Source organism: Tachysurus vachellii, chromosome 22, assembly GCF_030014155.1.
Source record: "Tachysurus vachellii isolate PV-2020 chromosome 22, HZAU_Pvac_v1, whole genome shotgun sequence".
Lineage (NCBI taxonomy): Eukaryota > Metazoa > Chordata > Actinopteri > Siluriformes > Bagridae > Tachysurus > Tachysurus vachellii.
Genome location: NC_083481.1, coordinates 11,862,493 through 11,923,440, shown reverse-complemented (window position 1 = coordinate 11,923,440; position 60,948 = coordinate 11,862,493). Strand labels below are relative to the sequence as shown.

Genomic DNA, 60,948 nt, shown 5'->3' with positions numbered 1-60,948 from the left:
AATCCACAAGATCGTAGAAAACAATATGCCTAGTTAAGAGGCTGTCACTACCTCCCAAGATAACCAATGGTAGATATGTATTAGTGGAAAACAGTGGGGTTTTTTAAAGACACAAAAGGGTGCCTCATAAACCACGTTGTCCTGATAAGATAAGGATTCTAAGGATACAAGAATTTTTTTTATAGCTTATCAGGTCAAATTCATGTGTTATTTACAATTTAGAATGTAAATAATAGTTTTAGCACCAGTAATTTATCTAGAATTGAAGATAAACAATATAGAAATTTGGCTATACATTAAAGTTATGTCTGCATGCAGCTTTTAATTCAGTTGTCAATAACTTACATACAAACATACAAATACCTTATAAAATCCTTACCTGTAACTAATGACTGATGACTAGATAAAAGTAAAGAAATAATTTATTATAAATTTACATGCATTTATTCTGTTTCTAATATGTAATTTATGCCACCCCAACTCAGAGAACTGCAGAATGAAATATATTAGCAATATCTGAGCAAAAATAAGCATAGCTGTTATTCATTTAGAAAAAAAATAATAACTGACTAGAACATACAGGCACAAGCTGTAAAAGAATCAGCATTTTTTGAAGGGAGGCCAGAGTTCTTTGTGCCAACATGTTATCACACTGTGTGATATCAGTCCACACATTACACTTTATCATTGGATGACCTAATAATCTTACCAGATTAGACAAGCCACCATCTAGAATATTTAAGCTCTGTGAGCTACAGGTACATTTGTCTTTCACCAGAAAGTACCCCAGGTAGGATTTCAGTAGTTAGCTGTTATAGAAGATTTTTACATGTGCAATCCTAAATTGTAGAGCAAATTACTAAAAGTAACCTGAAATTACACCTGAAAACACAAAGGTGCTATCAAAATGGCCAGGCTTACACTTCTTGCAGGTATTTGAAAATTCTTTCCTAATTGATATTTCACTGTAAAAATAAGATATATAACACTGACATAAATCCTGACATATTTTTTAGGTTTGTGCTTGGTTCTGTGTCACTTTGGTGAGTCATAGATGTAATATAAATATTTAATAAAATCACTACCTGTAACTTCTAATGCAGTTATTTAATTGTTTTATTTATATTTGTGCCTTTATTTTACAGCAACCTCCAGGCAACTGGTGTGCTATTTTACTAACTGGTCTCAATACCGACCTGGAACTGGGAAGTACATGCCTGCTAATGTAGATCCCTTTTTGTGTACACATCTGATTTATGCCTTTTCTATGATTAACCATGCCAATGAGCTTGTCACTTATGAATGGAATGATGAAACCCTCTACCAGTCCTTCAATGCTTTAAAGAAAACGTATGTATGAAAAAAGTTCTCAGATGTGTAATGGTAATAATATCACTTTTTACAGTACCAACATGAAACCATATGTGTTCATGATGTTTCCTTAATCTATACAGTAACCCTTACCTTAAAACTCTTTTGGCTGTTGGTGGATGGAATTTTGGCTCAACTCAGTAAGTATTTTTATATCAGTTATTTACAAATCATTTACAAATTTACAAATTTTTATATCAGTTATTTATAGTACTGGGATACTATAATCACAGTCTAAAATATTTTGCTTATGTTGCACTGACAATGCAATTCATGAAAAACAAAACTTCCTCAGGTTTTCCATTACTGTCTCCTCACCTGCCAACCGTCAAAAGTTCATCCAGTCGACTATTGCATTCTTAAGGAAATATGGATTTGATGGCCTGGACTTGGATTGGGAATACCCAGGTTCCAGAGGTAGCCCTCCTGAGGACAAACAGAGATTTACTTTATTGTGCAAGGTAGGCTTGACTATGTAAACAACTTTGTATATGCTGTAGCTATTTGATGGAACTACATGATTCAAAATAGTTCATTTTTCGGTCTGATCTAACATTGCATTCTTGTGGAATTTGCTTAGGAATTGTTGGAAGCTTATGAGGCAGAAGGTAAAGCTACAGGTCTGCCTAGACTCATGGTTACTGCTGCTGTATCCGCTGGCAAAGGGACAATTGATGCTGGATATGAAATAGCAAAGATCGCAAAGTATGTTTTAGTATTTTTAAATGAAATTCATTGGGAAAAATCTAATCAGTAGTTAGAGTAACAGTTAAACAAAATCAATTGCATCAGTTAGGAAAGAATTTTGTTCTCTCTCTCTCATGAAAAGTGAATTTCATAATTAATATTTGACTGAATCTCTAGCTATCTTGACTTCATCAACGTGATGACCTATGACTTCCATGGAACTTGGGAGAGCTTCACAGGACACAACAGCCCCCTATATAGGGGATCTCAAGACTATGGAGATCTTGTTTACTTCAACACTGTAAGAATGCTCTATATCAAAACTATATTTAGTTTTAAATATATTGTTTTAATCACTATAATATCTAAGATTTAAAAATGTTAATTTTAGCATTCATTGAGTATTACAAAACTGAAGAAACTGTTTCTTGTTCAGGATTATGCAATGAAATATTGGAGGGACAATGGTACCCCTCTGGAAAAACTAAGGATGGGATTTGCCACATATGGTCGTACATTCCGCCTCAGTTCTTCAGCTACTGGAGTGGGAGCTCCAGCAAGTGGACCAGCCTCTGCTGGACCTTATACCAGGGAGGCTGGCTTCTGGTCCTACTATGAGGTATTGTAAAAGAGTTAACCATAATATGATTCTATGTGGCATTTTTACTAAGCTCTTAGTTAATACAATATACCACTTTCCCCAGATCTGTGGATTCCTTCAGGGAACAAAACTTGAGTGGATTGAGGATCAGAGAGTACCATATGCTTCAAAGGGTGGTGAATGGGTTGGCTTTGACACCAGGGAAAGCTATGAGATCAAGGTACATTAAATTTCACAAAGTACAGTAGCAAATGAACATACTGTACATCATAAATTCTTCCACTTACTACTCTGTTTCTCACAGGTAAAGTATTTGCAAGACAACAAGTTTGGGGGGGCTTTTGTTTGGGCTCTGGATCTGGATGACTTTGCTGGTGAGTTCTGTGGGCAAGGAAAGCATCCTCTTATGGGTCACTTACGCAAGCTCCTGGATATTGGTAGGTAGCCATGGGTACCTGTTACCCCTGTTTACTTAAGAGACAATCACAAAACCAAATCCTAACCACCTGATTTTGCATTCTAGATATGCCTACACCACCTCCTACCACTACCCCCAAACCTGGTCCATCGACCTCCCCAAAACCAACCACAACAACCACAACAACCACAACTACCACACATGAGCCTGGAACTGGATTCTGTGTTGGAAAGCCTGATGGCCTTTATCCTCACCAGGAAGACCCAAATAAATTCTATGACTGTGCTGGAGGTAAAACATTTGAAAGGAGGTGTGGAGATGGAACAGTGTTTGATGACGCATGCAAGTGCTGTTCCTGGGCTAAGCCTTAAATGCAATAGCCAGTTTTATTCTGTACAAGAGAAACACCACTTTTCAATATTAGAAATTAATATAAGGTAGAATTCCTGAAACAGTAGTGATAAAATCTTTGATTAAAAGAACAAATTGTGAATAATCTTATTTTAGCTTCAGAAAACTAAGAAAAAACGGTTGTATATGGATCCTTGTATTTTATATAATTATGTATACAGTATGTGCCCCATGTTTCTTTTGAACATTTTCAATTCTGCTGTAGATGTTCATTAACACCAACAAGAATCATTTCCTTAACATCAATATTATACAAAATGTCATAAATATGTTTGTACCATATTAATTTGTATATTTTTGAACAATTAAACAAATGTATTGAAGCAAAGACCATTTAACTCATTGTATTTGTTTACCTAGATTTTAATGTTCAGGAAATTATAACTTTATAAATATTCTAGATATCACAGAGCTCAGTATGTCATAGATAAACAACTGTTGTACGGTAACATTTTAGAGCAAAATAACATTTGAGTCTTTTATAGAGACTTCTATAAAAGATGAATCCTAAAATGTTTACTTTTCTCTCTTCTTACTGATAAGACACAGTAATTTGATATAGATAGCATAATCATTTTAATGAGCAAACTAATGGTTGTTATGTGCTTTTTCCCCGACTTTTAACTTGTGCTAAGAGGCTGACTGACACGTGGAGGTTCATAAATAGGATTTGTCATAAGATTTGTTCAATTAAATTATTATGCCATTTTGTTTTTACAACAGTTTAAATAGCTGTTCAATAAGAATTAGGAATCAATCTGAATTGTGATGATTGATAGTGTACTGAATCAATAATCAAGATTATTCTTTTCGCTTTTTAAACATACACACTGATAAGGCTGCAAACTCCAAACAACTATTTATACGAATTATTGCCTTTCCACAAAGCACAGACTACAGATGGCAGCAATGGCCAACTCAATGACACATAACTGGAATTTGTTTTGAGAATGTAAATGCTTGTAAAATCTATAGGTTGAAATTTGAGGCCATTATTTAACATTTTTTTCCATTAATTAATAGTCTTGTCCATTTAAAGTCAGTGAAAATTGTTCTTTCACACTAAGGACATAGGAGGAGACAATTTAAAGGCTTATCAGGACTTTAAGTTTGTGTATTGTCAGTGCATATTACAAACTTAAATGCAAAATAAAAATGTAATAATTGTAAGCTTCGGATAAGCGGTAGAAAATGAGTGAGTGAGTGAGTGAGTAATTGTAAGCTTCCGGTAATAATATTGGGCACCATATTGTTAATTTAAAAACATCAATTGATGTGATAATAACTAGAAAACAATTTTTTTAAGACATTACAAGAAGGTATGAACATGTAAAATGTGATTGCTTCCTTACTGCCTTGTAAGGAAACTAAAGAGCTAGTGTACTGCAAGTGTACTTGTATATTTTCATCCTTTTTTCTGAGATACTTGACATCCACCTAAATAAACGTTGGGTTGCCCTATAAGGGTGCTGCCTAATAGGGACTAATAGGTTAATGTCAAGTATTACTGGGGTATTACAGCATTTCCCCAAGTAGTAGGCTGTGTTGTCTATGTCTATGCTGTAATACCTCAGAGTTAGTTACAGTAGGTGAATAGAAGACACAGAATTACTACCAAAATGTAGATCGTCTACCTCCGGGAAGTATTCGGAAGGTACAATATTTTCCGCAGACAGAATCATACTGGACACTGGAACCACAGGTGAAACCTGCTCTGAGCCAGGAGATGAGATGTGAGTATGGTACTTCGTCAACAAATTTATATGGCAAATACTTATTTGGCAAGCCAAAACTTGACCTCCAACACAAAATAAAGAGGGAACTGCCTTACAGTCAAACCTTTCCTTCATGTCATCCTGAGAGCATGTCAACACTTTTTGAGCAGTGTTGTTCACTAATCTTAAATGCTCACGGAGGGCACAAACATGTCAAAATGGACTTCTCTGGGTGGCCATGTGCTGTTGTCAACCATTGTCCCACGCAGGACGTTTAATGGTCCTTGAAATATATGACCAAACACAAGCTCAGAGGGACTAAATCCAAGAGACTCTTGCACAGCATCACAGACAGAAAACAAAGGGGAACACAATCATCCCAGTACTTTCCAGTTTCAAAACAATATGCGTGTAGCATGTTCTTAAATGTCTTAAATGTTCAATGGCACCTTGTGACTCAGTATGAATGAAAAACAAAATTGGCCAAAAAGAAAAACAAAATTGTCACTTACTAGAAGAAAATCAAATAAAGATGAACTATGCTAAACAAACAAAAGAAAAACTATTCTACACTCCCTTGTTAACAAAACAGGAGAAAAGTATGTTCCAAATGAAAAATGGCAAATTCCCCCTAAAAGAAAAAAAAATTAAAGAAAGACTGAACAATCTAAACAATCTAAACACATTCGCAGCAGATTAAGTCATATAGCTTATAAGCCGCAGCACAACAAATAATGAGCAACTGGGAGATGTTTTGCTAAACTTCTATGTTTTTCTATAGTTTGATAGCTCCGACAAGTAGTGCTGTCAGTCTTAATACTGAAGCTCTGAGACGTGTCTAAATAACAAAAACATTGCTATTTTTATACATAGCACATGGTTCATTTTGCCAAAAACTCTACGTCCAGAATTTCAGGACCCAAATAGATTAATGCTTTGTTTTTTTCATATTTTGCATTAAATAAAAACATATAAAGTGATTACTTTCTTTTGTAAAGCAAAATGCATAGCTAAGCGTTCATCATAAAGTGACATTTCTACACAAGAGGCTTTTCTAGCTGTAAATAAATTCACAAGCTTGAGAAAGAGCAAACTGCACTTAAAAAATGAATCATGCGGCTTGTAATTTTCATTAAAAAAAATTTATGTGGTCACTAAAAATAATGTGTATATTTTATTTTATGTTCTGTGTTTATTATAAAATATCACTAATAAAATCAAGAGATAAATTTCACTTCGTTTTTTTAAGCCAACCTGTGTGTTTTAGACACAACCTGAGTGTTTTAAAATAAAGGTATCCAAGTATGTGATATGTTTTTTTGTGAAAGTATAGGAATGTTAGTCTGATCTTGAACTGGTAAAACGTGCTGTGGCTAGAATGCACGTTCATCACTAAAGCAAAATAATCATCATCATCATCATCATCATCATCATCAAGTGTGTTCATAAATGCATCGATGAACTAGTTATAGGGCAATTTTTATGACTGAAATTTTAAGAGAATTTATATGCTTGTATATTCATTTTGAATTGTAAAATGGTTTAGGATTTTGACACGTTTTATGTAATAATGTAATATTAATGTAACCCTTTCATGTAATTTTTCATTCATACTCGACGTTAGAGGGCGCCCTCTCACACAAAGCAATTCCCAAAACCCATACAAGTAGAAATAACACAATGATGTTCCAAGAATTTATTTACATAAGAATTTACAGTATTGCTGTGCTGTACTATGTTCTGCAAATTGATGTTTAATCTTGAGACAACATTTTATTTGAATCTGATTCAGTTTTTGAATTATTTCTTCACAGATCAAAGTGAGAGTCGTTGCAGCACCATTTTCATCTTTTGGGATTTTCAATGGAAGTGATATCTTTTTCCACATTTTCAGTTTAAATATGCTGCATTTAGGAATTTGACAATGAAGCTTGCGCTCATACTATGGCAATGTAAGGGTTGCATGTGGACAGTGGACAGCATCTTCAAAAGGGGCTCTTTTGAGGCACTACAGACTACAGCATGGGCCATTTACAAATAGCCATAATATGACTTGTCCACATTAGAGTTTTCCTTGCTCTTTTAAAAAACATTGATCTAGTAGATATGTAGATAGGTAAGTAGATATGTGTGCCCTTCACACACATATGAGTAAAAATCCTTTAGCTGAGGAAACTTTGGAGGCGGGGCATGGTGGCTTAGTGGTTAGCACGTTCGCCTCACACCTCCAGGGTTGGGGGTTCGATTCCCGCCTCCGCCTTGTGTGTGTGGAGTTTGCATGTTCTCCCCGTGCCTCTGGGGTTTCCTCTGGTCCAAAGACATGCATGGTAAGTTGATTGGCATCTCTGGAAAATTGTCCGTAGTGTGTGTGATTGCGTGAGTGAATGAAGGAGTGTGTGCCCTGCGATGGGTTGGCACTCCATCCAGGGTGTATCCTGCCTTGATGCCCGATGACGCCTGAGATAGGCACAGGCTCCCCGTGACCCGAGGTAGTTCGGATAAGCGGTAGAAAATGAATGAATGAATGAACTTTGGAGGCAGACACAGTGCTTTCCTTTAACTGTAACATTTGTAATACCCCACATTCTTCCAAATAGGACTATTTTTAACTTTTATTTCAACATCTTAGGAATTATGAAACTGAATTCTGATTGAAAATGATTTTTTTTACTGGGGATGAGATGACAATATCTCTGATATTATACGTTGATGAATTTGAAGTGTGGAATCCGTTTGGAACTTCCAAGAAAAAGCACAAAATCACAGCAGTTTATTGGGTTTTGGCAATTTTGCTACCTGAATTGCGGTCTGCTTTAACATCAATACATTTGGCTGTTCTCAGCAAAGCTGATAAAGCAGGAAGATTTGGATATGAATTCATTTTAGAACCACTTTTGAATGATCTTTCTATATTGGAGCAGGAAGGGGTTTTCATTGCTAGTTGCTGGAAAAACCATCAAAGGGACTGTGCTCAGCGTGGATTATATCTGCTGATTTTGCCTTGGACACCATGCTGAATTCCAGGAAAGGAAGTGAGATCAGCTGTTTTTTCTTCCAAGAACAAAGGAGTCTTATGCACTACATTTTTTGATTGTGAAGGAAAATCCTACACTCCTAATGTCACTGATTTCTTCTTCAAAATGATCAACCTGCATACTGGATCCCTTACCCACATGTTTCTTTAAACAGACATTACCAGTAGCTACCCTACCCATTCTAAAAATAATAAATTCTTCTCTCAGCACTGGCTATGTGCCGAAACATTTTAAGCTAGTGGTTATCAAGCCTTTGATTAAAAAACCTGATTTCAACCCAAGCCAGCTGTCTAACTATAGGACAATATGAAACCTCCCCTTTATCTCCAAGATCCTAGAAAAGGTTGTAGCACAGCAGTTATGCTAATACCTACATAGGAATAATAATCATGAAATGTATCAGTCAGATTTTAGGCCTCATCATAACACAGAGACATCACTCTTTAAAGTTATAATTGACCTGTTACTGGCTTCTGATCAGGGTTGTGTCTCTTTGCTGGTGTTGCATGATCTTATGCCCCTTTTCCACCAAAAAGAACCGGGTGCATTTTCAGAGCTAGCACTGGTGCTGGTTCAAAGTTGGTTCCACTGGTAAACCTTCTAAGAACCGGTTTGTCTTTCCACCGGCTAAAGAGCCATCACAGAGCCGAGTCTGACGTCACTGTATACATTTTTGACTGAGATGTTGGTCTAGGAATGATTCTCTTCACTCTCCTTCAAGAAGTAGTATATGGCTATGACTATGATCTGAGAGACCACTGAAATCTGCTGGGGAAAATATTTTAAACAGAAAACTGTATTTTTACATTCATACATTTTTACATTTATTGCACTTGTTCAAGTCCAAGACAGCGAGGGAAGCCAAGAAATAAAGAAATTAAAAATAACAGCATTTTTTTTTAGATTAGTGTATTAAGGTAAGTAGATTCTGTTCTTTAACATACTGCAAAGCCTGCACATTTTCATTATTATATTTGAAGATGTTATGTTAAAAATAAAATGTTAAATGTTGTGTTAAAAATAAAATAATAATAATAATAATATAAAAAGAAATATCTATATATAAAAATAAAATAATTATATTGCTAGATATGATGACTTTGAAGAGAAATTATTAAAGAATTCCACAGTAAAAATAAAACTGCTTTCTGGATAAATTATATTACAGACATAGTGACTTTGAAGAGGAATACATTCGTAATTCTACAATAAAATGAATTTCTTTTTTCTGAATTTATACAATTTTGTGTCTATTAAATCATATTTTCCCCATTCTTAAAATGAGAATGGTTATAAAAAAAAAGGTTTAGCCTTTATGCTGTGTGAATTATTTATAGTGTAAATTGTTTTGTATTCATTTTGGTAAGGTATTTATTCTATACAATCTTTTTATAGTACATTCTTTTGGTCTGGTACTACGATAGTCCCGCTAAGTATCTTAGAGCTGCACCACTAAAATATACATGCAGCTAGTTTAACCGTGCTGCATGTATATTTTAGTGGTGCAGCTTTAAGATACTTAGCAGGACTATCGTTGACCAGAGCAATCGTTGACCAGAGCAATCGTTAGAGAGGTACAGGTTAGTGGAGTGCCAGGCACTAACTATTTATGGCATATGAACTCTTACAACATATGCCATTTAGTTAGCGCCTGGCACTCCATAATGTCACCTCCGCATCCTTCTCCCTCTTTTTTCGACATTTGCATTGGCCACTTTGCACATCCATTTCATGTCCATTACAATTCATGTCTCTATACTTGTTTACCTAAAATTGCTTGTTTTTTGTAAATTTTTATGTTTATACACATTATTATCCTGTACATGTAGATCCCACAGTACCTGGCAATAAACATAATTCTGATTCTGATCTGATTCTTATTCTTCCACACCTCATGGATCCAGACTTAACTGTACCTCTCTGACGATTGCACTACACATTCAGGGTTGCTAAATTTTCTTTCTAAATTATAAATTCAGTAATACACTGCCTCTTAAGACTTCGAATTATACTGCTGTTTGCCCTACTCTACATTTTCATAGCCTTATCATAACATGTATTACAATAATAATAATAATAATAATAATAATAATAATAATAATAATAATAATAATAATAATAAATAAATAAAGCTTTTTTTCTGTATATATATATATATATATATGTTATTAATTACATTCTTAAAATTATTAGTCATTTCAACGTTATAGATTTAACCTATGTTGTATGCTATGTTTGTATATCAGCTGATCTAAAGTCACAATTGATATTAACTCATTTAGAAAAGTAGATAAGTAATTTACACTGGTCGCTCTCTGTGTTTTTCTGTTTGTATCAAGGAATTCCAAGTTGCGACTTTCCCTCGAACGCAGCAGAAGCTGGGCGGTTACTGCTGCCCCTGCTGAGTTTCTTCCGTGTGGTGCCATTTTGTTCGTTTAAACCAGGCCTGGACTGTCGTCGACCAATGATCTTATACGAAAACAGGTTTTAACAAGTCATATCCATAGAAACTGGTAATTTCTACGTTTTATTTGTGTCAATTATGTATTTAAGTAAATGGTATCTTAAATTTGCTAGACAGCGGTCGTTAATTTCGCTGTAATTATTTTCAGTCGAGCAAATGTTAGCTGACTTGGCTCTTATATCTAGCTAATGTTATTTGTACGTTAAATTAAATCATATTTAACTTCGGGACCTTATGTAAATTATCATTGGGTAACATACATTAACTGTTTAGTCTAGTCACAGCTAGCAGGGTGTCTCAGCATGCTAAGTTCTGAAACTCGGCCTGTTGCGGATCAGGGCGCTTTGTTAGCCATTTAGCTACTTAACATTAAATGTATGGCTTGTTGATTTACCTACATTATATTGCCTATAACTCTAGACTTGCTTTTTCAAATAGAACAATAGAAGTTAATGGGTAATCGAGCAGGTCTTTCACGCTTAATTTTATATTCATGTCATGTCATGTTATGTTATGATGATGCTGCATACAGATCACAGTGGGGTTAAAGAAAATGTCTTATACAGGAGCACAAAGGCAAAACCTTTTACAGTACATCAACAAAATAGGAAAACAAATTGGGAAATGGTTTATGGGAAAAAATCTAACTTTAAAACTTGATACCTTGATTTTTTAAGTTGACTTTTTGTGCAACATCATAATAATTTGCAAAATGAAAGCTAGACATGTTTTAATCGATGCTTGCTTCAGTATGTATTGATAAATGACTGTTTCTGGTTCTGAAAAGCTCAATCTCAGCTTGCCAGAATGTGTAATGTTTTTGTGGTCATGGCAGTTGGAAGTATTCTCAAATCATATTTTAATTCCTCACTCATTTGCCCACTTTGTGAAGTATGTGGGGAGTGTTTTGTTTTCTTTTTAAAGGTTATACAGGAATTTCTTCTACAGCCCTGGTGATAACTGGATTTGGATAGAGGCCAACAAATGGAGAAATATCTTCTCTGAAGATTGGCTCTTTTTATTCCCACACTCACTTAATTTTTTCCCCTTCACAGTGGAAGAATTTTTTTTTCCGATTTTGAAAATTAAACTTTTACTTAATTTTAAATGTCCTCACCTGTCATCAAATACCATGATGAGTGTCAAGAAATAGAAGACACCCCTTCCCATTCCCACACACACACACCCCTTCAAGATTTTCATTCCCGTTCTTCCTGGCTGTCACCTGAACGTTTAGCCTGTGGATTTTTGTCACCAAACAATTGTTTTTATTGAGGAATAGAAAAGGACATTTCACCACCATTTTACTTGTAACAAAGCAGTCTAAGACAAGCAAGTTTCTCAATGACGAAAGCCTCTCTCGACCTGTTCACTCTTAACTCATCGGTCAAGTGTTCCTTCAGGACCATTACAGTTTGGAGACAACCAGAAGACGTACACGTTTTGGAGTGGATATCTTTACCACTGCAGGTGAATGGCCCCAACCTGGGTAGTATGGGGAAAAACTCATGTAAATGTTTGTGACTAGTTTTAGACTTAATTTTTATAAAAGTTAGGAAGGCATGATATCAATGGAGATTTGAACATTCTTGTTGCACTTTGACTAGGAAAACTCCTGAGGGCCTTGTAGCAGCACCTGAAGATTTCCTGACCAGCCAGAGTATTTCCTGGCCATGACCAGCATGAGCAATAAGGGAGATGATTGCTATTTCTTTTATTATTCGACGTGCACTAAGGTAGTATTGATTGAGCAAGAACAAACATCATAATGAATTGCTATTTACATATACCTTTACCTTGTGTGGTATATGGAAGGAGTTTTGTATCTTTACCAATGTTTGTTTTCATTGAAGGGTGATGCTTGCCCTTTCCGACATTGTGAGGCTGCCATGGGTAACGAGATTGTCTGCAGTCTTTGGCAGGAGAACCGTTGCTTTCGCAATGTTTGTAAATTCCGTCACATGGAAATAAAGGTAAGGTGGAGGCTACTGGCACTACACTTGGTTTACATGCACACTAATAGGCCTGTAATTTTCTGATTTCATCACCTATGAGGTTATTCCAGGGGTTATTGATGCTATTGTATATCAAGACATGCAATTAGCAATTCCTGGTTTATTAGGTTATTCCTTACATAGCATTAATATGATCATTTGTGTATTTACATCTGCATTTTAAAGTAAGGCTATTATTTCTGTAAATCTGTGAATTTAAGGGATCTGAATATATAATAAATAAACTTTTTTTTCCCCAAAATGTGGAAGTCTTGTATTATTTTACTAACAATATGTTATGCTGTATCTGGCAGAAAAACCGCAAAGAAATCCCTTGTTACTGGGAAAATCAGCCAGGTGGATGCCAGAAGTTTCATTGTGCTTTTCACCATGAGAAGCCACGTTTAATTGATGGCCTCTTTGTTGCCCCAGACAAAGGTATGAAATCAATTGGACATCATTTATTTCACAATGCTTCCAGTCTTTTTGATTCAAGGTACTGCAGACAAACAAATAATTACCTTGTGGTCACAATAAAGGTTTGCTTACCTTTACAGGTACAGTGGTGAAGAAGGATAAAGAAGAAGAAACTCCACAGGACGACCATGTTTCTTCAGTTTCTGCTAACATGTCCAACACCACCAACCCACAACTCAGAGGAGTAATCAAGGTGGAGACTCAAGAGAGTGTCCCTAGTCCTACACACCCACCGGTAGTCATTAACCCTGTTGATGATGAGGACGACGAAGATGGTAACATCATTTTTAGATTCTCATGTGCTCCAATACTAGGCAGGTAAAGTTTTATAAGCCTAACTGTCCTGTACTGTTGTTAGTAGATCAGTTTTCTGAAGAGGGAGAAGAAGTATCTGGTGTCTCCCCGAAGAAACTGCTGAGCTCCAGTAAAGGTAGCATATCTTTCTACAAATTTTTCGTCTGATTTTCTTGTTACATTCTCTGAAAAATTGAATTGTATTGAAATATATCGCTTACACAGATGAGTCGCTAAATTTTGGTATCAAATCACTGGAGGAAATCAGGTTGGGGAAAGCTCTGAAGGCTAGTCTAAACAGACCAGGTAAAGTTTGTCACATGGTAAGATTATTTCAGTTTCACCTACCATAATTGTGCTCATACAAACATTTCTTTTTAAATCTTAAGGTCATCCCTTATTGCAAGGCTGTGATAGTTTCACCTCGACAAAACAGAGTAGCAACGGAACTGGCACAGAGAAGGAAAAGTGTGATCGGTCTATCACACAGGCAGTCACTACCAGTGGTAGGTCATGGGACAGTAAACCCCCCAAAAAAAAAAAAAAAAATTAGTTTTTTTTTTTTTTTTTAATTTTTTTATTTATTGTTGCAGTGTTAAGCCCTTTCCAAAGGTACCTTAAGGGGTATTTACAGTTGGTGTCCTGTAAATAAGTTTACCTTAAAACAAGTTTACCTTAAAGTTTACTCAATTTTATTTCTTCAAATATTGTCCTTTTCAGAGTCTCCTGCCGTGGAGGATTTCGGAAAAAGGAAAATTACTGACAGGCTTGGAAAACATTTTGAGGAAGGTATTTTGATTTTAGTTTCTTTCCTTTCATTTCCTACGTGCAATACAGTTGTAAAATAAAAGAGCATAATACTTTATAGTAGCTTTTCATGTTTTTTATCTTGTTCATATCTTGTTTAGACATGCATGTTGCTGGAGATGAGTGGCTAAAAGGGTCCCTTGCTAAGCGCCTTGGTGGATTTGTTGACTCAACTGAGAATAAAATCAATATGCCTATAAAGAAAGTTAAAAGTAAGTATCTTTACAATAACCATGATTTATATCATTAGTATGTGTTTTCTACACAAAAGAATCTCTTCATATCCACTGTTTTAGCTCAGAGACCAGTGCGTGAAAGACTTGGAATAACCCCTGATATCGCTGCACCCAAGTCCCCAAACAGTGAGCCAAAGCCTTCTGGTGAGATCCACATCAAAACTCTTGAGGAGATTCGTCAGGAAAAGGCTGCTAAATCTCAGACACAGTGCAAAGGTATCAGAGGTGTCGCTGAAGTCCCCACAAAAATGTTGACTTCCAGTAAAAAATTAAATAAGCCTTTCATTGGGCCTAGTGTAAAGACTTTCTCAGAGGTCCTCCATGAGAAGAAGAAATTCCAGGAGACAAAGGTGATATCTCAGCAAAATAGTAATAGTACTGAAAAAAATGAGGACCCTACAAATACTGGAGTGATCAAACTGACCGACCAAACAGCAGAGATCAGAGTAAAGACGCTTGAAGAGATTCGTAAAGAAAAAGCTGCCAGAATGCAAGCAAAGACTCTGGACACTACAAATGATGAAGTACCTTGTTTGCGTGAAGCAGTCCCAAAAAGACGGATGCTTTGCGTTGCCAAGACCGCATGTAAGTTATATCCACTTGTTTTTCATTGGTCATTTTGAAATGGTTTGTGAGTTTTTTTATCAGTCAGGTAAAATCTTTTATATTTTATTTGCAGCAGCTATCATTAGATCTCAAAAAGTGCATGATTCGGAGAAGATGGATTGCATTGAAGAGGCAAGGACCAGTTGTAATTTTTGTCTAGTGGTCATCTTGAGGCATATAATTACTTTGCAATATACAATACAATTCTAAAATTACACCTCTTTCTCTTTTGTCAACATAGTCTACTGTAACCAGTGTAAAGAGTGACTCCTCTATTCAGGATATAACAGTAAAGAGCTTTGAAGAAATAATGCGAGAGAAAAAACTTCGCAAGCAGCAGGAGCATGCTGTATCTACTGTTGAGCCAGAGCAAGCTGCTGTCTCAGTACTTTGTGAAAAGAAGCCTCCTGCTGTAATCAGCCCAGGAATAACCATCCAAGCAAATGCCATTCAACAAGGCAAGAGTCATCAGGCCTCATCTCCTGTCTTTTCTGTAGTACCCCAAAGGAAGTTTCCAGAGAGGCCAAACAAGGAAAATGCTCTTGCAGTAAGCCATAAAAAGTCATTCTCTTCAGTGTCACTTCCTGTACAAGTGTCAGACATGGCAGATTCTTTAGGACAACGTTCACAGGAGCAACAGAGGGAGAACTCTCAAATAGTCACCAAGATGCCACCAAACAAAGCTGATGAATTAAAAGGTACAGTGTATTAATATAGACATAATGCAGTATATTGATCGATTTCAAGCAGCTTTCTATTTGTTAAATTGACTGTGATTTATGTCTGCTTTTCAGTGAGGCCCAAACTGAATGTAAAGCCCTCAGTAATGAAGCCAGCTGCTCAGGTAAAACCTGGCCAGAAAAGGAAAGCTGCAGGCATCCATTGCTCTGCTGTTGCTGAAGTGAAACCTCTTAATGCTGTCCCTACTCCTGATGATGAACCACCTTGCAAGCAGACTCAGGTAAAGCACTGAACATTTCCACAGCAATTTGCAGAATTGGTACATAATTAACTGATGTTTATTATAATTAATTAGCTGAAATCTTTCACTGTGTCTCCTAGTCGGCACCATCCTGCAGTTTGGAAGATGAAGCCAGGGTTCAGCAGGTCTCATCTACCGAGCAGTGCTCATCGAAGCCAAGGTATGCTGCTCTGGTTTTTCTGAATCAGTTTTCGGAAATGTAGGAAGAAAAACAGTAAAAATGTTTGTGTTCACAATTTTCTGCATGTGTGTTTTAGATCTTTATTTCATAGGAGACATAAATAACAAAATATATAGTTGTCCAATGCCCCTTTTTCCACCGAGGCAGTTTGAGTGCTGGTTCGGAGCCAGAGCCTAATTAGAACCAGTTCTTTCTTTTTTTTTTTCGACAGCCAAAGCACCGGCTCTAAACCAGGAAAAGTGGTTCTTAAGTAGCACCAAAACGTTGCTGGTCTAGACTTAAGAACCGCTGTGGGTGGGGCTACTGTTAGCGCTTTGATAATGTACCTTAAGTATACTAATGTTTAATACACTTTTACTTTTTCCGCAATATGATCAATTATCAGCATACATGATAGTAGGTAGCTACATGCTAAGGCTAACTTTTTTCTGTGTTAATGATAATGTCATGTACTTTCTCAATTACAACCTCTGTTTATACAAATTACACGGAGCTGCACGTACACATTGGATTCACCGCGTTTGGATGCTAATGTAGGTTCGCAAAGCCATGAGCATTAACAGTAAAGCAACGTCCGCCATTGTTGTTGTGTTTGTGTTTGCCGCTGCTGCGCTAACGTTACTGAAACGGAAACGTGACACGTATACAGTGACGTATACCAGCACTAGCTCTGAAACAGCACCTGGTTCTTTCTGGTGGAGATGGGGTACAAGTGATCTACAGGGGTTGGACAATGAAACTGAAACACCTAGTTTTATACCACAATTTTTTTTAGCGTGGTGCATGACCACCATTTGCAGCCAATACAACATCAATTCACCTTGAGAATGGCACAAATCTGCAGAGTGGCCAGAGGGATTTTGACCCATTCTTCTTGCAGAACAGTGGCCAGGTCACTACTTGATCTTGGTGCTACTATTACACAAGTGTGTGTGTAGATCCGTTTGTCTTGCACTGGTTGCACATGATGCACTTGATTTGGCTAGGACAATTTAGCTCTGTGGTGTTTTACGTAGCTCTATGTTGTTTTATGTAGCACCATGGTCCTTGAGAAACCTCATCTCATTTCAATATGTACTGCATAAGCTATATACTGTATGGTTGAAATGACAATAAATGCTTCTTAACTTGGAGGAAAATATTTCCTGACATGCTCCTCCAGAATGGTTTGATAGTCCTTGGCAGTGATGTGTCCTTTTAGCAAAAGTAGTGGGCTTAGGGAATCTCTTGATATTGTATACTATATTGCATGTCTGATTCCCTTTTTATGGTGGAGGGCAGTTTCAGGGTTATTAATGTGATGTTTGATCAATTGATCAATAATTACAAGTAAAATGTTATGCTTATGGCATGACTTACTATTTAACTGTTAATACTATGCATTCTGTTGTTCACTGTTTTTATTTTTTTCACCATGCTGTGTACACTCACGATGTGTGTGTGTTCCTTGGATTAAATAATGGGAACACAGATGAAATATCTAATATCTCTATTAATAAGGTGAAATAAGGTGTAATAAATATACTACATCTTGCCTTCTTGGAATAGATTCTTCCACTATTCTTAGCTGATGAAATCCTTCCATACTTTGTATATGCAGTCATAATTGTGATCACTGTTGCTCTTGAAACACCAAAAAGTTGGACTGTAAAGTTTACAGATGCTCCTGCTAAATGGGCTCCCATTAACTGTTCCCTTTGGAAGTCTGACAAGTCACCAATTTCAACAATGTCTAATCACAACAGTGTGTTCAGACAGACTCCTCAAAGTTGATGTGTTACAAGAAGCAGGAAAAATGAGCAAGTGTAAGGAGTGAGTTTGATAAGGGCCAAATTGTGATTTCCAAAAAACTGCAGCTTTTGTGGGGTGTTCCCGGTCTGCAGTGGTCCAAGAACTGTGGTGAACCAGAGACAGGGACATAGGTGGCCAAGGCTGGCCAATCAAATCGAAGGCTGGCCCGTGTGGTCTGATACAACAGATGAGATACTGTAGTTCAGTTAATTTCTGAAGAAATTAATGCTGGTTCTGATGGAAAGCTGTCAGAAATGACCGTGCATCTCAGTTTGTTGCATATTGGGCTGTGTATCCATAGACCAGACAGGGTGCCCATGCTGACCCCTGTCCACTGCCAAAAGCCACAACAATTGGCATGTGAGCATCAGAACTGGACCATAGATCAATGGAGGAAGGTGGCCTGGTCTGATAAATCACGGTTCATCTGGAAGGCCGGGTGCTTGTCCTCTTTCAGCCTCTTTCAAGTGCCAAAAATGGCTCAGGAATGGAGAAGCACAACAAGTTTGAGTTGAATTGGCCTCCAAATTGCCCAGATCCCAATCCACTCGAGCATGTTTGGTATGTGCTGAACAAACAGGACTTGAACTGCTGCTAACATTTTGGTGCCAGATACCACAGAACACCTTCAGGGGTCCATGCCTCAACGGCTCAGTGCTGTGTTGGCAGCAAAAGGGAGGACCAAACGCAGTTGTGGCACATGGTCATAATTTTATACCTGATCGGTGTACACCAACAAAATAACCATAATCTTATATAATCATAACACTTTTTGTCACAGTATCCTAAAGAAATATTTAACCCCTTTAACAATGGGTGTTCACATTTTGTTGTGTGTGTGCATTCCTGGTGTTTAGAATTTAGAGCCTATACAGAATTCATTATCATCATTATACTTTTCACTGCATTATTTTATATATTTATATGCCTCTCCCATCTTCAATAGGACTCCCACCCAAACTCGGCCACGCCGGGCAAGTTTGGCTTCTGCACGTACTAGTGCTCCTACAGGAAACTCCTCCACAGCAGATGACTTGGAGGACCTACTGGATGAATTTACAGATGACAGGTTGGAGGATGAGATTGAACTGGACCCAGGCAAAGGCGAGGATGACCTTTTGTTGGAGCTTTCTGAGATGATTGACAGCTAAGCTTGATCTCAAGGAATACTCATTCATGGAACTATGTCAAGTTATTTGTCCTTTAAAACACTCTTTACTTATTGATCTGATGCTTTTCTTTGTCTTAAACAAAAAAAAACTATATTTTTAAATATTTCAAATGTTTTTTTTTCTTAGTAAATGTTAGTTTACCATTTATTTCTCTTTTCTTTGACTATTTAAATGCTGTGCATATTCAGTAAAATTAATTTCAATCTTGATTGCTATTGTAAAGATCTCAAATTCATTGAACCATTAAAACATTATGCTCATCTCTTATGATCATACTGTACCTTTATGGCTTGTTTATGAAATCTGTTTTGTTGTAGTACAAAGAACTTACAGCTAATCATGTAATAATAAGGCAGAAAGTGTTTATTTGTATACTGTGTATGCTTCAGAGAACTATATGATGATTTAGGGCCAGGAAGGCAATTGATGTCTTAATCGGTGCTCTCATTCATGTAAATTTCCTGTTTGATATTGGATTTTCTGAATGTTTATTGGCTGTGAATTGATTATATTCTTTTAATGAACTAGTTGTGTGATTTTGAAACAGTGTCTAAAATTTAAGAATGAATGATTTATAGATTTTTTTTTAGGATTCTGGCATTTGTCAGACATACTATATTGTGTTGCATGTATTTTACTTTACATTAGGCTTATGTTTGAACCATTATCAATATTTCCTGTCAAAAACCTAATGAAAAATTGTCAGTTAGTTGTCTTACATGTTTTTACTTTTTGTGTAGGTTCTCAGGGACTGCTTTAGCTTTCCAAATATTTTTCCCATGGTGGATTTAAGTACCTATACAGATAGAGGTTCTAGTTTCTGTACTGTTAGCTGTTACTGCTTGACCTCAAGATTACTGTTTTAATTTAGGTTTTTAAATAGACATATTTGGCATCTGCATCATGGTTGGTTTAATTGCAGCTTTGTGAAATAATTTGACATTATTTATGGGCTTTATTAAAATATTTTTTCCATAATTTTATGTTGTATAACCTTTAATTGATTTTTCTTTTGTAGTTTCATAAATCTTGTATTTCAGGACAGCATGTTGCCATCTCTCAACTTCTAAAATCTTTGCTGTTTGGCACAAGGAGAACACAAAATTTCATACAGTGTGTGCTACTGTTGTAGTCAATACCTAATCTGTAGTGTTTTTGGACATGAAAGATAGGCTATGGATTGCTTTCAAGTTCAGGAGCATTTGTTTGGGCCTTGAGCATGTGATTTCTTATGCTTACGACTTTAAGTATTGCTGCTCCTATTATATCCTCTAGATCTGAACAGTATCCAAGCCCATACTTCCTGTATTCTTTCAAAATTTTGTTCAGAGATTTATTTGGCAATATAAATAAAATGCAGAAATTTTAAAATATTTAGTAGTACTTACAAAAAATATACAATAAACGTAACCACGGTGCTTGCCAGTAAAGTACAAGTGGGCTTATGTCTGTCTTATCCATGTTCTTTTGGATGATTGGTTTGGGTTTATTTAGTTAGGCTATAACAGTGATTCACAGCATTTCAGTGCCCTTAAGACCTGCATCATTAAGATGCTTATATGAAATAGGTATAATGAATAGATACCTATTAACATATTGATGTTCTAATGTTTTTGATAACTTTAAAAAAACTAAACTAAAATTCAAACTATAGGTGCCATGTTTAAAGCTGCTTAGCAAAGGTACATGTAAATATCACAAAGTGAATGCTGAAATTTTGATCTGTCATGTGTCTATCTGAAAACCCAGTTTTCAGCTTATAGCAAAAGGAAAAAGAATTGGTTTTGTTATTCCACTATTTACAAAATAAATACATATAATCTCATTAATAGTATTAATCTCACAACAGTGTCTGCAAATTTGAACATCTTCCTAACATATAACACGACATGACCGTATCATAACCATATCATTCTCTCCACAATCTGTGCTAATACCATTCACTTTGTATCAACCATGAAGTCATGTTGATATGGTAAAGGAATTTGCTACATTGGAAGTAGGATTCTGGGACCCCAATATCTAAAATCTCTCCAGATAATCTCATGCAAGACCCTGACAGACACTTTCTCCAGGTCAAGAAATGCTAATAATAATAATAATAATAATAATAATAATAAACAACTGTATTTTTATAGTGCCTTTAAAAGTAGCATCTCAAAGAGCTTCACAGAAGAAAAAATATGGTTCTGGTAAGGAATGCCCATTTGCCTCTTTGTCACTTTACTTGATAGAGACTTTTAACTGCCCTCTAAGATGCTACGGATCTTTTGTACTTGCACCATTGAGAGCATCTTGATGGAAAGCATCACAGCCTGGTTTGGGAACAGCACCCAGCAGGATAGGCAGGCTCTCCAGAGGGTGGTGTGATCAACTGAGTGCACAATCCGTACTGAGCTTTCAGACCTGCCTTCGATCTTCAGCAACTGGTGCTGGGCCAAGGGGAGGAACATGCAATCTATTGCAATCTGGGAAGTAGCTCTTGAATGCAAACATAGAGAATAATGATGAGTTTCACTTTCCAAATGCAAATGCTTTGCCTATGGAGAGTAGAGGATCTGAAGAAAAGTCAGGCAACATTTCATCTAGTCTACATAAACTAAAAAAATACTTTCATTAGTATTTATAGTATGTAGTAATTTAAGTTTTTATTCTACTATACTATATAGTTTTATAGGATTCACTTTAAACCATATTATGTAATTTGAAACTTACAGACGACTAGGATTTACAATGTATGATTTGCAAATATTGATAAAATATTTCACTTTCCAAGTGGATTAAAAGTACTGTATCTCAATAAGAGCTTATATTGCAGCTCCAATTTGCCTTCATGACTTTTTGACATGTGGGAAAGCTCACAATTTTTTTGTTTTGGGTGCCCGCTTTATCATCCATAAAAAAAAAAAAACTTGAAGGTAATAAGCAGCTCCCCAGGCCAAATTAAATAACGCAACCTCAGCTGTGCATGCAAAGTCAATCAGACATAATGGATTTTCCCTATTATGACATAAAGAAACCATACTCATTATGCTTCAACACGTTCAGAACCTGGAGATTATATGACATTACATGATATAGGTCAGTGGTGTGTGGTGACTTACAAATCAGAACCTAATCAGAACGATATCAAAATGTGCACAGTTAAATCCAAAAAGAACATAGTTATAGTGCAGCAGACTTTACTGTCAAGAGACCTGACAGACTCTTGATGTGAGATCAGAATGCCTAATTTAAAGCAATATTTGGACACACATTTAGCAGACACCTTTACCTAAGCAATTGAGGGTTAAGGGCAGGGGCGGTTCTAGGATTTCATCTTTAGGGGGTTTAGCCCTCAGTGAGAATTTAAAACAAGAAGAGTTTTATATTATATATTATATGACTACATAGTAAGCCAAAAGTTATGGTATTATTTAAAATGGCAAAGTGGGCACCAACATTTTATGCATGATGTAATGATGCCAGTCTTGAATCAAATCAGTTCATGTATGTGTGTATTCTCTACAAACAGTGATTAATGAATGAAGTCATTAATAAAAAATATTCACAAGACAAAGAACAAAACAATAAATGTTATTTTTTATTTAGTATTGAATTGATTGTTTTCATTAATATTTTGTTTGTGCTATCAACTCTGGTGATAAGAATAGTGAAACTTCACTGCTTTTGGTTGCCGTCTTTGCGGTTTTCCGCTGATTAACGTTATAGATAAAAAGCCTCCAGCTCTGGCTGCGCGTGCACGCTGCGCGTGCCTGTGCTTCTCCGTTCTAATAAAGCAGACAGCTGATGACGCACTTTTGAAAGTCTACAAACGCACGCGCGTAAAAGCAAAGTAAAAAAAATCGCTCTTGGATCAAACTGATAAATAATTTTCTTTTCCAAACGACGACATGTCCTGCATTTTAACGTAATTTTTATTGTTTATTTATGAAAGTAAAAATTATACTTTTAGTTTTAGGGTGGCTGAGATTACAGACAGGGGGGCTGGAGCCACCCTAAAAAAGGTCTAGAACCGCCCCTGGTTAAGGGCCTTGCTCAGGGGCCCTTGCTCAGTGGCAGCTTGGCATATCTGGGGTTTGAACCCATGACCTTCCAATCAGTAGTCCAACCCCTTAACCACCAAGCTACCACATCCCACTTATTGGGACATAACAGGATCACCTGTTATGTAGCCAATTAGCCTATCTGTATGGTTTTAGGACAGGTAAGCACCTAGATACCTCGCACATCTGCATAGCCTCCCACAACAAATGTCGAGGTACACGATCATAGATAGACCTTCTCCAAATCCAAGAACTTGAAGCCCCACTCACCCGCTGGTCTTGGAGCTCCAGTCCAGTAGGTGTCAGTACAGTAGTCACATTGTTCCGCCTTTCAGATTTACCGGAAGTGAAAATTACGTCTTGGAGGACATTGTATATTGTGTGGCTAATATTATAGACAGAAATTCAAACAAAGTCGCTTCTCTGTTTAAGACAACTACACGCAAAAGAAAAGGCTTATATAAGCCGTGCTCTTCTGCTTAAGGTCTGATACAATAGCTGGGATGCCTAATTTCTTTCATAATTTACCCTTTAATGGGAGGAACTGGAAATTTCACAGTAAGAATTTTACAGAAGATTTATTTATCAGATATATAAGTGCTGTAAGCCCTCGACAAAGACCTCTGCGTGTGTGTTTACGTTTGTAGTGACTTATAAACGACACTGCTCTGTTTTACTGTCGCCTTGAGCCACAATATTAGAAAAAAAAAAACCTGCTCCGTTTTAAATAGCTAAGAATGCTTCACTTCTGCACTTTGGTGTGTTTTATATGTAGTGTGTTTTATACAGATATGTTTGTGTAGCGTAGAGTTTTAGAGTTTTTTCATGTAGTAAAGTTCTGGTAGTTTTTCGGTAGTGAGGTCTTGGGCCCCAGTTTTCAGTAAAAAAAAACAACAACAATGAAGCTTCTGGAAAATTCGAGTTTTGAGGCCATTAATACTCAACTTACCATAGAGACTGGAGACTGTAAGATAATCGGAAGGTAAGTGTTTTGTTTTGTTTTGTTTTTTTGTCTTTTTTTCATTTGACTTTACAGCAAAACATACTGTAGCTAATATCACTAAAAGTAGTATTAAAGTACCATGTTTACGAGTATCATGATATGTACATAGTGGGTATGCATTCTTTATCTATAGCATTACCTTTATTTCCTTCAACTTCTGCTGCTTTTCTTTTTTAGGATTGAAAGTTACTCCTGCAAAATGGCAGGCGAAGACAAGCAGATGTTTAAGCAGTTCTGTCAGGAGGGACTGCCTCATGTGCTGGAAGCTCTGTCACCTCCTCAGTTGTCTGGAATCAGCCCTAACAAGTATACACATGGCAATGCTTTCCATATATTTACAGGGGTTGGATAACATAATGTGAACACTGATGAAATATATTATATCTCTTTATTAATAAGGGGTTGGACCACCATTTGCAATTAATACAGCTTCCAACCTTTTTGGAATCAATTCATACCACTTCTGAATATTTTCTAGTAGAATTTTGTACCATTCATCAAGAAGAATTTCATGTAGTTGATCAGAGAGGTTGGAGCAGGGAACCTGCTTGTCGCACTTCTCTCCAAAATGTTTTACTGCTGCCCCTTAAAGCAAGACTGAACTGTTTTGGCTGTGTGTATGATTTCTATCAATATTTCATATTGATATTTCATTATCAATTTTTGTGTCTTTGATTAATAGTTTAGTAATTCCAACTCTTCCATAGATTTTGGCTTTGTGAAGTTCTCTGCAGACTGTTTTTATGGAAACGGCCTATAAAATGGATAAGTTCTGTGTCACTTTTTCTGAAGAAGTTCAGTGTTGTTTGGACACAATTCTTCCTAGTGTTTGATGGTGCCTGTTATTAAGTTTTGATTTTCTGCCATTATTTTTCTTAGCTGATGAAGTCCTGCAATGCGTTGTATATGGTGTCATGATTGTGGAGACTGTAAAGGACTGGGCTGTAAAGGTTACAGATGCTCCTTCTAAACAGGCTCCCATGATCTGTTCTCTTTGGATGTCTGACAAGTCACCCATTTCAACAATATCTTAAAATAACCTTGTTTGGTCCTGGCAGACAATCTAGATAGTGTATATATACCAACAAAAATAAATAAAAGCTAATCACAACATTTATACATTAAAAAAAAAAAAGTTTGGCAACACCTAGACATTATTGAATTATTAGGAAATAATTGTTTGATCTTGTAAATTTATTAATTATCGGTCCATAATAGAGAAGAAAGGTTATAAATAAATTTTTATTTGATTGAGTGAGAAGCATTTGATCCTCAAGCAAAACATGACTTAGTATTCTTGCTGATGGTCTTGTATCCCATTCCAGCCTTGTGCATGTCTACAATCTTGTCTCTGACATGCTTTGACAGCTCTTTGGTCTTGCCCACTGCGGTTCAGAGGTTTGAATGGAAGAGATTGATTCTTTGACAGGTGTCTTTTATACACATAAAGATTAGGAGTACTTTTATAAGGGACAGGACTAATTTGTACCCCTCATGGGCACATAACCAGTCTGTGGGTTCAGAATTTTTTATTATTATGGATAATTAAAAACTTACAAAATCAGCAGGGGATCAGGGATAGCAATGCTTCAGCTAATCATCCTTTTTCTGTTCCCTTCCGAAGCTCCTATTAGACAGCATGATTATAGCACAGGTGTGCCTTAGGCTGGCCACAATAAAAGGCCACTCTAAAATGTGCAGTTTTTATCACACAGCACAATGGCACAGATGTCGCAAATTTTGAGGGAGCGTGCAATTGGCATGCTGACTGCAGGAATGTCCACCAGAGCTGTTGCCCGGTAATTGAATGTTCATTTCTCTACCATAAGCTGTCTCCAAAGGCGTTTCAGAGAACTTGGAAGTTCATCCAACTGGCCTCACAACCGCAGACCACACCAGCCCAGGACCTCTTCATCCAGCATCAACACACCCTGTCACTTGAAAGTTTGTGAACTCTTTAGAAATTCCTATATTTCTGCATAAAAGCAAAAACTTCATCAGAATTTCACACAAGTTCTAAAAGTAAACGAAGTGAACACAATCAAACAAATGAGCCAAAAATATTATACTTCTTCATATGTTACTTGCAGAAGTATGAGAACCTTTTGTTTCAGTATCTGTTGTGAAGCAATAACTGCAAGTAAAGTGTCCGGTAACATTTGATGAGTCCTGCACAATGTCTTGGAAGATTTTATCTCATTACTCAGTACAGAACAGCTTCAACTCTTGGGTTTTGATGGGCATCCTGCCATTTTTCTTTGAAATTCAGTATTTTAATCCTGAATACACTGTTCAGTAAATGATGGCAAGCTATTCTGGCCCAGATGCAGCAATACAGGCCACAAGCATGATACTACCACCACCAGGTTTCACAGAAGGTATAAGGTTCTTATGGTGGAATTCAGTATTTTCCTTTCTCTAAAAATTAGCCTTTTTTAAACAAAAAAGTTTTATTTTGGTTTATTTATAGTTTTATTTCTCCACAGATTTTCTTTTCCAATATTCATTTGGCTTGTCCACATAACGTTTAGCAAAAAAGGGTTCTTTTTGGAGAGTAGTTGTTGAACACCAAGGTTGTTCAGTGTTCACCTGGTAGCAGACACCCAAACATTACCCAAAGTAAAAGGGCCTTTGGTTGCTTTGATGTTGCCCTGTATTCCAAAACTATTACAAGTCCTGCTTTTGGAGTGATCTTTGTTGGTTGACCATTTCTGAGGAAGGTACCAATGGTCTTAAATTTCTTCTATTTGTCCAGAATATGTCTGATTATAGATTTGTGGAATTCAAACTCTTTCAAGATGATTTTGTAATCTTTTCCAGCCTGATGAGCAGCAATAACTCTCTTTCTAAAGGCCTCAGAAATCTCCCTTTTTTTGCCATGATCCACTTTCACAAAGTAAATACTAATCATAGAGGTTCACATACTTCTGCCACAGACATATAATATTTTAACATTTTCCAGAATAACAAAATTACCAAGTATAATATTTGTCTCTACTTTGTTTGATTGCGTTCACTTTGTCTACTTTCAAATGACTGCATGTATGTATATACAGTGCCTTGCAAAAGTGTTCAAACCCTGAACAATCCTCTCATATTATCAAATTATAAATGGTACACTGTAATTTAATTCTGATAGATATTTTATTTGAAAACATTAACACTCAAAATCAATTATTGGAAGGTGATATTGTGATTTATTTTTTGTATAATTTTTTAGAAGAAAAAAAAACAGATTATGCAGAAGTATAAAAATACTGAACAGTGCCCAGAATATTATGTGATGCTGGTGGAGGAAACATTTACTGATTGCACACTGGACATGCAACAGTTTAGGTGGTAAACTGTGTTGTGGCTGTAATTCTCCCAGATGTGGGAAAGACAGTGAGGGTACTGTAGACTCAACAAAGAACAATACATATTTCACATGTACAGCTCAAGATTTATGGTTCTGGCACTATTGAAACCATCGTTTGGCATTGGTATGAGTGACCAAAGGTTTGGTTATAATAGCGTGACCATGAATAATGACTGTTTGGAGCTCCCGATGAACAGTTTTCATGGACACAGGAGAGTCAATGAGTGCATTTTATTTTGCCCTGAGCTGGACACGGTCCACATTATTATGCACACATCCCTTCCAGACTGCTTCCTCTTGTTGATGGATGTGGTTGGTCTTTAATGGTGGTATTACCCTGGATACTGTGGCTCTCAATAGACCACAAATATTTGCTGTCCTGGTCACAGACACCCCAGCGAGATGCACGCCAACCATTTGTCCTCTTCTGAACTTTAACATGTCTTCTGTTATGTTGTGTGGATTGCAGTATTTTATGTCCTGTATCTGTTTGTTTTTTTGCATTTTGCATATGCCACAATAATGGGTGACTCGATAATTACATGAATGTGGTGGCATACATGTGTTCTTAATAAAGTGGTCTGTGAGTGTGTGCATGCACTGCCTGGTCAAAAATAAGTCACCATCAGGATTTAACTAATCAAATAGGTAAGAGCATTACACTGAAAAACCTGAGAAGTGATTTAGATGTTGTTTTAAACTGGCAAGAAGTTTTTCAACCCTAACTGATTCAGTAAGCAGTGTTGTGAACTCTCTACAATACAGACTACTGCACAAGGAAATCCAAGTCTCCTGATCTTCTCTGGAAAAGAGCAGCAGTAGCTTCTCTGTTTTTAAACAGCTATGTTGGAAGGCATTCTCTGATTGTGTAAAAAAATCAGTAGGGTTAAATTTTTCGCCTGCATCAAGACACAGGAAATAGGAGTTTGGGTTGAGAACTGTCCAAACCATTATTACAACCTGGAAGGATAGAGGTGAAACATAATCTTGGAAGAAATGTTGGTGGAATAAAATTAGGAGTGATCATGATTGGTGATTTAATTAAAGTTTGGTAATATCAAATTGTAAAAAAAAAAAAAAACAGTAAAACTCAGTTATGTTTCATAGTGAAAGTAAGTGCATTTCCACATCACATTTACATTTACAGCATTTGGCAGACCAATGCAAAGAGATTTACAAGGATTGGTATTAAACAGCTGTCTCCAATCTGATCCAATGAAATTTTGTGTGTGATGTATTTTTGGCCAGGCAGTGCATTATCTCTCTCTCTAAAATATTCTACCTTATGCACTTTCAGGCTTAGTCACAGTCAAAGTGGCGATGAAGTGGAGAGTCCACTTTCTGATAAATGTAGCAGGAAGACTCTGTTCTACTTGATTGCTACTCTCAACGAGTCCTTCAGGCCGGACTACGACTTCAGCCGTACCCGAGGGTGTGACTTCAGTAGAGAGCCCAGTGTCAATTGGGTAGGGGCATTTTCACAGATACAAATGTTGTTAAAACTATGCAGCATGCTAAAGAGCTGTTTAAATTATACTTGCTGAGACTAAAGGAGGAATGCAAGCTCGGCAAATCTAAAGCTGATGTATTTCATGCCGATGTCTTTTCAGGTGTTTAATGCTGTGAATAGTAGCTTGTCTACTGCTGCTGGGGAGGCATACAGCAGCTTGCAGCATCAGCTCTGGGAGGCCATTGACAATGAAATCAGTTTGGCTGAGTGTGACATTTATAGGTACAACTCAATTTAATACAAAATGAGACAACATTTTGCAAATATCCTTGTTCTCTGAAGCATAATACTTTATGCTTTTTGGTTAGGATACTTATGTACTACTAATAGACATTTTTGGTTTTAATTTCAGCTATAATCCAGACCTTGATTCTGACCCATATGGAGAAGAAGGCAACATGTGGTCCTTCAACTATTTCTTCTATAATAAGCGGCTGAAAAGAATTGTGTTCTTCACATGCCGGTCTGTTAGGTACGATTTGTTGTTCATGTTACACCTCAATTTGATACATGTTTAAAAAGTTACCATGAATTTGTAAACTAAATATTTCTCATATGAGCAAATTGTGTTTGTAGTTGTGTAATACCTGTTTAAATTGGATTCTAGTCTTTTTATGACTCCACAAGACTCGGGCATTGAAACGGAGCTGCACCTGGACTTGGACGAAGGTGGCTTTCAGGAGGAGGAGGAGAACGTGGATGAAGAGAGGTGAGAACCACCTCACTTTACATACCACTTTACCTTAGATGTGAGATCCACCTACAGTCAGGTCCATAAATATTGGGACATCGACACAATTCTAACATTTTTGGCTCTATACACCACCACAATGGATTTGAAATGAACCGAACAAGTTGTGCTTTAACTGCAGACTGTCAGCTTTAATTTGAGGGCATTTACATCCAAATCAGGTGAACGGTGTAGGAATTACAACAGTTTGCATATGTGCCTCCCACTTGTTAAGGGACCAAAAGTAATGGGCCAATTGGCTTCTCAGCTGTTCCATGGCCAGGTGTGTGTTGTTCCCTCATTATACCAATTACAATGAGCAGATAAAAGGTCCAGAGTTCATTTCAAGTGTGCTATTTGCATTTGGAATCTGTTGCTGTCAACTCTCCAAGATGAGATCCAAAGAGCTGTCACTAACAGTGAAGCAAGCCATCATTAGGCTGAAAAAACAAAACAAACCCATCAGAGAGATAGCAAAAACATTAGGCGTGGCCAAAACAACTGTTTGGAACATTCTTAAAAAGAAGGAACACACCGGTGAGCTCAGCAACACCAAAAGACCATGTAAGACCACGGAAAACAACTGTGGTGGATGACCGAAGAATTCTTTCCCTGGTGAAGAAAACACCCTTCACAACAGTTGGCCAGATCAAGAACACTCTGCAGAAGGTAGGTGTACGTGTGTCAAAGTCAACAATCAAGAGAAGACTTCACCAGTGTGAATACAGAGGGTTCACCACAAGATGTAAACCACTGGTGAGCCTCAAAATCAGGAAGGCCAGATTAGAGTTTGGCAAACAACATCTAAAAAAGCCTCCACAGTTCTGGAACAACATCCTATGGACAGATGCGACCAAGATCAACTTGCACCAGAGTGATGGGAAGAGAAGAGTATGGAGAAGGAAAGGAACTGCTCATGATCCTAAGCATACCACCTCATCAGTGAAGCATGGTGGTGGTAGTGTCATGGCGTGGGCATGTATGGCTGCCAATGGAACTGGTTCTCTTGTATTTATTGATGATGTGACTGCTGACAAAAGCAGCAGAATGAATTCTGAAGTGTTTCGGGCAATATTATCTGCTCATATTCAGCCAAATGCTTCAGAACTCATTGGACAGCACTTCACAGTGCAGATGGACAATGACCCAAAGCATACACCCAAAGCATACTGCATACGGGAAAAAAGTGGAATGTTATGCAACGGCCAAGTCAATCACCTGACCTGATTCCGATTGAGCATGCATTTCACTTGCTGAAGACAAAACTAAAGGGAAAATGCCCCAAGAACAAGCAGGAACTGAAGACAGTTGCAGTAGAGGCCTGGCAGAGCATCACCAGGGATGAAACCCAGCGTCTGGTGATGTCTATTCGTTCCAGACCTCAGGCTATAATTGACTATAAAGGATTTGCAACCAAGTATTAAAAAAAAGTGAAAGTTTGATTTATGATTATTATTCTGTCCCATTACTTTTGGTCCCTTAACAAGTGGGAGGCACATATGCAAACTGTTGTAATTCCTACACCGTTCACCTGATTTGGATGTAAATGGCCTCAAATTAAAGCTGACAGTCTGCAGAAACTTGTTCGTTTCATTTCAAATCCATTGTTGTGGTGTATAGAGCCAAGAATGTTAGAATTGTGTCGATGTCACAATAACTGTCAGCTATATGTGGTTGAAATGACAACAATAGCTTCTTGACTTGACCTCACTAAGATTATAGAGAATGAAATGTAATAAAATCTAAAAAATCTTTTTTACTATAATCAATATAATAAATAATATATGAATAAATATTTTACAAAAATGAATATTACACCTAAACTATTTGCATTTAGCATAACTCCTGACACATTTCTTTTATAGATAAAAAAAAATTGGTTCAGAATTGCAAAATATTTGAATGTTATGTGCTAAATGAAAAGATTATTCATAGCCCTTTCCATCTTAATTGTATACATTGTAAAGAATACAGTAAGATGAAATGACATTTCTCCATAATGCTGGAGACATTTTTGACATAACACTGAATGCATACTTCAAGCACACATGCTGACAGGACATAAAGTGCACTAAGAATAAAAAAGCAGTATGCAGTGGGGCAGTAAGAAAATTTAACTTCACAGTAAAATACACTTATGTTACGCTAAACAGTTATATCAAGTTATCTAACAGACATTTATGGATATATTTAGAGAAACATTATAATCTATATTTTAGAGACAATTTTTAAATTTTTTTCTGACCTTAATATCCATTGCAGGTATCGAATATTATGTGCCCAGTGAAGATGTAATAATACTGCCTTGCTTCTGAATGCCTTGGGTGTCTCTTGGAGTCACATTTCGTTTTCTGTTTTGTAATAAGTGGTTGTTCTTTATGAATATGGTAGGATAAAATCTTTCATTAACAGGAACTTCACACATTGGGGTTTATTTTTTAAGTGTTTTAGTGTGAAATTCCTGAGAAATTCTGACCAAATTTTTTATGTAATAAAAATTGATCATTACATTATTTAAAGTCAATTGTTGTATTTTACACATCATTAATAATCAGCGTGTTGAATGAACCATTTTTCTCTTTGCTGTTTATACCTTCTGGTCCTTTTTAAATGACTACATCTTTCAGACTTACATTTTACAATTACATTTACTGTCTGTGCACAATTTAAGACTAGTGGTTGCCAAAGTGGAATTGTAATTTGATATTTTAAGTTTTTAAACTGGTGTAATTCTGTCATTATGAAAAAAACTACACCAGTCCTTACACTCATTGTACATTGTCATTCATGAAAACACAGATATAAATGATTTGTCTTAAATCGTGCCTACATACACAGGAAATCGACCTGCAAATAGACGTTTGTCTTAATTATTAGCAGACTTTTTGTCCCATTTTTTTTTCTGCCATGTTTGTCCACCCCCTCCACCAGTAAGCTTTAAGAATGATCACTTTTATGTACCTAGTATGTATCAACCTTTGTTTGCTGTGATATTAAGGGATCAAACATGTTTGATTCATATTGTCATAAGTTTTTGTGGGGCATTTTCTTAGAGTATGTTAGGGTGGCCACTGAGCAGTTTTATTGTTGTTTCATTACCGTTGTTTTGGGGTTGATGGCTTTGGGAAATCATTTAGATCTGAAGTAAGGCCAGCCAACATCATAATATGATAGCTTTATTGAAGTATATTAACATAAAGATACACTTTTCGGAGGTTAATGGGTATAACTTCTATTTAAACAAGACAGTGATTTTTTTGGCTTGACTTTAATACCTGTTAAATATGTTGAATCTTTTTTTCCTGGATGCAAATTTATATAACCGAAGCTGTACCATTTGGTTAATTTCCATTAAATGATTATTATTTGCATAATCAGGGTTCCCACGCGTCCTGGAAAACCTGGAAATCCTGGAAAATTAATGACCAATATTCCAGTCCTGGAAAACACATGGAAAATGAGAGAAAACATAAATTGTCCTGGAAAAAATCTTGTTGTTCTGGAAAATTATTTTTAAATGTTCTTGATCATTTAAAGAACAGTTTACAACTGGTCGAAACAATTAACGTTAGTAACAGAAAGCGCTCTGTTCAGGGACGCTGAGTTTTGACGGGTTTTTTGTTATGCTGTTTAATCTCGCTGTGACGGATGACGCTGTCTTGTGCTGGCGGTTTCAGGTGCTAGGAATGGTTTAAGTGCTCGAATGTTTTCAGCAAATGGTGACGGGTAAGCAGGTTATATTAACCTTGTTAATCTGAGTATCATGTGCAAGGGGAATCCACAGCAAACTAAAGCATGCATGACTGCATTGGCCTGAGAAAGGAACGGGTATTAATGTGTGGTCTTTTTATTTTATAAATGTTGATATTTCATTCACATGACAAATTGTCTTTAAAAGTATAGTTAAGTAATAGCCATAAAGTGTACGTTGTTTTTAAGACTTCTGGAGAGAAGAACATATTACTTTAGGCTGTGAATCTGTGAGCCTTGTATTTTTTTGCTAAATTTGAAATGTCCTGGAAAAGTCCTGGAAAATGATCTCTGAAAAAGAGTGGGAACCCTGATAATCCATGTTGAGATTCAGTTCAAATTCACTGGTTTTATGATCAACAATTCCCTCCTAATGTTTTTCAAGTTAAATTTAATAGTAATAAGCTCAGTATTTTCTGTGATTGAAGCTACTCAAAAAAAAAAATGATGGTGTTATGAATAAATACAAAGTCATCATTAGGAATTATTGGTTTGTTTTTTCCCAAATGAATGATGAATATGTGTTTGTTTATATCTGAATATTTGTTTTTTGGCATTTGTGACTGGACTGTGTTGTGCTTTTATATTGAACTGTGATACTTTTGTACTTTTCTAATCAGATAAGCTACAGGAAACAAGTAAGAATACTGTCACACATTATTGGATTTTAAATGTATTTTTCTTCTCAAAATATTTTGTTTTGTACTCAAAATATTTATGTTTAGGTGAACGCAGACTTCAACCTCACAGAAAAGAGCTTTGAAAAGCTTAAAGTTGTAATTGAATGTGTTTATTATATTTGTACTGTATATTAAATGAGTCTTTTGTTATGGAAAACCTTTTTTTTTTTATGTATATGGCCAACTCAGAAGATGAACATGGTCAGACTTGTGTGCTTTTTGCTCTAAAATGCTCTAAAATGCACCAAATTATGGGTTGATTTTTTTTTATAATAATAATGATAATAAACATTAAAATAAATGGGTAATTTCTTTTTGGCAAATAAACTTAAGTTGGTTTCCATGGTTTGAAACTACTCAAAGCCCACCAAAAATAGATAGTACAGCATTGTCTTACATTCATGAAGAAAACAAACTTACTTTTGTGTATCTGTTTATTTCTACAGGCAACAAATAATTACAAAACAGATCAGCAATCCCTTCAACTGAGACAAAATGTAGTGTCCTTTTGTTGCCATGGTTATAAAAAGATTTTTACAAATTCACAAAATAGTTTGACAAACAGATGACAGTTAAAACTGTAATGCCTTTAAAAAAGTCACACATGCCACACACCACATTTCCATTACATGGAAGTGTGATGTGGTATAAGTGAACTAACACTATTCTCCAGAAACCTTGTCCACCCACAGGATATACACACATCAGACAGTACTCAAGCCTTAGGTCATGTTTTATCTTTGAACAAAGGCAATGACACTGCTCCTTTACCGTGATGGGTTACTTAAAATTGTAGCAGGACTGTATGTATGTCTGTACTTGTGGCTCCTAGTCTAGATATGAAAATAGCACTGGATACATCATCCCTGTTCTACCATGTCATTTGGGTGAATCAAGACCATAGTGAGTAACAAGATTACAGACACATCTCTAAGTGTTGCAAAACACCAAACTATTTTTAACCCTTCATATACAAAAAAGCAAAAGTGAGCAATTTATCTGACCTATCAGAGATTCCCAAAATGAGGATTGGTAATGAAACCTTTGGTAAGTTACTAAATCTTTGGTAAGTTACTCCAAAAAAAAAGTTAATTGCTTATTATATAGTGAAAAGGCACTTAAATTATTAAATGTGTTTCCCATTGAAAATTGTGTAAACAGTGCATACTAAAAGGCACATACTATGCATCAAGTATTCCAGGATTCATGTCAGAGGTAACAGGTAATTCAAAAACAACTTAAATGTACACTGTATGAAATATATACAGGAATATCAGAACACTGCTGAACTGAATGTTTGCAGGAGCAGTGGGCTAAAGTTCCAGCTGTGCTTTGAATAGCAAATCTACAAATGAAGTCATTTAAAAACTACTAAAGTACAAGCCTTTTACCTTTTTATAGGCCTTTTTATTTTCTTTTAAATAGCATGTATCATCATAGGTATTTACTTAACACTAGACTTAGATTTTTAGACTTAAAAATAAACCATTCAAACCAATATTCTTTAGCTCTATTTGCACAGGCCACAAAGGCGAGAAATGTGGCATACAAACCAATTCACTTTGTCTTTCAATTTTATATATGCACAGCTTTCCCCAGTATGAAACCACTGCAAACAGTCAGAGATCCCAAAAGTGCAAGCAGACACAGGCAGATGAAACCTCACTCTGGTGCTTCCCCAAGATTCAGTAACAGACTCCTTTGTCACTTTTCTCAAAGTCTGGCACAACTTGGTCATTTGAGTGCCTAGAGTTAGGGTGCTGGCTGATAAAGACATTGGTGCTACAGTGGAGCCATGGGTGCAGCAAAATGTCTGAAGCCTCCAGCCTCTCCAATGGTGACTTTCTGAGCATGCAGCACACTAGAGACCTGGCTCTGGGTGAAAGTGTCTCTGGGATTGTGAAGGTACCCCTACGGATTTTGCTGAACAGGGCGGCAGGTTCCACATCTTGAAATGGGTAGCGACCCACCAGAATGGTATAGAGAACCACCCCAAGGCTCCAAATGTCTGCTGCCTTTCCAGAGTATGACTGCCGTGAGTTCAAGATTTCTGGTCCCACATAGGCTGGGCAGCCGTGTTTGTCTGTGAGAGAGTCATCATCACCATTCAGGAGACAGGAGTCCTCTAGATTCTGCAAAACCAGCTTTGTTCTGTAGGAAGGAAACTTTATTTAGATACATTTCTACCAAAAGTCCCTGACTTATTAAACAGGGGACCAAACATTAAAAAATGTCTTTACATCACTTATACATAAGTATACAACATACTTATAATGTTATTACTATGAGCTTATTTTTCTAATAGGAAATTATTAAATAATAATTGACCTTTTTGCATCAATAAAGACAAACTTGCGCAATTTGAGGTCCCGCAGTACAACGCCATTTTCATGACAGTGCATGACTGCCGATGCCATTTGCCTAAAGAGATACACAGCTTCATCCTCCTGGAGCCTCTTACGTTTGCGCACATATGAGTGCATGTCACCGTAGTTGCGCTCAAAGAAGATGTACACATTCTGCTCCCCCATGATTACTTCTGATATTTTACAAATGTTCTCATGGGGCAGCAGACGGGTGTACGGAGCAATGAGCTCATGGTACTTCCTCATCGAAAACACCTAGCAAAGAAAAGACAAATTTGCCCACACAAGTCACATAACAGAAACAGAGTTACCTCTTCATATTACAGACTTAAAAAAGAGAGTCGATTAAAGAAAACATTTGTTATTTACTAAGATATCGGGTCACTTTTATTAACCAAAGTCAAGTGATCTACTATGGAAACAGAAATCCCAAAAATCATACTGGAGGATAGTGAACTTACCTTACAGGTATACTCTTGCTCAGTGGTGCGATGGACTGCTCGATATGTCTGAGTGCCCTCTGTGGCCTCCAACAGAACATACGGCCCAATAGAAGAGAGACAGGGTTTCTCTGGGCTCGTGTGGTCTGTGCTGTGAGTTTGAGGCCGAAGGCAAGGGGCTAGACCAGGGGAGGGGGGCTGGCTCAGCCTACGGCGTTTGCATTTCAGTGTATGGGTGTTCTGGTGGTCTTCACAGTCTACTCGCTTCAGTTGCATTGGGAGCACAGGTGCTGAGAGGTTTACACTCATCTATAAAAAAGGGGACGCAAGAGTTATGAATGAATAGACATCTAACGGGAGTAAGTCAAGGTTTCATCTGAGGACAAACATGAAAATGTAATCAGTGACCTTCGATATTATTGCACGGTTGGTTTAAGTTCTGCATAGACAACACACAAGGTAATATTACAGCAATAGCACAACCAAGTACCTATGCTGTGTGTTTCCAGCATATTAGTACAGTAGTTCTGCCACATGCATGCCAATTAATCAAGAGGTTACAACTCAAGAATTGCAACAATAGTGAACTAAAAGAAATAACGTGAGCTAAGTGACAAAATCATCCTGGAGAACTCAAAGCTATTCTGCTTTCCATCATACAGACTATAAAATAAGTAAACGTCTGTGTGAGAAACACAGCTGCTTGATGCAATCAGGCTCGTATTCAAGTTACTGTCGAAAGCTTAGGCGCTGCCAGTGAGTCACACACACCGCGCAATTACACATTCAGTCGCGCGTCATGACATGACGTAGCGCAGGCTCGTTTTTCCACTACCCTATATGATAGGCAACATATAACGCGTCTCAAATCTTAAACAATATGTGTTTATTTCAATTACAAAAACCTAAAAAGAAGCCTAAAATCCTGATTTATTTGAGGGGAAAAAAACCAGCCTTTCGTGGTTGAGGGGTGGTTTGCGAAAGACTTGCACCATCACTTTTTCCATCTAAAGTTTAACCCAGACTGTTTCACAATGACGTTTTCTAAAGAAAGTAGCTACATCTGGCCAGAGGGAGGACATATTTGGCAACAATATATTCTTTTTTAGTGAGATAGCAGGCGACATGAAGTAGGTGCCACTCACCTCGCTGCTGAACAAAGGACTCGCGTCTCTTCAATAGCAGAACAATAGTAATTCAGCGCCAAGTCGTTGGAACCAACTCGCTTATTTTACTCCGATCATTGTTTTTTTTAACTTCAGAAACAATTTTTTACACGTATATATTATAGATATACAACTTGTATAGAAGTTAATGTAATAACTGTTCCAGGCGAAATAGTGCCACGAGCCACTGGAAGTCTGGTTGATTCCACAAAGTCGCCAAAACGGTAATACTCAGAAAAAAAAGTGAGCCAGCGGATTGTGCTTGGATTTGGAGGCCGGTGGTTTCTGTTTGTTCCGTTGTAAGATAAATAATGATGAGTCTTGAAGTGGAAATACAATCTACCGCTTATTCCTGTTGACACTAATGTCTTTGTTCCTTACTTCCGCTGAATGAAGGCTGATTCTCGCAGGAACAACGTCGATCTTCTTTAGTATTGCGGTCCTTGAGCAACAAATAAAGCAAAGCCGTTCACAAAACACACTAAGTATGGGGAAAAATGGAATGGGAGCAAACTGAAGGTTTCTACTTTAGATAAAAAAAGTAGTCCATAAAGTTGGTATACATGGGGGTGGGGGTGCGAAATGTGTCCCGGCACCAGAGGACCTCGGTTGTTGTTAATCCTTCAAGCCGGATTTAAGATCCATTGAAAAATGAGCGTTCGTATCAGATGTGTCCCCTCCACCTGATCCTCCGAATTGGTAGCTCAGTTTGCTCTGCGACTCCTATTACGCTTTTTTTTCTGCGTGACACCAGCTTCGTGTCGATGATGCTGTACTTAGCGCGATTGCAACATCTCGAGCTCCACCTCTCGCGTCTGACGACATCTACACCACATCGCCGCAATAGCGGCCCGCACAGCGCTCCTGCACCCGGGAGCAAACAACACAGGGGCACCAGAAGTAAACAGCTGATTCACTACGAAAACAAATATATCAGAATTTTAAACAAAACGCTACGCTTAAAGGTCGGAAGTGGATCTGGTGAGTCGTTTTCAAAATAAAAACGCGTGCGAAACAATGTGTTAGATGATCAAGGACTAGTCAAAAGACTCATTGTCAGAGTGCACATTATTATAACAGGGCTACATTCGCGCTCTATAAAAGTACTAATGTACTGTCTCGCCAATAATTTATATACCACGCCCCTTTTTTCTGAGTCAATACTAAACCAAGTGTTGCACCATGCATACAACAATCAGTGTATACTACAGAGACATTCAAGTAGCCTACATGACATGGAGTCTGCACTCACATCCTTCCGAAACTTAATATACGATAACAAAAATATATTGAGATACATTTAAGAAATCAAGGGTGCACAAGTTTGTCAATGTAGATAGATTCTACAGATAGTGAAGAGCTCTTAGATTCTTATCCATATTGCCAATCAAAAAATATATGTAGTTAAAATTCTATGTATATGTTTTCTATGTAATAGTGTAGAAAGTATAGTAGCTCTTGGTCAGAACTGTTCACACACACACACACACACACACACACACACACACACACACACACACACACACACACACACACACACTTGTTAATTAGATTAATTTACAGACAAAGTGTATGTAAGTATAATTTAATTGTATATTCAGTGCCTAAAATTACCTGATATAAAAGGGTTGAGTGTATTGAATAGCTATAAATTTTGGAAGTAACTTAGATCAGGGTTGTTTACCAGAAACTAAACATTTCAGTAATTTACAACTGTAAACTCCAATACCATTTTCACCGTGATTAGCAATTATTTCAGGCATAACTGAACTAGGTTGATGGTCCACAGGAGTTTATTGAAATTGTCCAGAATGCAACACCCCCTCATATCAATATTTTGCTACATTCAAAGGAGGAAAGAAATTGTCAGTAACTACTCTTGAAACTAAAACCATTATTTGAACAATTGCAAGAGTTACTTTTAGAACTTAAGAGTGAATCAGAAGTATTTTGACTTCTCACAAGACTTGCTACAAGATCTTAAGCTAGGAGGTCTACCAAAAGGTAAATTATATATCACTTTTCATGTGAACCAATGCTAGCTTTAACATGGAAAATTCTTAACAGATTCTGTACCTGCAAATCACGTGTTGACACAAGAACTAATCTGAGGCAAAGTAAGAAGTCAGTATGTTAGAGGTGTTATGCTATGCGTGGGGTGGTCTTTCCTTTAAAACTGGGGAGATTTTGGTGCTTCCCATAGTGTAACCTAATTCAATCAGCTTTCCAATTATAGACATGTGATGACTAACACTGTTGGAAACACAGAAGAGAAGTGAAAAAGTGTTTTGTCCCATTTTTTGTTAAAACTATAACTTTGAGTATTAAAATTATAATGCTTCTATATCTGTTATTTTGCATTTCTATAACACCTCTTGGGCATTTCTGTTTCTACACTGCTATAATTTTGATACCAGCTTTAAATAGGAATTCTATGCTGTTCAGAGAGTGGTCAGAAGTCAGGATGCAATTTTCCCTAGCTTTATCTCTGCCATGCCTATCCTCAAGATCAAGGATATCCTCCAGTACTGGCATTTTCAAGGGACAGCAATGAACAGGAAAGGAAGAGCCATGCAGGCTATCAATTCCTTATTCCAATTCCTTGTTTTCACCCATTGCACAGATCTGATTTTCCTAATTCAGCTCCTCTAAACTGCATGCCTATGACAGCCAAATAAATGTATGCTCTTAGATCCTGGGTTTTTCCATTCATGAGCTTTGGCCTCTTCATAAAAAAGTAAACATGTACATAGCACTGCAAAATGCTTAATCCACTCAGAGAATAATTCTCGCTGCTGGATTGACAATTTATATAATTTAGCCATTTCACAGAAATGTGTATATTTATAGATTTTGACTGGAATACTATTTCTATGATGTCTACTTTGTTCTTCTGAATTTCCTCATTTAAAGCAAAGAGTTTCACAATGAGTCAGTTGCACATGCATGCAGAGGTTGATGTCCTACTTGTTTATACTGGTTTAAATCCATAAGACCAGTAGTGCATTTACAAGACATTTACTGACCTTCCAAAGACTTAAGACTATTTATCCTAATATTATATTATATTATTATATTATGTTATATTATAATGACACAAAACTCTGCAAGATAAAGGTGTAACCCAGATCAGCAACTCTGGCTTCCTTTCCAATTGATCATCAGAGGGAGTGGTGAGTGTGTGGTATTATTTGAATTTGTGATCACCTCTTTGTGTACAGATAGTTGCCATAGTTACTTTGTTTTTCCCTGCCTGTGTGTTGACATAGTTCCTGTTAGCTATGAGTGAGGAGATCTTGAGCAATCCCCAGGCTGTTGTGTAATGCTGACATTCTTTTTATCTTTCACAGGTGTGCTCTTGCTTTCTATCTTTCTCATATTCCCTGCCCCACTGGACTCTCAGCTAGTGGAGGTGAGGTAATGCTGTGTACATACATGGCCTCCAGCCACTGGGGAGGTACAGAGCAGGAGACAGGTGGGGACAAGTGAGTAGAGGGAGTGCAGAAGTTTCTGCTCTGCTCTGCTTCAGCTTCTGCTCTGTTCTGTCTTGGAAATACTGTAAACAGAAACAGAAATGCAAGACGGGGATATGGTTATATCTGTAACAGGTTGCAAATTATACTGCAAATTAAACAAAAAGAGACACTAAAGTCATAGAGAAGAACAGAAGTATTAACAGAAATAAAAGAAAATCTTGATGTTTGTCTCTCAGGAGAAAAGGACAAAAGTTTGTCTCTCAGGAGAATTATTTTAGTATCTAAAATAAATCTGCAAACCACAGCGAAGTATGTTAGTTTGAGAAGACCTTTTTTGCAAGTGCTTTTGAAAAATCTAGAGTGTGCACAGAGCTCAACTGATGACACAACAACCATCTAGTGATGCACTATATGAGATCATATGCAATTCTAGGCAATAGCACTGTCTGTCACTGCAATAGAGCAGAGCTCCATGGTTTACCATGCTGTAATTACCTGCAATCAGACTGCAATGATAACCAATTGTAGAGTGTTTAGCTTCACACAAATGCCAGCATGCTGAGCAAGCACCTTATTGAAATTAATGAAGCTACTGAAGGTCACTCATGATTATGCATGTATAAGCAAGATCAGCTGTGAAGGCTTTGAGTCAAATATTGCATGAGAATTGCAGGATGTGACTGAGGTATTAACATAGTGTGACCACAGACTGCTGGCTATGACTGAGAGTTGCCTCAATAGGAAAATAATCTGGCAGATTAATTGTTGTCCAGAGAATTTGCATATCATACCAATATTTAGATATATAAGACTTATTTTTTTCTTGTATGTAAAACTGACACCAAGCTTGTACATGGTTATTACAGGACTCAAAGAGGATTCAAAGTCAACACAATATCATTATGGGTTTTGAATAAATTAATTGGGGCATGGAAACCTTTTTTTTATTGCCACACATACATTATAGTACAGTGGAATTCTTTTATTTTCATATCCCATCTAAGGAGGTTGGGGTCGGAGCACAGGGGCAGCTATGACACAGCCCCCTTGGAGCAGGGAGGGCTAAGAACCTATCTTACATGCACAACAGTGGGAGCTTGACAGTGCTGGGGCTTGAAATCTGACCAACAACCCAGAGCCTTAAAAACCACTTGTACCTCCACTGCCCCTTTTGCAATGACACTGGAATATCTTATAGATTTTACTGGAAAATGTAAAGACTTTATAAGGCTGTTGGCTAGACTGCATTTATGCAGTCATTCACCTGAAGCAGCTTTGCAATGAGGGCAGGCAGTGGCAAGACAAAACAAGTTCACTTGAAAACTAAAGAGGAAACATTTCTGTCTCATTCATTACTCTTTAGTGCGCTCATGTGGTTTCTGGAAAAAGGAAGTGCCAAGTGGCAAGTCAGGCTTTTTCATATACTAAAGAACTTATTAAAGAAAGATAGAAAGTTAGACTGGTATTCCCCATTTGAAACTGAAAGGACTAATTCAGGCATTAGTAGTGGTTGCAATGACTGGAAAAATTGGAATTGTTTAGGAGAGTGATGTGGATTTCTAGGATAGCATTTTGTGAAAACATTAATAACACCATGAATTGTAATGTGATGTTATCATACCATTTGGTTCCATTTAAGATTTTTGATAAAATTTGACCTTTTGACATTTTTTCAAAGATTAGTTATGTACTGTTTTACATCTGTCAAATAATTGACAATTAAGAGTGAATCTTTAATCAGTAAAGGCTACTCAGAGAAGTGGATTTTTGGACAGAAATGTTAGATGGGAGGTTGTAGATGCAGAAATTTAGAGAAATAGATGGATAAGAATTTTTAGGAAGTTAACCAGAAACCAGTAAGTTGTAGAAACATACAGAGTAGCAGTCCATGTGGAACAAAAAAAAGGTACATAAAAAATACCTTTTCATTTTGCAGAGATGCGAAGATAATCTCAAAATATCACGTCTTGCATTTACAAGGAAACAGGACAAAATATTTCCATGCAAAGATCACTTGTAAAATCCAAATAGATTGACCTTGGATTGTTAAAAGATGTTAACTTAACGAAAATGTTACAAGGAAAGTTTTTTATTAATAGAAACAATTGCAGAGTCAAAATAATTGTTCCAAGTTTAAATTATAAGAAGCACTGTTTAAAGCTGTATTGGTTCACAATTTCCCATAACAAGTAGCTAAACATTTAAGAATATAGACCAGATATGGCTACCAGTTCTACTTATAGAGGATGATTCACAATTTGATATAGTTTTATTACATTTGTTTAAAGACCAATAAATGGAACAGTGAAGTTACTGGGTGGCTTTTTCAGGCTTCATGTGCATTTAGGGGATGTGGATAATTAAAAGCTATTGAATAAGTTAACTTCCTCTACCACATACAATTAATTTTGCTAGAATGAGTGAAACACTACTCTGAAAAAAGTCCTGTATAAGATTTCAACTAGACAACTATAACATCTAGAAGTCACCAGAACATGGTTACAGATTTTTGCCTGTCTTTGAACATGCAGTATTTACATATTCCTTGCCATGCTATTAATAGCACATTGTGTGTATGAGTGGAGTAAAAGAGAGAGAAAGAGAGATGTGTTGTTCATTTGTTCACTGTGTTTAAAATGTAAGTGTGTTTGGTTTGGGGATGGGTGGTGGTGGTTTGGGGGTGGGGGCTCTTAGGATGGAGCAATCTGAACCTTGACCGATAGGATGTGTTGTACTTCCTACGGTAGTTCCCAGAATGTCTTGCCTAATGTACTATTTTCCCTGTTCTCTGTCTCAGTTATACTCTGACAGATACAGTAAAACTGTATGCAAGATATAAGTGCACATTCTGTGATTCCAATGCTTAATCAAAAGTAGCATCAAAGTAATTTTATTTTTTTAGAATTTTTTTATTTGTTAACCATGGTACTTAGATTCTATGTCATGCAGAAGTCATGAGTAAATCATGTTGTGAAAATTTTAGTCTCTCAGGAAATATTGAGACAGGTTTACCAAAAGAAAATTGTGGCCCTAATGTTTGATAAAAGAAACATTTGTGAAACATTGCTCCTGTGTCTCTTCAAAGTTATGTGTAGAATTAGCTGTTTTTTCTCAATAATGTGGCCAAATGCATGCATTCTTGACTGTTTTCACAGACTTATGCACCGTGGATATGTGTTCACATTTCAAATTAAGCAGGATTAAGTTTCTTTTGTAGATAAAATGTTTTGAGTATATTGTCAATCTGACTTTTGCCTGAGCAATTATAAAAAGGATTTTCAGAGGACTGAGTAAAACCTGTTTGATATAGATATATAGATGTTATTCTTTGTATCATTTTCTGTATTCAGTTTATGGCAGACTACTGTAACTACTTCTTTCTTTCTGCTTCAGATTGCACTTTTCAGTGGCTGTATCAGCTAGGTTAGTTAACCATTAATTGTCTTACTAACAATAACTTGATGGCTAATGATACTTTGACTGATCTGCTATCATGAAGTGAACAACCACAGGAGCTATTTCTGTGGCTTTTGCTACATTGAAGTCACACTAGATAGGATCCTGGAGGTTGTTCTGGACAAGAAAGTGATTGTAGAAGAAAATGACTGTATACAGAATTTTTGAATACTAGTAAAGTCCAGTGCAAGGCATAGACATTAGTGGCAGGTTTTTGGTGAAATGGTCAAAACTCACCACATTTTTAGTTGCTCTATATATGTAATTCTTTGCCTTTTCTAGACACCAGTAAAATCATAATGTATGGAATAATTCTATGAAGTTAAGTGTACGTGTTAAGGAGCTTGACTGCTGTAGCCTTGTGATTGACCTAACTAAATCCTCATAGAAACATGTTTACAACAGTTGAAAAAAACTGTCAAATCCATTGTCATAAACACTGAAATAAGAGAGCAGCAGGGAGGTCAAATAAAAACAAAAATGTTATTTACAAAGACATATGATAGTTAATATTTGGCAGACATATAACAATATGCATAACATTAAAACCACCTACCTAATATTGTGTAGGTCCCCCTTAAGTTGTCAAAACAGCTGTGATCCGTAAAGGCCTGGACTTCACAAGACTTCTGAAAATGTGTTGTTTCTGGTTTTTACATGAAGATGTTGGTACTGTAGCAAATCCTAGGCCTGTCAGTTGACTTGAAGCTCCACTGGTTTGCTTCTTTCTGTAGTCTTGGTGCGATCTTTTCCCCACATACTCAGTGCACATGATATTTTATATATTATATATTTTATATATAAACTCTCTTTTTATAGTATCGATTGCTTAAATGTACAGTATAAATGTTAAAGAGAGGCATCTCCTGTAAAAAGTCCAACACTATAAGAGTCCATGTCCAACACTGCGCAATAGAATTGGATCAAAAATAAGTGTAGAACTGTCTGCAACATAATCTGGAAATAATAATAAAATTGTAGTAAAAGGTCTGAATGAAGTGATGAATGCTATGACACTGCAGGGTATTTCTGGTTAATGTATTACCATGCAACACCGTGCAGAAGCATGTGTTTACTAGAATTTTCAGACTTCATCAGCATTTACCTTAAATGTACAGCATTTAGCAGATGTCCTTATCCAGAATAACATAAATTTATGGGCAGTCGAGGGTTAAAACATGGCTCAAGGATCCAACATTAGGGGCAACTTTGCGGTGCTGGGATTTGAACTCATGACTTTTTGATCAGCACTGTCACTATATCAGTAAACACTGTAGAAACAGTATGAAGAATTTCAGAAAACTGCTTGTGGTCAAATAACTCCCATTGCTCTGTGGCTTTAGAAATATGCTTGACTTCACTTTAACAGAAACCCTGAAGAGCCAATTGACTGTTTTAACAAAATTTGGGAGTGATGAAGTGATTATTTGGGGGCAGTATTACTCTATGTTTATGAACAGAAAAAGGATATGATAATCAGTTCAGATTTAATTTTATGTCCTGCTGAAAAGGTGATTATTAATGGTGATTTTTGCAACAGAACACCTCTGGGTACAAGGGTAAGTCATATAACTGGGATGATATGAACAGCAACAATGAATGTATAGTTTATTACACTACATTAGAATGTGGGTATATACACTCCTGAACAAAATCTTAAGACCAGGGAAAATATTACAAGTATTCACACTTCGCACTGGTGAATCATAGCCAGGTTGTTAGTACTTCTTCAAAATGCCAAAAGAAGAAAAAGAGCAAGAGACAAAAAAAAGAGTGGGCAATTTATTGAAAACTGAATTTAAACTCAAATAGGCTGGTCATCAGCTGATCAAAAGTCCTTTATAAGTTAAAATCTTTGCAAAAATATGGCTTTAATGTCATTGTCCTTTAGATGATCTCCTGATGGCAAAAGCAAAAAGGCTTTCTGTTTTTGAACGTGGAAGCATTGTTGAGCTGCACAAGCAAGGTCTCTTGCATTGCTGCCAAGGTTGGATGCAGTAAAGATTAGATTAGATTCAACTTTACTGTCATTGTGCAAGGTACATGTACAGAGCCAATGAAATGCAGTTAGCATCTAACCAGAAGTGCATAGATGGCTTATTTACAAGTGGCAGGGTAATAAATAAGGGTATGAGGTTATACGGAGGGTGTAGTAATATGTACATATAACTGAATAAGGGTATATATAGTGTTGTTTTTATATAAGTATGATACAGTATGAAGTGGTATGACAGAGAGCTGTACAAAAGGAATGTCATTATGAATATATACATCTATATATATATATATATACACAGACTAGACAGAATAAATATGGATGGACACACAGAAGTGTAATGATGGAATAGTGGAATGTTTTTGGGTGGTGCAAGGATGCATGATTTTAAAGTGATGCAAAATAGTGCAAAACACAGAAGAAAAGTGACAGTACAGTGGTGATTGTTAACACCATATCAGCTGTTCAGTGCAGAGACAGCCACGGGAAAGAAGCTATTTTTCAGTCTGTTTATTCTGGCTCTGAGACAACGGTAGTGTCTGCCCGATGGGAGAAGTGTAAACAGTCCGTGGTTGGGGTGAGAGGGATCTTTGATGATGCCCCTCGCCCTTTGCAAACAGCGTTTTTGAAAAAGTCCTCCAAGGTGGGTAGTTTAATACCAATGATTTGTTGGGCGGTTATTTTAAGACAGTTATTTTAAATTGCTTAAAAGATCTTGAGAGTTATGGGACAACAAAATCAAGTGGAAGACCGAAAAGAATTTCAACTACACTAAGCCAGAGGATCCGACAGGCTGTCTGTGATGACACAGGCCAATCCTTGACCCAAATTAAGGCCATTACTTCTGCTGACTGCTGCGCAATAACCATAAGACAGCAACTGCGAGAGGGCTTAAAGAACAAAAAATGTCTTTGAAAGCCACGTTTCCTCCCACACCACAAACTTGCCTGTTTGGAATTTGCAAGGGAGCACCAATTAAGGGACATTGAAAGATGGAAGAAAGTTTTATCCTGGATGGTCCTGATGGCTTCCAACGATACTGGCATGACAATGAGATCCCACTGGAGATGTTTTCTACCCAGCACAGTGGAGAAGGCCCATCTTGATCTTGAGTGCTTTTACTTCAATAGGAAAATGGAGCTTCAGGTTGTGCAGGGTCAAGAGGGATGATATGTGGCAGCTGGCAATATGGGCATGTTGCAGCTGGCATCCCTCTTGACTGAGGACCCTCGTCTGTGTTGTAATGACTGGGTCTTTTTAACAGAACAATGCTGCAATTCACAATGCCCGCCTGATGAAAGACTTCTTCCAGGACAATAACGTTGCACTTACGGACCATCCTGCATGTTCCCTAATCTAAATACCCTTGAAAATGTTTGGGGATGGATGGCAAGGGAAGTTTACAAAAACAGACTGTGGATGCCCTTCATCTTCACCACATGGAGCAACATTCCCATCAGTCTCCTGGAAACAGTTGCATCAAGCATGCCGAAACAAGTGTTTGAAGTTATTCAGTACTGAGCCCTTTTTTAACACTTTTAGTTTTGTTGTGGGTATTTTTGGGCTATGGCCTGAAACTTTTAGGTGACCATCCTCCTTCTATCCCATATCCCCATCCTCCACCTTCTGTTTCCCTCACACTTTACCTGCTTTGCATAATATATAATAATCTAATAATATAATTGGCCTTTGTATGTTTTGTTAAAAAGGTTGTAAATTTACTTATCTTAATGATAGCAACACTGTCACATACCATACAAAACCCTTCTTTATCAATATACTCTCAACTTTCTAACACTTTATTTAAATGTAAAAAGGTAGTTCTGGGAAGAATGGCACACTTCTTGCCAGAACAGTCAGAAAGAGTCTCACAACCCATGAACCCAAGTTCTCTATAAAGGATAACTTAAGATAGTATGATTCATCCTGACAATTCATTTCAATGCAATTCCATTTTTGTTTGTATAGTGCTTTTTACAATGAATATTGTCACAAAACAGCTTTACAAGAATATAAAAATTCAGAATAATAAATAATAAAAGATAATAATATAATAATATAATAATAAAGAAAACATTTTTATTTATTTTATTTCTAATGAGCAAGCCAGAGGCAATGTGGGCAAGGAAATCTCCCAGAGACTATATGAAGAAGAAAGGAGGTGGCCTTGTGGTGGTGTCATAACTGACATGTTAATGTGAGCAGGTTTAAGAAGTTAGGCATGGAAGGGGGGACACACAATAGTGGGCAGAAAGTTGGAGTCTGTATGAAACCGGCTTGACTAGTCCGAGGATCCTGAATGGACCAATGTATTCGGGTCTTAGGTTCTTATTTGGCATATTGAGTTTCAGGTTTTAGGTGGACAACCACGCTAGCACAATGGGCTGATATTGTGGGTGTGGACATCATTGGCGGTCAGTGTAAAAGCATTGCTGTAAGATTGCCCTTTGTAGGCAGATGTATGCACTATTTCAGTCCTCACAAAAGCTTTGGAGAATTATGAACAGAATGGTGGTGTTTAGTCAAGGGTGGGCCACCAGGTGGTGTTTTTAACTTAGAATTATGATGAATTCCTGGATGTCCAGAACTGGAAGAAGAATGGACCCATTGAATAGTTTGAAATTCTGTGAGAACAATTCAATTCAATTCATTTGTATAGTGCTTTAACGATTCAGTTTATTTTAAAGCAACTTTACAGAAGTATAGAAACAAACAAATAAATAAAAATAAATAAATAAATAAATAAAAATAAGAAAAAATTAACAAATAAATACATATATTTGAAGTTTAGAATTCATTTAAAAATATTAAATTAACATCTAAAATACTATATTTATTTGCTCCTCAATGTTTTTATTTTCTGTCACAAAGGCTGTCTGAGTTGATGACACATATTTCCACTAGATGGTGCTTGTGTACGTAACACACAATTTTTGATTAGTTTAATTTATATAATTTTATATTTTGGTTATTTTATAATGCGTATTGTGATTTCTACACTTAACTGTTGTTTGTTTGAGGGGTTTTGTTCTTCCTGAGTGTTTGGTTGTTTTATTTTATTTCTATCTTGTGTACATCACCTGCCTTCTGAATGCTGTGGTGTTATCAGGAGGATTAAGTTGGTTTTTGTTTTGAACGTTAAGAGGTAAATCCCCCTGTTAGTTTACAAGCAGGCAAAATGTAAATGTACAGTATCTCACAGAAGTGAGTACACCCCTCACATTTTTGTAAATACTTTTAACATATCTGTTCATGTGAGAACACTGAAAAAATGACACTTTGCTACAATGTAAAGTAGTGAGTGTACAGCTTGTATAACAGTGTAAATATTCTGTCCCCTCAAAATAACTCAACACATAGCCATTAATGTCTAAACCGCTGGCCACAGTACACCAAGTGAAAATGTCCAAATTGGGACAAAGGGTCAATATTTTGTGTGGCTACTATTATTTTCCAGCAATAACTTAACCCTCTTGGGCATGGAGTTCACCAGAGTGTCAGAGGTTGCCACTTGTCACAGTACATGTTGGCATTCATGATTCCCTCAATAAACTGTAGCTCCCCAGTGCCGGTAGCACTTATGCAGCCCAGACCATAACACTCTGTATTTATCCCTGCATTGCTGACATTAATATTTAACACTTGTATAATATTAATCTTGAACTATTTGTACTATATTTCTTATATTCTTTAATGCTGCTGTGAGACAGTGTCCATTGTTAAAAGAGCTATACAAATAAAATTTTATTGAAGTGAATTGAATTGAGCATTGTCTCTGCCTTTCAAATGGATAGTGCATTGTGTTTTTTGGGGTTTTTTTTTGAAAAAGGGATCTGGGGACATGGGCAGCCTACACTACTCGGAGGTGTGGTGTGGAAATGGTGGATTTAAATACTTGGGTGTCTATCTAGGGAACAATGAGTTTTAAAAAAATCTTTTATAAAAACTAGGAGGACAGACTGAGCAGGTGGGAGTGGCTGTTTCCAAGGATTTGTTGAAACTCTGGTTCTCAATAACCAAGCAGCTTTGTCCCTCTAGGAACGATGCTGCTTCCAGAGAAAGTTGACAGCTCTGTGGACCAATACAGAGACTTCCTTCAATTCTATTCGATTCAATTTATTTGTATAGCGCTTTTAACAATTTCCCATTGTCTCAAAGTGTCATGAGCGCGGGGGTAAAAACGGACCCAAATGCAGGACAGCTAAACGAAAACAGGATTTATTAACTAAAAAAAAAAACACGAAACAGGACAAAGACAAAACCAGACATAAAGACAACAGAGGATTCCGCGCTGCACAAGGCAATGCGGCTCAACTAAATAGTACAAATAATTAATCAGACATGAGGGACAGGTGTGCAGAGGCGGGGCGGGAAAGACAAGGGCGGGGCAGACACGTGAACACAGAACATAAACAAAAGGCACATGGCCAAAGTCCGGGCAGAGTCCTGGCAGTACCCCCCCCCCCCCCTCAAACACGGCCCCCGACACGCCAATCCGTCCTAACAGTCCCGACAGGTCCGGGAGGGGGGAGCAAGGCACATGGCGAGGCAGGTGTGGGGAGCAAGGCACACAGCGAGGCAGGTGGGGGGAGCAAGCCACACGGTGAGGCAGGTGGGGGGAGCAAGGCACACGGCGGCACAGCCAGGGGGGCCCAGCGACGTCCACAGCCGAATAGGGGGGCCCAGCGACGTCCACAGCCGAACAGGGGGGCCGAGCAACGTCCACAGCCTAACAGGGGGGCCCAGCGATGTCTACAGCCGAACAGGGGGGCCGAGCGCAACCCCTGACGCACCGCGGCACCGCACCCACCTCTCAGAAACCAGGAAGGGGAGGGATAGTGGGGGGAAAAAATCCTCCTCCACAGAACAGATAAGTCAACAGAATTCCAAAACATGGGGCAAAACACGGGCCTGCAACACCCCCCGCGGACAGGAAGTGGGGCGGTGTCCTCCACGGAAACCGGAAGTGAAGCGGCGTCCCTCACCGGAAAAATGCGGACCAATGTCACCAAAACAACAAAGTCCAGGGGGGGAAAAAAATCCAATAAAAGAGAAAAAAAAAATGCTCCCAATATCGGCCGGTCCAGGCTGCAGCTGTCCTGCTGGGTCCTGGTCTGGCGGAATCCTTCTGTCATGAGCGCGGGGGTAAAAACGGACCCAAATGCAGGACTGCTAAATGAAAACAGGATTTATTAACTAAAAAAACACGAAACAGGACAAAGACAAAACCAGACATAAAGACCACAGAGGATTCCGCGCTGCACAAGGCAACGCGGCTCAACTAAATAGTACAAATAATTAATCAGACATGAGGGACAGTTGTGCAGAGGCGGGGAGGAAAAGACAAGGGCGGGGCAGACACGTGAACACAGAACATAAACAAGTCCTGACACAAAATAGCTTTACAGAAGTATGGAAACAGAAGAGAGAGATAAATATTTATAGAAATAAATATATAATTATAATGATAATAAGAAAAAATAAGTATAAAATTAAATAAATCAATATATACAATGAACGTTTAGAATAAATAAATAAATAAATAAATAAATAAATAAATAAATAAATAAATAAAAATAACTTAAAATTTAAAATACTCTATATCTATCCCTATCCTAATGAGCAAACTGGAGGTGATGGCAGCAAGGAAAATCTCCCTGAGAGCAAGGAAATACTCCCTGAGTTTCCCTTTTCCAGTGTGACATTTTCTAATTCTACCATGACAACTTCACCAAATGCACATTCATGACTGGGAGACAAATGCACATTCATCTGACATCTGAGACAATAACATCTAGGTAAGATGCTCTTTCACCTATTTTCTTATGAATCATCAGATTTTGAGTGCCTGGTACGGGGACAAGATGTACCTGGACAGCTGTTTCAGCTCCATAAAAGCTCAGTTGCTGATTATGCTCTTAAATTTTTGGAAATTGTATGGAATTGAATGGCAATCTTCTGGGAGGGGCTAAAATCTCTTGCAAAGAGGAGGACGTGACCCTGTTGAAGTACATAATGGTTGCCATTCATCTGGAGAACCTCATACAGGGCCAGTACCCACCCGTTCTCTGCCGACAGAGACAACCCCATTCCAGCCACATCTGGGTACAAGAACGCATTCATGTGGCCAAAACATGAGTGTCACCTAAGGGCCATCAATGCTTTTTCCATCATTTTACTCCTGCCACACACAATGCCACTCCATAGCAAAGTCTACTCACTTTAGATTCCTGAAACCCAGGAGATGGAGGACTACAATGAGTAGGCTCTAGGAGGTCATTAGCCTCTGCACCTCACCCACAGGTGCAGGCTTCTTTGTGGAAAAAAGAGGTGGTGGGTTGAGGTTCTGCATCATCTCTTAAAGACTCAATGTTATCATGGTCCAGTATTCACTGTCACTCGTTGACTTAGAGCAACTTTGGAAGGCTTAATTTTTCACCAAACTAAACCTACAAAGGGGCCGTGCTCTTGCACTGGCATAGAAATCCTGGAAAGCTCTTACCTTTTGCTTACTTTTCTAGGAAATTGACGCCAGTCAAAAGCAATTACGACATGGGAAACAGAAATCTGTTCTCCATCAAGAAGTTTTGGAGGTGTAGAGACACTTGCTGGAAGGAGCCGAGAGTCCATTCTAAATCATTACGGTTCATAGGAATCTTGAATACATCAAGGATGCTAAATGGCTGAACCCTTGTCCAACCTGGTTGGCATTCTTCTTCACATGCTATAAATTTACTGTACCCTACCAAACAAATACAAGGCTGATGCCATCTCACACCACCATGACCCAGTATACTCTGGTGCCCGAACCAATCCTTCCACCCTCTACTGTCATTTGTGTCACAATGGTACATAATGGAAGAAATTCAAAGTGCGCAATGCAATGAAACAATGCCCCTGGAGTGCCCCCTGACAAAGCAATGTGCCCACAGACCTCCAGCCAATAGTTATCCAATGGGTGCACATCTCCCTGAGCTCAGGACACCTGCCAGAGATGGCTGCTGAAGATGTTTTCGACCTTGTGGCAATGGAAACAGTTCATCACTCGACTGATGGGATGGGTTCAGTGGCACTGTCCTGCATCATTACGGAAGGGGAGCCAGCTAGCACTGAACCACTGGTCAGCACATTTGACTGCAGGCAAGCCCTCATTTTTCTCTCTCACCCCCCTCCACCCTTACCCTTCTCATCTTCCTGCCTTTTCTCGCTCTCCACCCATGCATGCTTCCGAGAGATGGGGACCAGACTGGTGCTCTGTACTTGGGTGCCCCCTAACAAGTGTCTGGCATCACAGAGGTAGGAGTGAGGCCTGAGACAGTTCGCTGGATCAGTGCAACATGATGGATGTGGGGTGCAGATTTAGATCCCCAATGCACCACAGGCCACCACTGATCAAGCTGGGACCTATTGCATTCCGGTGACTGTCCAAGGGGGTACATACCATGCTTTGGAGGATTCAAGCTGTAATCATTATTTCATAATGATTTTATTCAGGGAGTAAATGTATAATGTAGAAGTGGTGGTATCTGGCTCCATAGCCATCCACTAAATATGGGAACCAGTTGGCTGACATTTTTTATTATTACTTAGGGGAATGTTTGTGGATGGGTCATTTGATAAACAAAGCTGCAGCATTGTTCCTTTTAGACAGACACAGAGAGGGGTGAAGGGCTGTGCATACTTCTCTCTTTTGGGACTCCTTTCTGGGGATTTCCTCCTGAAGCAGTTTTGTGATAACATACTTTTCAATTATTAAATATATATTCAAGTTATATTGAGTGCAGCAAGACAATTGTTAGTGCCGAAAAGTCATTAGCAATTGTTATTGCAGGCAGCTGAGTAAGTGAGAGCTGATGATATATCCGTCTGTAGCATCTAGAACTTTTCCGTTTGTCTTTTTTGTCTTTTTTGTCATGTTAAACTTTACTTCATTAAACTGATAACAGCAATGGTGCTCAAAACTACTCATCATGTCAACTTATCTTTTACAAGGCTGTGTCTGTGTTTGCTTGTTCCATCACAGATTGCCAAGAGCATTCCTGGCAGAATGTGATGAGATGTTTGGCAGGAGATGAACTAGGTGCATGCTGTCACTAAAATGTATATACTGTGCTCAGGTAAGAGCAGCAGTAGACTGTGGTGTATGGTTACTGACACTGAGGATATGCTGTGGAGCTATAAGGTCTTCTCCGATAAATGCAATACAAGTTGAAATGGGTGAAATGCTACTTGAAATTAGAAGGCTAAAGTTAAGAATGAGCTAATGGACCGATCTAAATGGTCACTTGGAAAATCACCCCATTTAAAAAAGTCATGAAGGATTGCTGGTATTATGAGAACAAAAAGATAGTACGTTTTGGATGGAATGTTAATAAAGCACAGACTATGGCTTATGTATTCTTGATGTTGTCCCTTCAGTGGCCTTGTCAGCAATACCTAACTGGCTATTTCCTATGCCACTAGTGAATACTCAGCTACATGATGAAAAACAAAACAAGGGACAGTATATTGGTATAAAAAGCCAGTATATTGAAAAAGCATTACAGAATGGGGCATATACATACAGATGGATTGAGGGATCCAGACACCAGACGTAGAGCAGCATTATTCTTTATCCCACAAGTCAAAATACCAAAAAGAGCTTCAGTTAACATTTCTGTCTTTTCATCTGAGCTATCAGCTATGATGCTAGCACTTTATTAAATGTACTTACTATAAGTACAACCAGCTAGGTCAGTAATTTGCTAGATGCACTGTCGGTTTTAAGCAATCTGTCAAATGGAACATTTACAACAAGGCAAGACTTGAATTATCAAGCACTACAAAGCCGCTGTAGAAGACTGCGTATTTTAATTCAGTTTTGGATTATCTTTGAGTTTACACTTTAACTCATTAGTTTTTACATAGGATGAACACACCAGCAATAGCATCTTAAAAAATACATGCTTGAAATACTTTTTGAGTGCAGGTGAGGACACGTTCGAGTTGCACTCAATGGACCTATAGATGAAGCAGGCCCAGCTGCGGATGCGGAAAGCCGCACTGGAATATTCCGGGTCGGTAACTCACCCGTCCCAGGTAAATTTCTTTCTTAATCATTCATTAGATTTAATAATATCACACGGAATAGATGTCACTGATATAGATATCTTATCTCAAATCGATGACATCACAGACACCCTCAAGAGAGTAACCTGTAACCTCGAGCGAAAGTGAAGAAAAACTAAATTAGAGGTTTTTAGAATTGTGTATAAGGACAGTATGTCCAGCTATAGACAGGTTCTAAAAGCTGCTGGGGCTGAGCACCTGAGCAAACTCACAGAAAATAACCAGAGCAAACCCAGGTTTTTATTTAGCATAGTGGGTAGATTAACAAAAAACAGAGATCTGAAAACACTATTCCATCACAATTCAGTAGTGAGGACTTTATGAGATTCTTCACTGATAAATTTGAAAGTTCATTCATTCATTCATTCATCTTCTACCACTTATCCGAACTACCTATCTCAGGCGTCATCGGGCATCAAGGCAGGATACACCCTGGACGGAGTGCCAACCCATCGCAGGGCACAATTTTCCAGAGATGCCAATCAACCTACCATGCATGAACATGCAAACTCCACACACACAAGGCGGAGGCGGGAATCGAACCCCGAGCCTGGAGTTGTGAGGCGAACGTGCTAACCACTAAGCCACTGTGCCTAAATTTGAAAGTATTAGGAACAAAATAGTTGATTTTAAACCCCTGACAGCATCTCGTGACCCAGTCTCACCTAAAGCTCTACACTCACAACTTTACAAGTGCTTTACAAGTACAGGACAGAAAGAGCTAGATAAACGTATTACAGCTAAATCAACAAATTGTTTACTAGATCCCATTCCAACTATATTAGTGAAATAAGTTTTACATAAAGCTGAAGAGCCTCTTCTTAATATTATTAACTCCTCATTATCTTTAGGTCACGTCCCAAAATCCTTCAAGTTGGCAGTTATTAGGCCTCTCTTTAAGAAACCTAATTTAGATCCTAATGAACTATCAAATTACAGACCATTAGCTATGAAACCTTTAATTTATGTCTAAAATAATAGAAAAGATTGTGTCTGCGCAACTGTGCTCCTTCTTACAGGTGAACAACATCTTTGAAGAGTTTCAGTCAGGTTTCAGGCCCCATCATCTCACAGAAACTGCACTTGTTATAGTTACAAATGACTTCAGACCAAGACTGCATGTAACTATTAGTTCTAATAGTAGAATTAGAGGACCTCTGCTTTTCTCAGTATACATGCTTCCCTTAGGGCATGTGGTAGCCTAGTGTTTAGGTTGTTGGGCTACCAATTGGAAGGTTGTGAGTTTGATCCCAGGTCCACCAAGCTGCCACTCTTGGGCCCCTGAGCCAGGAAAAGTTTTTCTTAAGTAGCACCAAAACGTTGCTGGTCTACGATCAATTGCTACGATCAATTATCAGCACACATGATAGTAGGTAGCTACATGCTAAGGCAAAATTTTCTGTGTTAATGATAAAATAATGTTATGTACTTTCTCGATTACAACCTCCGTTTATAGAAATTACATGGAGCTGCACGTACACGTTGGACTCGCCGTGTTTGGATGTAAGTTCACAAAGCCATGAGCATTAACAGTAAAGCAACATCCGCCATTGTTATTGTGTTTGTGTTTGCCGCTGCTGCGCTAAAGTTGCTGGGAAACGTGACACGTATACAGTGACGTCAGACTCGGCTCTGTGATGCCTCTCTAGCCGATGGAAAGGCAAACCGGTTCTTAGAAGGTTCGCCAGTGGAACCAGCACCTTTGGATGGAACCTTTGAACCAGCACCAGCACTAGCTCTGATTGTATCTTGTAGCACCAGCACTAGCTCTGAATATGGGTATTCCGTGACATGAAGTTTTTGGACCTCCACTGAGATGAGGCTAACCATGTGAGGATCCTGAGACATCTAGAGATTTACCAGTTCCAGTTGGACTCTGCTTCATGAAGTATTCAGACATACTAAGAGGAGATGCCAACTCCATGTGGTCTTTGAGGACAACAACCTCTTCTTCAACACAATAATTGTCAGACTGTATATTTATAATCACACCACTCAGTGTCACCCAAATAAGGATGGGTTCCACCTTGAGTCTGGTTCCTCTCAAGGTTTCTTCCTTTACCTTTCAAGGGAGTTTTTCTTTGCCTGAGTCACCTCAGAATTGCTCATTGTGGATAAATACAAATACATTTAAATATGTCTAATATTAATCTTGAATTTTTGTAATATATTAATCTTTATATTATTCTTTATATTAACCTTTTGTTTTATGTTTATGTTCAGCAAAGCTGCTTTTTGACAATGTCAATTGTTAAAAGCGAAAAAAAAGAAAATGAGGAGACAGACAAGCAGGCCTTGAAACATGCACAAACTGACACATTTATCATTTAGTAAACATGAAGTGAGAGGGATTATAGCAAAAGAAATAAGAAAGATGTGGCAGAAGGAGTAGGACACCAGAATAAAAGAAAGACATTTATACCACATTCAAGACCATGTTGGAGCATGTCAGAAATAAATCTAGACCAGAAGCTCATTTGCCACAAACACAACAGTATTCATTACACTTTGAAGTATATGAGAGCATATCTAAAATTACTGAAGCACTGGTAGAAGCTGGAGTGCTCATCAAGATATCTAGCTATTGTAATACACCAATATTGCCAGTTTCCAAGTCAGATAAATCGAAATTAGTCCATTAACAGCTAATTAATGACATTATAGGAGATTGGTAAGCAGAGGTTCCTAAACCATACAGGCTATTGACAAAGGCCCCTAAGTACTACTGTCTTAATCACTCTCTTTTTTTTAAGTGTCACATCTTTAACCTTGAACTTTAAGTATCACCCACTCTAGCTACTCCAGATTGCACAAAATCTTTTCAGTTGTATCTTGCAAATCGTGTTGATTGCTTTGCGTATGCAGTGCTTATGCAAGAAACCTGTAGTGAAAGAAACAACCCAATGCTTAATATAATACATGTGATGTGTCATCTGTTTGGATTATTTTAAAAGCAGTGTGTGTTTAGGAAAAGTGAGGGTTTTCCAGTTCAGCATGCTGAACAGATTTCTGCTATGATGCAACCCAGAAGATTAGCTATAATTAAATGTTAAACACACAAAAGGGGAAATGATTTTTTTGATTCAGGGAAATAATGCTGCTGACAGTCAGATGACATTGGTCACATTCAGGAACAGGCATATGAGCTTAAAAGAGCAAAAGCACTAAAGTTATAGAATTTTTTATTAAAGGATTTGCTGAGAAACATGTACATACACAGACAGATACAGATGCTCAAGACAAAATAAAAAAAATGTAAAAAAAAACAACATAAAAAAAACATTTTCAAGAACACTGCAAGTTAATGTTAAAAACATTATGTTAAAAAATCTTGTAATAAATACTGTGAAATATTCTCAGCTAAAAAATAAACTGAAGAAACACAAACTAAGACTTTTAGCCACTGTTTCAATTAAAGTGGGTTTGGAAACTTAATTTGTAATTAAGTACAAATGGCATTTCTCCATTTATGTTCTCTATGTCTCAATGTCTGTTATGATAATTATGATTAGGTAATTAGGTATGATTACGTAATGAATTCACCGTTGAAACAAGCAGAGAAAGGAACAAATTGTTGAGCTAAGGGTGTGTGTGCACTGTTATTTTTAGCTTGTATTTTCTAATTAAGTTTTATTGATAATATTTGATGACAAACATTAGACTTTTAACTCTTTTAATCTATTAATTAAATAAAATTCAGCATAATAGGTCAATCTGTACCACAAGTAAACATGCAGCATTGCAGATAAACAACATTCCTCCTCCAAATTAACAGTAATCAGCTGGATCCTTGGTGCATCTGTGGGTGAAAGAAAATGAAAATAAATAAATAAATAAATATATATCGATATTCCCTAAAAAGTCATTAAAAAGTAGGATTTCACAAACACCTACTTTCAAACTGCATTCACACTTAAAACAATAACAATTACTTATTCATCTCTATTTGTTTACTTATTTATTTGTCAAACATAACAAATATTTGTAGTCTGTACTAGATAAATTAAGCACATGAACACAAAACATAATGATGTGTTAAGTTAAATAACGGGGAAAATGTTTTCTTACCTAATATCGGCAATATCTCTGCAGGATTTAAATTTACCTAACTTACTGAGGGGACCAAATAGATCCCATTTTACTTTTCCTCTGTGTCCATATTCCAGATTTTTGTTCTCTGTTTGGCATCCCACAACTCAAATATGCAGTGTAGGCCCAAAGTTTAGAAATAGTTCTTTAAACATTATTAAGTGCTCAAATATAAAAATGTTTTAGTGCCATTTCCTGCACGAGAACCAAAATGAGTACTGACAGTAATGGAGATGGAGCAATGAACAAAAATTTCCTACAGCCACTGCTAAAAATCAGCTATGTAAGCCTATAAAACGCTAATTGCTGACATCATGGTCACAAAATGCTAAATGTGCACATATTACAGTGCCATTTACCCTTTGATTTGTTGCGGTGTTACACAAACTGTGATTTTAAGTTTACGCAGCACTAATTTGCCAACATTGCCATAATTCCATACAAGTTATAACATCTGTATTTTATTTACCTGCATGGAGTGATCTGGCCTTTAGCACAGCCATTTCTTATCTTTAATGTTCTGCATAGACTA

At 37.4% G+C, this 60,948-nt stretch overlaps 4 protein-coding genes across 10 annotated transcripts; 3 read left to right on the top strand and 1 right to left on the bottom strand.

Annotated features, from left to right (window-relative positions):
- The first annotated feature begins 760 nt into the window (after nt 1–760).
- Nucleotides 761–3,816, top strand: chia.2 (chitinase, acidic.2). Its single transcript, XM_060858288.1, has 11 exons — nt 761–932; nt 1,017–1,043; nt 1,146–1,350; nt 1,455–1,511; nt 1,667–1,832; nt 1,952–2,076; nt 2,236–2,359; nt 2,495–2,677; nt 2,763–2,879; nt 2,964–3,096; nt 3,183–3,816. The coding sequence occupies exons 1-11, from the start codon at nt 908–910 to the stop codon at nt 3,446–3,448; spliced, it is 1,428 nt and encodes a 475-aa protein (XP_060714271.1). The 5' UTR covers nt 761–907; the 3' UTR covers nt 3,449–3,816.
- Nucleotides 3,817–10,637: 6,821 nt separating this feature from the next.
- On the top strand, nt 10,638–20,220 carry zc3h11a (zinc finger CCCH-type containing 11A). 6 transcript variants are annotated; one of them, XM_060857508.1, is made up of 17 exons: nt 10,638–10,751; nt 11,595–12,172; nt 12,310–12,438; nt 12,556–12,675; nt 13,011–13,134; nt 13,254–13,448; nt 13,532–13,603; nt 13,693–13,773; nt 13,857–13,973; nt 14,188–14,256; nt 14,376–14,486; nt 14,571–15,095; nt 15,190–15,248; nt 15,358–15,814; nt 15,911–16,077; nt 16,179–16,258; nt 19,017–20,220. In XM_060857508.1, exons 3-17 carry the CDS (start codon nt 12,376–12,378, stop codon nt 19,219–19,221), a joined length of 2,445 nt encoding a protein of 814 aa, XP_060713491.1. In that variant the 5' UTR covers nt 10,638–10,751; nt 11,595–12,172; nt 12,310–12,375; the 3' UTR covers nt 19,222–20,220. The 6 variants fall into 6 exon arrangements, with proteins under 6 accessions (XP_060713491.1, XP_060713492.1, XP_060713496.1 ...); XM_060857509.1 differs by having other exon boundaries at nt 10,653–10,751; nt 11,651–12,172; XM_060857510.1 differs by having other exon boundaries at nt 10,670–10,751; nt 12,106–12,172.
- A 3,414-nt stretch (nt 20,221–23,634) lies between these two features.
- maf1a (MAF1 homolog, negative regulator of RNA polymerase III a) lies at nt 23,635–34,620 on the top strand. The gene is made up of 7 exons (XM_060858740.1): nt 23,635–24,270; nt 24,469–24,597; nt 28,947–29,115; nt 29,260–29,381; nt 29,512–29,631; nt 29,767–29,868; nt 32,152–34,620. Exons 1-7 carry the CDS (start codon nt 24,188–24,190, stop codon nt 32,174–32,176), a joined length of 750 nt encoding a protein of 249 aa, XP_060714723.1. The 5' UTR covers nt 23,635–24,187; the 3' UTR covers nt 32,177–34,620.
- Nucleotides 34,621–34,735: 115 nt separating this feature from the next.
- On the bottom strand, nt 34,736–39,330 carry trib3 (tribbles pseudokinase 3). Of its 2 annotated transcripts, none has more exons than XM_060858739.1 (4): nt 38,673–39,330; nt 37,147–37,434; nt 36,648–36,940; nt 34,736–36,470 (listed from the first exon to the last, which is right to left on the bottom strand). In XM_060858739.1, the coding sequence occupies exons 2-4, from the start codon at nt 37,432–37,434 to the stop codon at nt 36,005–36,007; spliced, it is 1,047 nt and encodes a 348-aa protein (XP_060714722.1). In that variant the 5' UTR covers nt 38,673–39,330; the 3' UTR covers nt 34,736–36,004. The 2 variants fall into 2 exon arrangements, with proteins under 2 accessions (XP_060714722.1, XP_060714721.1); XM_060858738.1 differs by having other exon boundaries at nt 38,271–39,327.
- Between the last annotated feature and the right edge of the window lie 21,618 nt (nt 39,331–60,948).

Excerpts from the sequence above, each read along its gene's own strand:
- chia.2 (XM_060858288.1), top strand. The coding sequence starts at position 908 with ATGGCCAGGCTTACACTTCTTGCAG. Across the intron at positions 933-1,016 it reads CAGGCTTACACTTCTTGCAG|GTTTGTGCTTGGTTCTGTGT; the intron begins GTATTTGAAAAT and ends CATATTTTTTAG. Across the intron at positions 1,512-1,666 it reads TGGAATTTTGGCTCAACTCA|GTTTTCCATTACTGTCTCCT; the intron begins GTAAGTATTTTT and ends AAACTTCCTCAG.
- zc3h11a (XM_060857508.1), top strand. The coding sequence starts at position 12,376 with ATGACCAGCATGAGCAATAAGGGAGATGATTGCTATTTCTTTTATTAT. Across the intron at positions 12,439-12,555 it reads ATTATTCGACGTGCACTAAG|GGTGATGCTTGCCCTTTCCG; the intron begins GTAGTATTGATT and ends TTTTCATTGAAG. Across the intron at positions 13,449-13,531 it reads TGATGAGGACGACGAAGATG|TAGATCAGTTTTCTGAAGAG; the intron begins GTAACATCATTT and ends TACTGTTGTTAG.
- maf1a (XM_060858740.1), top strand. The coding sequence starts at position 24,188 with ATGAAGCTTCTGGAAAATTCGAGTTTTGAGGCCATTAATACTCAACTT. Across the intron at positions 29,116-29,259 it reads GAGAGCCCAGTGTCAATTGG|GTGTTTAATGCTGTGAATAG; the intron begins GTAGGGGCATTT and ends ATGTCTTTTCAG. Across the intron at positions 29,869-32,151 it reads GAGAACGTGGATGAAGAGAG|GTATCGAATATTATGTGCCC; the intron begins GTGAGAACCACC and ends TATCCATTGCAG.
- trib3 (XM_060858739.1), bottom strand. The coding sequence starts at position 37,434 with ATGAGTGTAAACCTCTCAGCACCTGTGCTCCCAATGCAACTGAAGCGA. Across the intron at positions 36,941-37,146 it reads AGCAAGAGTATACCTGTAAG|GTGTTTTCGATGAGGAAGTA; the intron begins GTAAGTTCACTA and ends TTTCTTTGCTAG. Across the intron at positions 36,471-36,647 it reads GTCTTTATTGATGCAAAAAG|AACAAAGCTGGTTTTGCAGA; the intron begins GTCAATTATTAT and ends TCCTTCCTACAG.